This window comes from Cupressus sempervirens, chromosome 8 (genome assembly GCF_028749045.1).
Source record: "Cupressus sempervirens isolate cs-2001-9-10 chromosome 8, ASM2874904v1, whole genome shotgun sequence".
Classification (NCBI taxonomy): Eukaryota; Viridiplantae; Streptophyta; class Pinopsida; order Cupressales; family Cupressaceae; genus Cupressus; species Cupressus sempervirens.
Genome location: NC_143125.1, coordinates 645786903 through 645858991, shown reverse-complemented (window position 1 = coordinate 645858991; position 72089 = coordinate 645786903). Strand labels below are relative to the sequence as shown.

Genomic DNA, 72089 nt, shown 5'->3' with positions numbered 1-72089 from the left:
TTATGCATTTCAAGTCAACTACTTTGACCAAGCTTGACACATGTCAACCTATGATTAGTTGGTCACTTGCCATGTCACCTCTCACTTGGTGCCATGTGGCACCCTCTATCTAGTCCACTAGTCTTCCATGTGGTAGCATTTTATTGGACCTACTATTGCTCAGTCACCACCACATCATCTCCCAGTGGACACCTGCCATGTTACTGCCACATGGCACCTTGTGATTTTTCATAAGCCTTCCCCTACCACATCATCACTGACCTAGGCCCATTGCCATGTGTTGGCTAGGCACTTCTCCACATTGCTTAACAGTTGAGAAAATTCACATTGTGGAGAGGCATCGACCATCATATCTTGCCATGTGGGAAAATTTGGAGCTTTGAATTTGATTTACCATGTAATTACCTCTCCTCCAGGTGTCAATGTTTAGTATACTCAGTAGGCTTCCACTCATTGCCTCCTAGTTAGTCTATACAGGTCCAATCATCATTCCATGTCATCATGTATGTTGTTCAAAATTTCATATTATCTCGCTCTAGTCGACTAAGTGGGCCTGTGCACACTTGCCTTGTGGCTTATAAGAGTTTGTGTCTTAAAGACACTGGCTAAGTGTGCACTTGGGTATTAAAACATTAAAACTTACCTCAACCCACCCAATGTGGGACTAAAAACCTCTTTTATGTTTTCCTTGCTTTCCTTTGGCAACTCTCGGGCTTCCGTGACAGCTCCTTCCTTATCACAATCTCCTTCACCATGGACTGCTATGGTCTCTTCTCTGAGAATATGTGTGAAAAAATAATGTGTTATAAGGGTGCATCTCCTCCTTCCTTCACTGCAATCCCTAGAAAGAAGACTATGCCTTTGGTGGTTTTACACTCTAACTAGAGAGAACCCCTCCAAGCATGGGAAACTTTATCTCCCTATCATGTGCCACCAATGATAATAATTTTTCTCTTATTAATCGAACCTCTTATGATATGATTGGGAAACTTCACACAATCAAATTTTCCTTTACCCTATGCTTTGGAAACAAACCATCCTCGTCCATTAATGGCATCATTTTTCATTCCATCAACTGAAAAATCTTCCCATCAATGTGAAAATGCATTAGGAATGCATGTCAATGTCATGACTAAAGAATCTATTTTAGTTATTTCCTAGGTATACATCCCTATCTTTGTCCTCAACCTGTGGCTTCTTGCATATAGACTTAGTATTTTTCCAAAGACTTCTTGATTTATCTATAGTGAAGACAAGCTATTGATAGAGAAACTCTTGGTTCTAGTCATCAATGCTTCAAAACTTCTAATTCGGGCTCTCCATTTTTAGTACCAATAAGCTTCTTAAAAATTTTCATTTACACCATTATTTGTGGTGGCACCTAGGAAGAAAATCAATAGTGGGGCTAAAACTTTGACTTGTAAAATCGAGAAGAGATCCCTTATGATGTGCACATCAAATTTGTTTTTTTAAAGAAAAATATCAATACAAATTGTGTAGAATCAACCATTCCATGTCTAGATTGCATAGATTTCCATTTAGCAATCCAATATATTGTGGTTTATGCCCTTTTCATACTTGTGAAAAAATAAATCAATGTAATAACTTTATACCATCACAATACTCCACATTTGAACAACATGTAGGCACCACACAAATTTGGCTTCGCGAGATAATACTAAACATGTCTCCTTGCCACCTACCCATCACAATAATCATTTATGGATTTCCATCTCTTTTCATGGAGGTTGATGTGGTTCCACATTCATTAGGCCTCCTTAGTGTACAAAAAAGCTAAAATCATTTCATTTCATTTTTTATGGTAATTCAAGGCATTTGGGATAGATTTTCAAAGATAATTCTTAACATTGGTAATTGAGGTTGAATCATAACAATATTATACCTCTCAAAAGGTATGATGACTGTGGCACATAACCTCCTTCCTAAGGGTGATTTCCATCTCATGAATAAAATATTATGGCCTTTTTGATACACTCAAATTCCTCCTTTACTTTTATCTTTTACCTTTTCAACATTGAATGATGTGCACCCATATTAAAAATCATAATGATTACAATCATTATAACCCTTCTATTTTAGAAAAAAAATTAATGCCCAATATACCTTATCAGTCTGATACTATTTAGTCGGGCCCCAAAGTCGATCTGACTAAAAATAATTTTATTTTCAAACAAATAACCTTTTGAACTACTCCAACAAATCGCCTAACCCTAATTAAAATAATTTCAACCACTAAAACAACTTTAAAACTTATATTGTCCCTTTTTGCAACTTATCAATTTCATGGCAAATGGTCCTTTGATTGGCCTAAAAAACTGACTAAAACACCTGACTGAGTTGTGTAATCTAGCATGATAATTCTTTACTCCATGTTCTCTTACATTGTTAGATCTCACCTTATGACGATCACTAAGTCAAAAGATATTGACTGTCAAAGTTGCATTCTCAAAACTGCCTAGAAGAAAATATGTTAGAAAACAATAAAATGCCTTTGGTTTTAGCTTTGAAAATAGGTCAAACTAACACTTGAGGGTGTGGAAACTAGGACATTGGTTCACTATCATGAGGAGAGTATAAATCTATTATTTGGGCTCATGAAGAATAACTAGGAAAAATTTGGCGAGTAGTCAAACTAACCTACTTGGATTTGCAGAACTAGAAACAATGGTAGAACAACAATTGTTACAAATAGAAAGGACCTACTAAAGTGTGTAGAAAAATTTGTCAAGACTTGCAAACTGGCACACTTAAAGAATTTTTAGAGCAGAACATAGTAGCATAATCCGTTTGATCTCACCTATCATGAATTTAGAGTTATGACATCTTGAGTAGGGTAACTGATTAATCTACAAATTTTGACTCTAGTAAAACTTTACAATTTGCATATGGAATCGTATTCAAAAATTGATCAAACGGATTCATCATAAGCTCAAATCTGAAACATATTGAGTCTTTGACATCTAGAATATAATGCAAAAAGAATTATCTCATTTTGGTCAACTGGATCAAATATATAACTAGTTAAATAGGGCCTCCAAGAATTTTGAACAATTAGCATCAACATGACAACATTAAAAAACTGACTTTAAGGGATTTAAATCCTAGTCAAAACATATCAAAATGACTTGAAATCTAAAACATAGGTTCTCTAATATGCATACTAACACTCCCAAAGTGGTGAGTTATGAAACATTATTGGGTGTGAGATATTAAAATGCGTGGACATACTAAATGAAAGGTGTTAAAAATATTAAAAATCTCATAAGCCTCAAAAGGATAGCTAGGTACACATGCATTTAGTGCACTCATAAGGCTCAAAGGCTTCGAATGGTACTCAAATCGGAAAGGCAATTTTCAGTCCCAAAATGGTCTCTAATTTTTGGAGTACTTTGAGCCCAAATAGACCTCATGGTTGGATTCAGAAGGTGTCGAAACCCCCATTTTCATACAAAGTTTGCTGATTTTGGACAACATTCATCTGGGAGGAAAAAAACATTTACCCAACAAGGCCATATGGCCTCCTACACGCATCTCAAAAATTTCAGCATTGATACCACTTTTTAGCACCACGAGTAGATTCTGGCCACCATTTAAGTTTCCAACCATTATTCAAAGCTTCCAATTGCTGTTTAAATTTTTGGTCATCGTTTAAAGTTTTCAGCCACTAATTAACAATATGGTTGCCACTCCTCCCCTACACCACCTGCTTGCCACCATAGCTCTACCGCCCCCCTCCCCCCTGACCACCATTACCACTCTACCAGCAATGGCAGTTATATGTGTGTGTGTGTGTGTGTGTGTGTGTGTGTGTGTGTGTACATACATACATATATACATATATACATATATATGTATATAGATATACATGCATATATACATATATATGTATATAGATATACATGCATACATATATATATGTATGTATATATATATATATGTATATACATATATACATATATATATACATATATGTATATAGGTATATACATATATGTATATATGTATCTACATATATGTACATACATACATACATACATGCATACACACACACACACACACACACACACATATATATACATACATGTGTGTGTGTGTGTGCACGCGCACTTTTAAAGGTATTTTTTGGGTCCCTATCATTTTTTGTGATATGTTGAGCATATAGGAGGTCTTTTCTCGATCCAAAGAAAGTGTTAGAAAGATGGTTTTGAGATGGAGACAATGGAGTAGGTATTTTTGGATTTATTTTCATTTTGATACCTATTTTTGTGTCTAAAATTTGTTGATGACTTCTATCTTTCAAGGGTTGTAACTTCTTTGTTATAGCTCAGTTTTTCGGTTCAAAAAGAGCGTTGGAAAGCTCTTCTCAAGAAATGTATAGATTGTTTGTCATTCACTATTATTTTGTATTGTGTATTTGCAATTCATTTCTGAATCTTTTTTTCTCTTCTCTCATTTACACATTCCTACTAGCAATAGGGGTTCAATTTTTTGCATTGTGGGAGATATTTTGTCATATTGTTTCTATTATTTACTTATGTACACCATAACTTTATTCAAAAACCATTAAATACCTTCTGAGACAATGGTTGAGACCTCTTCTTGTCTATAACTTCTAACCCCTCATAACTATCACACATGAAATACTTTAATGACATGACTTCTCTGGTCAAAAGGGTTGTGGTCATGTTTAGATGCAATGCAACTAGTTTTATAGAGGCCTTTTGAGGTTATGTAGCATAGGAACAAGATGGATGAGGGAATAGGATTGATTTTTTTCCATGTCTCCAACAATCTATAGTTTCATCTTGATGGGTACAATACCCCTCTAGCTATGTGGACCAAGCTTGAAGGCTTGTTTGGTACAGTGAATGAATTTAGGGCACTTTAGATTGAGGCAAATCTTACCTCTCTTGTATTGGATTTTTTTCCTTCCATTGAGAACTTCTTGATGAAGTTCAATCAACAAAGATCTTTATTGCAGGGTTGTGGGAAGACCAAGACTAACATTGCTCATGCATTTATCTTATTCTTTCTAAGCTTCATGAAAAATTTTAAATTTTTGCTTCTACCTTCTATTCCACCAAAGATGCTTTGGGTAATAGCTTTAGCATGCCATTCTTTGATAGTTTTTATGATTGTTTGACTCGAAAGCAAGCTAATCTCTCTTAGTTGGATTCTCACAAAGGCTCACAAACTTATGCATTAATAGCTCGACCATCTTTAGGGACACAGGAGAAGGCGCATAAATCTCATTCTATAGAATCTCAGATTGATTCTAGCACTCACAGTTCATTAGGCCCACCTCCTCCTAAGGGGGATAAACCAAAGCCAAAAAGACCAAAGTGTTCTTATCGTAATAAGCCTAATCATGATGAGTCACAATGCTATGAGAATAAGTTAGATGGCTATACCAAATAGGTTTCAGATTTGACAGCTCTCCTTCAGAAGAGCAACATTGATATTCCTTCTACTTCTCACAAATCTTCTTCATTATCATCAATCTAGTTAGATGGTAAAGATATAGGAAAAGGTCATGCACTATGGGCAACTACTATTCCTCATTCTTCTAGATGGTTACTTCTAGATTCAGGTGCTTCACATCATATGACATATTCTCAAGATTTCTTCTCTTCTTTTGAGGCTTCTCCTACTCCAGACATTTTGATGAGGAACAACACTATTATGACTATATGTAGACCAAAGGCTCTATTGACATTGATGATGGTACATTTCATGATAGTTTTTGTTCCTTCTTTTTCCTCTAACATTCTCTCTATTTATAAGATTACACATGGTGAGACAAGACAGATACTTGAGTTTGCACAAGATTCAGTGCAAATAAAAAATAGTGAGATAGAGAATATTATTGCTACAAGGACTATTGAGAATGCTTCCTACCTATATTCCTTCCACATTGTGGTCAACCCTCTCTACTATCAGAGACTCACTCTCTTTTTCATGAGATTCTATTAAGGTGAAGTCAAGTTACTTGAACTTATGTGTTGTTCCTGAGACTAGTGTTGTGACTTATAGACCTCAAGCTCCTATTCAGATTCCAATTCCTGCACATGATTACTCTTCAACATTGCCTACTATTCCACCTCTAGTCATAAATCCACCTACTACAGTTGTTGAGGATATATCAAAGGATAGACATCTCCTCTCAGATGATAGATTCAACACACTTGTTATCCCACCTCCATTGGAGATTCCATTTTAGGATTCTCATGCCTTCTCCTTTGAGCATCAACTAGGACTTTCAACTACACCTTATATATATGGGTTTTATCATCCTTTTCCACTACCTTTGTTTCATTTATATTGGAGCCAAATTGGTATGTTCATCGACATAGGAGTTCTACCATTCTCGAGGACTATGGAGCATTAAGATTCTATCATGGAGGCTTTCATTATACTTATGGTCTTGAGAGATTCTCTTGAGATGTTTCATTTGTGCATCCTCTTCTATCTCTTTTTGGAGTAGGGTTTTTCCCATTGTGTTTTCTCTATTTCTCTATTTCATAGAGATTTGATTGTGATTGGGTACCTTATCACACTTTGTTGGCAGGCCCAAGTTTGCTTTCAGCATTACATTGTAGTTTCTTTATTTTTTCTACATTATTTATAAGTGCATTATTGCTCATCTTAATGGTGGTGTTAGAGTAAAGCATTAATTTAATTTAGTTTATTAAATTACCTTTACCTCCTTCTCAATATTTCACTTTATGAACTTATGTATTCAAATTTAAAAATTAATTAGTAATTATTAAATGACATTTACCTTTTAGGTTATACTTTTTGAGGTTTCAATTTCCTTCTATAAAGATAAATCTTTTGTAATTATATCGAGCATCTTTTTCATTTTTGAGAATGCAATTTGTATATTTCCGGAGCAAAACCCTTGCCTCTTCTTGTTTTTTTCTTCTCTATGACATGTTTTCACATGCAAGTATTCTTCAAGCTTTGTGGATTTGTATGGCTCAAATCCTTTAATTACTCCTAATGGTTTGGTGCATTTAATTAGGTAAGATCCGTTATCTGAACAAATAATACAACCAAAGCTTGATGGACCGATATTACTTCTAAATTTGTTTTGAAAATATTAACATGCATGTGCATTATCTTTACAATAGTTATATGACCCTCAATGGTAGATTATTAGATGACATGATCATTTTGTCTTCTCTAATGTTAATGGTTAAGGAATGAAGGAATGGTTTTTAATAAAACTATATAAATGAAGAAATGGTTTTTAATAAAATTATAAGGTATTTTGTTATAAGAAGTTTTAAGAACTTTATTCAGCATAGTTATAATTATTTAAAAAAATAGTCACAATCGTCACTATTGTTTATGTAATAATTACTATAAGATAATGACTGATTAGATTTTTTTATTATTCTTTAAAATAGTCTCATCAATAAATACTGAAAGAGAAGTAAGCATTAGATATCATCAGTGTCAAATAAAAACTTGACAAAATAAGCAGAGATGACATTTAATTTTAGTAGAAGAAAAATAAATTTTGTGGATATATATACCAATAACTTCTCAAAATGGAGTAGTTGTGAGTTACAATCGAATTGCTCTTCTCTCTAACCACTGATGAGAGAGAGAATTCTCATATGGATTTCATCAAGGAGGATCTTATACACTAATTTGGTGTGTCACTTTATATTAAAATTACAAATTGTATTCACCTTAGTCATGAGTTTCCCAAAAAAAATGAGATATGGAACTACACAATTACTATATTTTAATTCAAGGTTGAGGAGTTTGGCAATTCAAACACTTTTTAAATATGCAAGTATTTTCCTCTTAGAAAATTTATCTAAACTATATGTGTTTTCTAGTTTAGAAAAGTATTTAATTTGCAATATATTTGATTTACTCCTTGAAAGGTATTTTTTAAACTAAAGAAGCTGGCAGATAATATATTTCATCCAAACATATTTTATTCAACTTAGTTTGTGCTTAACATAATTCCTTCACTTATCAATAGCCATAATTCCTTCACTTATTAGTATTGTCCTCTTAGAAAATCTATCTAAACTAGATATGTTGTCTAGTTTAGAAAAGTATTTTATTTGCAATATATTTGATTTTCTCCTTGAAAGATATTTTTTAAAGTAAAGAAGTTGGTACTTAGTATATTTCTTCCAAACATATTTTATTCAATTTAGTTTTTGCTTAACATAATTCCTTCACTTATCAGTAGCCATAATAGTGTAGGTATATCTTGTGTGCATATATATGGATGGTAGAATCTAAAAGAACACTAGTTTTACATTAATTGACACATGAAATAAACATTATTTGACTCTACATATATCTATATAAATCAAGAATATATTACACTTGGATAAATAACTTATATCTAAATTTTCTTGATGATATTTAAAATATAAAAGGTGAAAGAAGTCAAAATGGAGAAATAATTAACTAAAAATGATCTTTACGCTAACTTGATTAGTAAATGAGAATTAGTTTTCTTGGTCCTATTACTTATTACTATAACACTTCTAAATATGACAAGCTTGAAGATACTAGTCCAAAATAGGTCAAACATTTTGTTGCAAAGAAAGTAGAATTAACTAAATCTATTCTTTAGACACGTAAAAGAAGAGAGGAATTGAGAGAAAAAAATAGAAAACATAGTGACTACAAGATATACAATCCCCCATTTCAAATATAAAAGAAGCATTTATACTTCTGCAAAACAACGCGTCACCCTCAAATTATTCTTAACATCCATGTATTCTTCGATAAAAAATGAGTAACATTCATATCTATATATCTCAATTCTGCTAGAAAATTATTTAAATTTAAATTTGATAGGAATGAAATTCAATAATGTCTCTACCCTCTTGCACACTTTCATTACTTTTTCTGAATTATTTATTATAGGATGACCTTACTAGGGAGATAGATGTCATATTTGATCCAAATAAGCTCAAGCAAGTTGGAACTATTGCATTAACTAATTTCTCTATGAGCAAAAATAGAGAAAATGTGACATTTTTCTTAATCTTTTTTTACAGTGATTAGGTCACTATAAATCACATACATGTTCTAGATAATGCTAATATACCTAATAGTTTTGTTGTTGATAATAGGTCAAGTTCATACAAATTGCATCGAATGAAGACAATAGGTATTTCTTTTATAGTTGTTTTTTGGGAGCTATGCTACTGATATTTTTTGGATAGGTTCAAGTTTTTAAATTTTTACTATTTTAGGTACTATTAGAAAATATTTGACTAAACTAGTCTATGAATAAATAATTTTTTATGTACACAAATAACCTTGAATGGACACTATTTAGAATAAATGTATCTTAGAAAGAGGAATTCAATCTTATGCTTGGAAAGAAAATATTGTGATTTCTCGAAGAGTACAATACTCCTCAATTTCCTAAAATATATAAGATTTAAAAAATCTATTACAATTCTTATGAAGAATGACATGAGGACCAAGAAGTAGAGTTCTATATTCATGTAAGATATATAGATTAATAAAAACAAAAATATAAAGTATCAATCATAAGTCATACTTTTACTTTCAAGTTTTTATGAAACAAAATATTTTTGTGTCATCCATCAAATGATTCTCAAAGATTTTGGATATAACTTTTCTATTCTTTGAAAAAAAAACATTTATATATGCACAAATACTTCAAATGAGAAAAATATAAATATTTAATTCATACATATTATTAGATATCATGTTTCTAAAATCCATTAAAAAGGTTTTATTGTACCCAAATTCAATATTTTTATTGAAATTTGAAAAAAGCATGCTCAAGAAAATGTTTCTTCTCTCAAATTCAAAATTTACACAACAATCTGCTTTTTTGATAAAAATGTTAATGCACAACCATTTCAAATTGTCAAGAGTTAGGGTTTTTCACTCTACTAAGGTTTCATGTGATCTTTCAATTTTCTTGCATATAGCTCTTTGTCTGAGCTTTCCTTCTATTGTTTCCACTTGTCAAACTGCATTTAGTACAAGATTTTTTAAGCTAGTTTATAATGGCCTCAACCAGTGGTGACCTAGTTGTTGATACTAGTGTTTATGTTGCTACTTCAGATAGCCATGGTGTCTCCATTTAAAAAATGTCCTCACAAGTTTGTCCCAAAGGTTTTTCATAAGGTAGTCCTGATATCATCCTTCCTTTACAAGAATTTTATGCTACTTGTGATTGGTTTCAACAACATACCTTAATAGGGTATTTTGTGGGTAGGACTCCTCTTGAAGCTATGCTTTGAGAATGGGTTAACAAGAGTTGAAGTCCTCATGGAGTCCACCTTGATGTTGTGCAAAACCTTACCAAAGGTTTTTTTTTTGCTTCGCCAACTTGTTCTAGGAAGATGAAAATTTAGCAATGGTCCTTGGTCTATGCATTCCTCCCTACTTGTTTTTCAAAGATGGTCGAGAGACTTCATTGTCTCTAATGAAAAAAAATATTAGGGTCATTGTGTGGGTAGAGTTCCCAAGTTTATCCCTCCCATGTTGGCCTTTTATTGGGTCCATTGCCAATACTCTTGGCAAAGTTATCACAAAGAAACATGAGAAATTTTTCAATGCTCGCCCTCAGAAATTCATTTGCATTGAGGTTGATCTTACCAAGGATCTTAAGGATTCTATGGAAATCAACTCAAACCTTCTCTTGGAAGGTGCTTTATTTGAACCTACCTAACACCTGCTATAGGTGCTAGTCAGCAAAACAAAAAATTAGAGATTGCCCTTTGGCTATGCCTAAGGTTAAACCCCCCCTAAAGAGGTTCTTGCCAAGCTAGTAGAAGGGAGAAAAGAAGAATGGACTACTGTTGGTCACAAGGGCAAGGCTCCCTTGGATCCTAAATAGTCATATGTGATGGTCATTTTGGTTCCTCCTATTTCAACAAGAGCAGAAACCCCGACTAGTTTAGGGACTCAAGCAGTTTTTTTGGAACCAAACCCTAGTGTTTCATAGGGGACTAAAGTGGCTGCTAGGGATAATGCCTTAGTTGTGATTCATACCCCTCTTTTTGCTTCTTCCATAGTGACTCAAAATGTTCGATGTTCTTGCAGTGCTCCCAGAAGTGCTGAGAAAATAGAGAAGAAACAAAGGGCCATCAGTCCAAAAGATTCTCCTTCTGGGTTTAACCCAATTTCTAATTTCTTATAGAATAGTTACTCCTCTCTTGAGGATGAGGAAGATATGGAAGAATTTTCATGGATTTTTTTATCATGGAATGTACAAGGTCTCATAGACCTTTCTAGAAAGTAATATGTTAGGGATATCTGTCATAGACTTAAAAATTTAGATTTTCTCTATATGAAAGAAGTTAAGATCTCTAGTTTCATGCTTTCATGTACATGTCATGTCATTTGGCTAGATGGCATTATGTTTTTTTCTCAACACAAGGTTGGTAGAGGTGGTGTAGTTACTCTCTTATCACCTTGTCTTCATTTTGCTATTATTTTGCACAATTCTGACCCCGTGCATAGAATAATTTAGCTTTTTCTTTCCATTAAAAATCATTCTTTTGGAGTCATTAATGTTTATGCTCCCAATGATGCTATGGAAAGATCTCAATTATGGGGCTGGCTAGCTGACAACTTACCTCCAGCTACATGGGTTATGCATGGTGAATTCAATATGGTTGAGTTGGCCTTTGACAAAGATGGCGTTTTGTATTTTCACTAGACAGGTGGGGAAAGGGAAGCCTAGTACTATATGCATAATAAATTGGGCCTTTTTGATCCCAAGACTAACTATCGCCAACATAGTGGGGTTTGGCACACTTGGCCCAACTTTTGAGTTGGCTCTAACCACATTTTAAAGTGTCTCAATCATGCCATGATTATTGCACAATCTTTTTTCTCTTTTTTTGAGGATAGAGATTTACCTATCATTCCCTTGCTAGATGTGATGTTATCTGACCACTATCCCATTTATTTTTTCATTTCATGGAAAACAACTATCCAAAAAGTTGTCAAGTCACAATTCTTCCTCAACACGTCTGTGTTGATGCATGCTTCCACTTTTTCTCATATCCTACGTGTTTGGAATTTGGAACCATGTCCACATTCCTTAACAAGGTGGATTTAGTGGTGGAATGATGCCATTACCAGAACCGCTCACTTTCTATGCATCTATGGATAGTAGTTGGCAATTTTCAAAAGGTTGTGTTATGAATCCACTAGTTCTACTCTCAAAAAAGCTTCTAAGGCTTTCACCCTTAATCCTTTTGATATTTATTTGCAAATTCAACTTGCCAAAATTCACCATGACAAATAGGTTGCAGATAACTATACTGCTTGAGGAGCCCAAATCAAAGCTCACCTCCATTGGTTGGAGGTTGGCGATAAAGCTTAAAAGGAGTTTTTCCAGGCTCTTTAAGCTTGTCATACCAATTTGGGATTAAAACAATCAAACAAGGAACTTTTTTTTTCTCTCCAGTCTCCCTAACATTCTGCAAGCATTTGTTCATCACTATGAGAACATTTTTGCTTCGCAAGGAAACTCAATTGCTCAGGAGGAAGCTCTCAGAAAGTGTATTTATGTTACTCCAAACTACTTAGCAATTGAGTAATGTTCTTTCTATGAGCAACTTCTTACCCTCTGAGACCTTAAAGAGTCAGTTTTCTCTATGGTGGATTATAATTCCCTCGGGTGTGATGGGTTTCGTTGTGAATTTTACAAACACCTCCGAGAGCATATTGGTCCTGATCTGCACAAATTTTATCTTGAAACATATCACTCTAAAATATTAGGAGCTATTATCAACAAAGGAAACATTAAATTCATACCTAAAGTTGGAGATCCTAAGAATATTTGCAATTGGTGGCCCATTACCCCTCTGAATGTGTCATATAAGATTATTGCCAAGGAAATTTCTTTCAAAATTCACCACCTCCTACCTTTAATTGTGTGGCTTGACAAAATGGCATTATCAAGTCCAGATATATTCTTGACAACATTACTATTATCTAGGAGGGAATGGAGTGGGCTTGCAAGTCCAAGCAGCTACCAATTTTTTTGAAAATAGATTTTGCTAAAGCCTATGATAGAATTGAATGGCCTTTCATTTTGGCTATGCTTTGGGGTCTTGGTTTTGGTCTCAATTTTTTGCAGTCCATGGAGATGCTCTTTGAAGATGCTAATGCTAGCATTACCATCAATAACTCTCAATTTGACACCTCTGGGCTTTTTTGTTCCATTAGGTAAGGTTGCCCTCTAGCTCTGGCACTTTATGTTTTTACTGTTGAAGGGTTTGGCTATTTGCTAGCCCACTCCATGTCTTTAGGTTTGGTTCATGGCATTTCTTTGCCAAAATCCTCTTCCCAATTGGTCAATGGTCATTTTGCTGATGATTCCTTTCTCACTCTTTTGGTGGATGAAGAAAACATCAATAATGCCTTAAATTGCCTTGATACTTTTTGTCAAGCCTCTGGCTTTGCTATTTAATGGCATAAAATGCTCTGTTATTGCTAGTCTTTTTTGCCAGTGCCACCTTTGCTTAACCAATTTGAATGGAAATGCATTGTTCATGGTTAGATCTTCCACTTTCTAAGAATTCCTTTTTCTTTTTAAGCGTTGCTAGTGGACTTGTGGAATGTGGTGCTTGCCAGAATTACTAAGAAGCTGGATTATTGGCTTACAAAACCACTTTCTCTTCCAGGAGAATTCTTGATTTTCTCAAAAGTTCTTGCTGTAATGCTTGTCAATTATTCTTCTTGTTGGATCCTTCCAAAGCCTCCTATCATAAATTAGAGTGATTACTACATGATTTTCTTTTGGCCTCTATTTCTGATCATCATGGTTTTCACAGAGTTGTTTTGGATTTTTGTTGTCTCCCAAAAGAGTCTAGAGGCCTTGGACTTCTCTCCACATAGAAGCAATGCCTTGCTTTGTGTGCCAAATAGATTTTTCATGCCATCACTAGAGATGAAGCCTAGAAGATTTTGGTTCAACATTGCATTTCTTTAGGATTTCCCATCAACCGGCCTGCATGGAAGGGTATTTTCTTTCACACCCTTCTCATTATGTGAGAACCCATGCACATATAGGGCTCTTTTGTTATTAGGAGCATATGGAAAGCTTGGGAAGCTATCAAGCCTTGGCTTCGCTAGTCTAGTGATGAGTTTCGAGATGGGCTCTCTTTGAACCAGCAAAATATTTGGTGGTCTCCCCTATTTTCCATCCAGGATATTCCCCTTGGATAGACTTAAGGTGTTAGTGCTCTGCATTTTTCCAAATGAGGCATCAAGACACCTTTAGATCTTTTCTCTAGGGTTTCCATGAGTTTCAAATCTTAGGAAGATATGCAAGTCCAATACCATCTTGCCTGTTTAGATCAGAAGACTTTTGACTTATTGCTTTCTGTAATTCTAGTGCACTTAATTCATAAAGTGGGTATTCAATCTATTAGACCTTGGTGGATTGATTGGAAGTGGTATATTGCCACTCCTTTCACCAATTACAAACCAAGTATGGGTTATAGATGACTTTCTCCCCATCTACCGATGGTGGATATGCTCAATAAGAGATGGTATTTGCAATCTTCTCTTTCCTAATGGAGAAAGTGCTTTGATACTATTTAGAGTGCTATTACAGAACCCAAGATTGCCCATTTTGCTTGATGTCTAGCTTTTCAAGGTCTCCCCCTTAGGCCTTGACTCAAGCATATTGGGGTTCTAGATCCTAGGTGTCTATTCTATGGCCAACCAAAGTCTTTCCTGAATACTTTTTGGTTTTGGAGACATGCTCAAAATTATTGGCATTGGATTAATGATTTTTTTAAGCCATTTTGGCCTGAACATTTTTCTTGGCACATGGTTATTTTGAGTGATTCCCCCAAGATCCCTCAAAAATTTACCTAGATTTGGCATACCTTAAGGATGGGGATTTTGTTCACTCTATGGAAAGATAGAAATGTTGTTCTTTTCACTCAGAGTTTTCTTGATATTAATATTGCTATGTATACTAAGGTGTGTATTTGTAATAATGTAATGATGCAGATTCAAGTACAAGCAAACAAGGTGGCCTTGGAGGTTGCCCCAATACAAAAGCTTCTTATTCACTAGGGCAATGCCCCTTATACTATTTCTAGGCTACCTCCAAATGCCTTGGTTGATACCTTGATGCCTAGAGGTTGTCGCAATAAGTGCAACTCTTCATGCCACCGCTCGTACACTTTGCATTCCCAAGCTTCTCACCACCGCTCTCCTAGTGGTGGTGATGATGGATGGAGGCACTGCTCAGTTTCCTAGCCCCATGGTGGCATTGGCTCATCCCCAGCTCCTCCTCTCGGCGCTCGACAAGTGGTTTCTCAAAAATGGCCTTTTCATCTGGAATTAGCTATTTCACCTCCACAGCTAGATAGGAAGAATGTTGACCAAGCCGCTGATGTTGCTAATGCTACTATTGACAACTGGACTATTCTCAGTCTACCTCCCAATCCCAAAGACAATTGGAGATTTCATGATTGTGATGAGCCACCTCCCTTAGCAAGCACTGCCTTAGCTACTTGAGGTTGCTTTATATGTTTTTTTTAATGAATAGTTGATGACTTTGGCTTTGGTTGTGTGAACTCTAGCGGGGTTATCTTGTATCCCCCAACCCTTTTTAGAGAACTGTAATCTTAATATATTATTTATTAATAGAAAAGGACTATTCATCAAAAATATAAATTGTATATTATAAAAATGTGCAACCATAGTTTAAACCCTTGCACCCATAATATTCAGAAATTAGTTATATATATTTTTTTTAGCAACAAAATGAACATATATAATAGTTTTATTGTGCAACTGTAAAATACTTTAAAAATATTATTCTATTTTTCATACACCTTACATATATAGATGTGTTTGTGTAGCGATCTGCTATGTTGAATTATTTATATAGATAAATGTTATGTAAACATATAGTACAAGGTATACCTTATTTTGGTTTGAAATTATTGTTATTATTATTATTATTATTATTTGATAGGTAAAAGGCCACGAGGCCCAAGATTGTGTTTAGATTAAGAAAACCATTTCAATTGGGCACCAAGGATTAGAGATGGATAAGTATCCCTTGTGTATCCCTTACATAAACATCTCAAATAAATTTAACCAGTTAGTGCTTCTTCTTTTTTTTGAACTTTTATAGCTTTACTCTTTATAATTCCTTGAGAATATAACCCGAAAATTAGACTTGACTATGATCAAGTTGTTAGAATGAAAAATAGAACTTATGTCATCTTAATTTTAAAATCAAATAATATGTAAGGAAAAATTTAGAATAACCCAAACAACAATCACTTGTTGAAATTAAACTTTCATGATATTAGCTAAATTGATCAATCATACTTATTATCTTGTCTTATTAGAATCTCTTCTCCATTTGCTCATTTGTTAGAGGGATTATTTTATTCTCTATAGATATGTTTTATGATTGTTTCTCTGAATTGATCAACGATGGCTAAAGCATATTCAAGTTTTGAATTAAGGATCCAATTTGGGGTCTTTCTTTTTCTTAATGCATTTAGCATAATTTTTGAGTCTCCTTCTATAACTAATTTGTTATTATGTATCTCTTTACTTAGAGTCAAGATTTCTATCAGGGCCTCTAATTCGACTAAGTTATAAGACATTACTCCTAATGGTTTGGCACGATTAATTAGGCAAGATTCATTATCTAAACAAATAATACATCCAAAGCCTATTGGATCTGGATTATCTCTAAATTTGTTTTTAAAATATTAACATGCCTATGCATTATCACAATAGTTATTTGACCCTTGATGGTAGATTATTAGATGACATGATCATTTTATCTTTTCTAAAGTGAATAGTTAAGAAATGGTTAAAAAATAAAGAAATGATTTTTAATAAAATTATAAACGAGAAAATGGTTTTTAATAAAATTATATGATATATTGTGATAAGAAGTTTTAATAACTTTAATCAGCATAGTTATAATTATAAAAAACAGAGTCACAATGGTCACTATTGTTTATGTAATCTATAATTATAATTATAAAAAACACAGTCACAATGGACAATATTGTTTATGTAATCTATAAGATAACGACTAATTAGATTTGTGTATTATTCTTTAAGATAGTTTCGTCAATAAATATTGAAAAAGAGAAGTAAGCATTACATATCAAAACTATCAAATAACAGCTGGATTTAATAGGCAGAGACGGCATTTAATTTTAGAAGAAACATAAATTTTGTGAATATATATACGAATAACTTCTCACAACGGAGCAGTTGTGAGTTACATCGGAATTACCCTTTTCTCTCTCATCGCTGATGAGATGCCGGCAATGTTTAATTGAAGATAAGCGGTGTGAGTTGCAAGTAGCAACGACCTATGTGGGTACACCACTGGTGTCATCATGAAGATGACACTTATTGATAATATATTATTATTCAGGAGGCCTCAAATATTATCCTATGTGTGTGCATATATATGTCTAGGGACAGAAAACAATAGTGTAGTCTGTACCAGAGGCGCAAGCGACAGTGGCGTTATCGTCCTTGGGATAGCTGTACGCCGCAGGGCACTGGTTCTTGAATATCATGGAGTAGTTCGTGGGAGGGCAGGTGGTGGCATAGGATCCAGTGCAGCAGTACTGGTCTGTGTTGAAGGCGGCGCAGGCGCTCTTGCATCCCCCATCCACCTTCAGCTCAGAAGGGCACACAGCATTTATGTCGGCACTGCATGAAGGGGCGGGGCACTGCGTATTGCTGGGGTTGATGGAGAGAGGAAAGTTGAAGCCGTCCACCAGGGACACGTCGTAGTAGTCCTGGTCGCTCTGCGTGTACTCCGCCAGGGTTGCGGGAACAGCTCCGGATACTGTGCAGCTCAGTCGCCCGCCGCAGTCACCCGTTTGGCAGCTCCCTGCCCCGCTCGCATCGAAAGTGCAGCCCGTTCGACCCCAGAACCTTGCCGACGCTGTGCCCGCCGCCAAATTAACCGTCCATGTCTGCCCCTGGTCCAGCTGCTGCCCTCCTCCGGGTAACCCCGCCCCCCAGACTGTGTACCCGCACTGGTTCTTTATATCAAACTTCACCGCTCCCGCTTCTGCGACAAAACACATTACACAAGTTACATTATTGTTACTTCCTTAGAATGACTATACCATTCAGCTACCTATATTATTAGCTATTATGTTGCTAAGACAACTTAATTACCTTGCATGTTATAGACGGACATGGCCAGTCCGGCCGCAAGAAGAAGTGCAACATCAGATACTCGTGCCATTATGTGGTTCTATCTTTATCCTCTATTTTGCTTAGCAAATATCGAATGAAGGTAGATGGATACACAGGAGGGGTTTATCACGGTTTATATAGAGAGTGTTCCGTTTTCTACATAGGTGCGAGGGAAGCAAAGAAGCAATGACCCGACTTCAAAACCCGTGTATCATACGATAGCCCTCTTGTTTTTTTCCTAACCAGTTTAACTCTTATATGCTGACATGACCAGTGCAGCTACAAGAAGCGCAGGATCTTTAAGATAGAGTCTGGTTTGAATGAATGAAGCATGCCTTGACACGCCGTGTATGTTAGGAGGATTCAAACTCTTATCTGGAAGCTTTTAGATGTTACCCTCGTGGAAATATTTTCTCTATTGATCTGATCGCAAATCTTCATTATTATTGTCATTTATTATCACGCTTCATTTATTATTATATCTATACAGTGTATTAGTGTGTATCATTATCAAGATGCGAAGAACCCTCAATGTTTATATCATAGAGTGTGAATCCCTTACAACATTCTGACAATGACAAATTGGTAAGAATTCTGACTCACTACGCTCTGGTGATGAAACACAAACGTTTATGAACAAATATTTCACAATAAATTTTAATTAACATACATGATATTTTTCAGTATCTTTCCGGTAGATGGCTACATTGAGGATTGAAGGAGTAGTTTCGTTACTTGTGCGAAGAGGAGAGCTCCGCATGTTACGGTGGAAGGCATGACCCGACTTCAGAACCGCCCCACTCTTTCGAAATTCAAATTGTCATCAAGACTTTCGTGATCTCCGACTTGACGTTTTCTGCATTGTCAAAACAGATTTGTTTGTATTCAAACAGCGATCTGCGACTTTCGAAAGCCACGACAATGCATGTTGAATTTAGTTAATTATATTCAGACACGGTTTATGGTGAAAGCTAGCAAGGAATAGAGACTCAAACAGAACCTTTTATTCTATAGATATTCTATAGATAATAGTAATAATATTTAAAATAGTCAATAAGATTAACTTAACTATCAAGAAGATTATATACAGTTCAATAATAATTTTTGCTAAAATATTTCAGTTTATTCACTTTTAAATAAAATTGTGATTTAAGTGGAAGGAACGTCATATTAGTAGTTTAGTATATATATATTTTGAGAATAATATTTTTGTTATATGAATTTGTATTTTCATTTCTAATTTAAGTGGAATGAATATCTTCATAATGATATTTTATAAGTGTATCTTTAGTTGAACCTATTACTTAAGTACACTATTTCCCTTCAATATATGTATAAGATATGTAGAGATATGACTTTCTAATCTTTATTTTTCATAGGATTTATGATTTAACTAGAAATACATTATGAATATAAAAGATGATCACACAATAGTATTATCGACAGGTTTATTTAGAATTTGATTTATAATTTTACTAGAAAAAAATTGATAAAAAACATATGTACGTATCTTTATTTTTAAAATATTCTACCCACCCTAAAACTTAAATGTATTTTTAAATTTTTTTCAGAGACATCTATAATAGTAATATATATGGTTGCAACATCTCAAAATTTTACTACCATTTCTAATATTTCATATACATCTTATATGTTTCTACATTACAAAGAATTATAATAGGTGATAATTATATACAACTTATTAAAAAGACTTCTTGTATATAAATATATATAAAAGACACCCTTTAAAATATATATACTATTTTCATGTCTAACTTAAGGTAAGTTGTCAAATTAAAGGTAGATGCTTTATATGTAATGAACTTGGTCATATGAAGAGAGACTGCATAGTTCAGTCAATCAAAACCATTACTAATTTTTATTGTTATAATTGTCATGGTTTTGGTCATAAAGCAATTGATTGTAAGAAACCTAGCTTTGATAGTAATAATGGCAAGAGTAGAATGTTTAGAGATACTAACCTTGCAAATAATAAAAGGAGTTCCAGTGAAAGGACGTATAGAAGATCCAATGAAGGAGAATGACCTAATGGAGGAAGGAATCATATTGTGTGTTAAAAGTGTAATAACTTGGACACATCACTAGAAATTGTAGAGCACTAGTTAATCACTTTGGACCTAATTAGAGAAGAAATGAACTAGTATGTCAACTATGCAATAATTTTGATCATATAAAAAATATTTTGTACAATTGACATGAGGAACATCAACATGAATCCAAATTTTAGAATAAACAATAATAGAAACACCAAAAGGAATGATGGTAGCAACAATAGTCAAAAAGATGAGTTGAGAGAATATGTGGTGGAATTCAAAGAGGTATTTGTCAAAGTAAAAGACCCATAAAGTTCATAAACAATATTGGAAGAAAAATATTTTGATGGACCTGATGAAAGATTGAAGTCAACTATTGTATGTGATTCATCCTATTTAAATTAAGCACTTATTTAAGATGAAGTATCAAAAAGATAAAATTGAGGTTAGAGAATGATCTTAGAGTTATGAAGTTAATATGAGGCAAAAGATGATATATGGAAGCTATGGTTAAGAGCGCATGTCATTTGGAGATCACACGTGTGAAGGAAAATAAAATAAAATTTACTACTAATTAGCAATAGCATTTTGTGAATTGCATACTTGTGCAATTAATGCAAAGATCATTTTGGTGCGATATAAGCCATGCGAGACAGGTTAAATGTATCATTTGATCATGTTAAGTGTTAAGAGCGAATTGAAGGTGAATTAAAGTGTTTTCAAGTGTAAATTGAAAGAAGCCCTAGTTATGGAAAATCCAAGTGTTTTCAGAAATTTAAATTGTGTTTGAAATATTTGAGTTAGTTGAAATGGAGAATCCTACTATTTTTGATATAAGTGTAAGGCCAAGGTATAAATTCAAGAAAAACCCTTATATATCTTAAGAGCATTTTCACAAATTTCATACAATGTATTGGATGTAGAAGACATTAGAGCATACATACATTGGAAGTTTGAGAGCAATAGAGATAGTCACATTGATAAAGATGTAGACCTAGTATGTAATGGTTATTTAACATTAAAGCAAGAGTTTGCACATTTGAAGGATTTGAACATTGTCATGCATATGTTTTATATTGATTGTGATAAACATGAATGGAGTAGAACCATTTTCAGCAGAATTCATGAAGGAATATTTTGGGTGGGAGATGTTCCTTTGATGATTGACAATAACTAGATCCATAAGCTCATTGGTTTAAGCAGTGACGGAAGTAATGCATTAAATGAGAAGAATGTATAGAAGTTGGTTAAAATTAACTTGAAGAGAAAATCAAATGGAAAAATAATGAGGATTGATCTGATAATAGAAACTAATGTTAGAATTATTAGTAAAATAATTTTCTACAAAATGAACCACAGTTCCAAAGTAAACTCAACACCTACTAGATTTATCCATGCAACATGTTGATGACAAAGAAGAGGGAAAATATAAATATGTGCAAGATTGTGAAGCAACAACTATTGGACAATATTGATAAGTTCAAGAAGACAAAGAATGTAGTGTTTATATTTGAATCCCTATTAACACACCTATTCTTTCAAGTGATTAGACAATTCCATGGTATGCTAGACTATGAATGGGATAGTGATCAGTACATTGTGAGATTACTAACTCATTATTACAATAAGTAATTAGAGGAAAGAATAATTGTAGAGATATCAAGAATGATGCAAATTTTCTAGTTTGAAATGAGGTAGAGATTCGGAATTCCACCTACTCTAGTGGAGAAGTGTAAAAATGACATATGTTACATGGTTGAAACAATTGTCACATGTATGGAAGAAATAGAAACTAGAGTGAAGTTTATGGAGCCTCTGGGCTATGGGGTGAGTGAAGAAGGAATTGAAGGTTATGTAAAGATCATTATGGAATTAGAAAGAGAAAAGGAATATTCTAGATGGGGGACATATGAATAAAAAGTCAAGGAATTTTATAGTGAACTTCATAGAAAGGATATCGAGAAGAAAATTGATATAATCCTTAAAGAGTCAGGCATGACAAGAGAAGAATATAGAGACAAAATGGGTATAGTTATGGAAATGAGAGTAAGTGGACAAAATGAAGCTTTGGTAGGTACACCTTTGGTAGTTGTAGAAGTAGAAAAAGGAGTAATTGTAGTAGGAACATCAACACAAATACCAAGTGCACCTTATGTTGCAGTAGCACAGGTACAACCTACTATTGTACAACATGTTCAAAAGGAGAAGGATGAAGATGAGATAAATATAATTGGTGAACAAACAATAACTCCTCCTAGCCCAAGGAAATTTGAAAGACTCACTAAGGTGAAGCAAGAGGTACAAGAGTCACCTTCCAAAATGAGAGCAAAGAAATTATGGACAATGTTCCACACAAAAGAAGAAAAACATTGCAGATGATTGAGTTAGATGAATCTGGGAAGAATTAGATGATCAATTTATTGAGAAGGTTGTGACTAAAACAAAGACAACCTCTAGTAAGAAGTCATGTAAACCAAAAGTTGAAAATTTAAATGTTCAGATTATTAATGATAAATATTCATATAGTTGAATAAGTGTTATCTTTTATATAGTAACACGGATAGAATGCAATTGCTAGATATATGATTTTAGAAAATAAGAAATTTGAAGATATTGAGAAGAGTATACCCTATATAATAGGCTGATAAATAGAAGGAAAAGAGTGATAAATGAAGATAGGGGAATAAGAGTAAATCAGATAAGGAAACTCTACAAAGTTAACAATGATGAGTGTAATACCTACCCCTACTTGACTTTTCTGATTTTTTTTTACTGGATTATTTTAGGCCTATTCTATTATTATGTTTTATGATTAGAAGTGCTAGATTACCATAATTGATTAGTTGTATTTCATATTCAGTTGATATATGTCTGTTGAGGTACTTAATGCTAGTTATTTAAGTTATTGAATGATGTTACTTAGATGAATGATTTTTATGTAGCTTCTATGGATACTTAACCCATACTTACATGTGTGTGGTGTGTGCATATGTTTTCTTTATGTTTGACATTTTTGATGTGGTTGAGGAAGGGAGTCGTAGTCACTTGCTAGTGGGGATCGACACATGAACCACTTCCTATCATTTGCTATTTAGTTTAGAGTATTGTGTTTGTACATGCATAGATTTTATATAGATTGCAAGTACCTAGTATCGACTTCCCTGAATTTCTAGGATGAGCATACCCTATGGCATTATTTCAATGGTATAAGTGAGGGAATAACTCTTGAGTCCAAATCCTAAACCCTAAGCCAATTGTCCTATAAAATAGGACAAGTATATCATTTAGTTTACCCATCCAAATTCATCAAGTGACATGAATTCATGACTTTGACCCTGGAGATTGATTATGTACTTTTCCTTTAGTTGAGTTGTCCTTTTTAATTTAATTTTCTATTATAATTAAATAAAATCAAAAGACAATTCAATGGTTTAATTTAATGGAAACTTTAGAAAGAAATTTGATATTCAGTTATATTTAATTAATTAAGTAAAAGAATTAAATTTAAAGATTTATTAAAGTTTTATTTTTGACGTATTTATATTTATTTATTTTAATGATAATTATTTAGGAGTTTTATTTTAATAATAAACTTTAAATAATGTTATTAATTAAGTTAATAAATATTTTATTTAAAATATTTATTGAATTACTTAAATAAATGAATAAAATTTAAAGATAAAGTTATAGTTCTAGTTTTGGCGTATTTATAATTATTTAATTTAATAATAATTTATTTAGGATTTTTATTTTAATTAATAAACTCTAAATAATATTATTACTTAAATTAATAAATATTATATTAAAAATGTCACATGATAAATTAAAGTCAGAAAGAAAATTAATTTAATAAAGATATTTCAATTTAAATTGCATAAAGTTGTTGCATGAAAATTTTATATAGAAAATTCAATATTTAATTAAATTAAAAATAATTAAATTTAAAATATTAAATTAAAGTTCTAATTTTAGCATATTTATATTTATTTTATTTAATAATTATTATTTAAGAGTTTTATTTTAATAATAAAATCTAAATAATATTATTAGTTGAGTAATAAATATTACTTGATGAAAAAGAAATATTAAAATATGTGAATATTTGATTAATTTGAAACTAATTAAATTTATTCTTTAGATAAAAAGTCTAAATTTAGAAGCCTAAATTAGAGGTCTAAATTTAGAAAATTGGTTGAAGAAAGATTAGAATATGTACTTCAGTTTAAAATATTTATTTTAAAATTCTAACATGAGAATTTGGATAAAAATAGAATTAAAAGATTAAAGTTTAAATATTGTTTTATTATGATTATTTAATAAATAATTATTAAATTAGAGTTGCATTTAAATAATGAGCTTTAATTATTCTTATTAATTTAAATAATAAAATACACTTTAAATGGTGCTTACAATAATCAATAAGTGGAGGAAAAGAAAATATGAAAGAATATTTTAATTAAAAAGTTCTTTAAATGTGCATGAAAGAAATAATTTTAAAAGATTTGATTAAAGTTCTAATTTAGGTTTATTTATATTTATTTAATTTAATAATAATTTATTTAGGAGTTCTATTTTTAATAAACTCTGAATAATATTATTAGTTAAATTAGTAAATATTATATTAAAAACATCGCATGATTTAATAAGGGAGAGAAAGCTTTAATTTAACAAATTTTATTTTAATTAAATTGCATAAAGTGTGTGCATGAAAATTAAAATCTAATAATTAAAGACAAAGGGTTTTTGCATGATTGCATGATCAAAGCCTTGATTTGGGGGAAGAACTCCTTTTAAGGAAATTAGAGCTGATTTCTAGATACATAGATTTAGAGAAGCCAAATTTTAAAAAAATGGTTTTCGAAGGAAAAGGAAGATTCTTGCGCCTTTGGGCATTCATTGTTTTAGAATAAGATCTAGGTAGGATCTTATGGGTTTGTGTAGTAGTTGTTCATTCTTCGAATTCCTGTCTTCTTCATGTCCATTGTGTTTCTATTTTCAGAAGTTCTCTGGGTTGAAACCCTTGTTTGAGAAAATCGATTTCCATTATAGAATTGTCTATGATTTAATCTAAAAACCTTTAGTTAATATTGAACTTTAGGGTTTTCAAAATTTAATGAATAATAAAATTCACTTTTGTATGTGCTTTATATGATGTGTGATTTACTAGTGTTGGGGTTTTTAGGTTTGACTAGCTTTGGCCAGTTAGGATGTTTACTAGAGGCTTAGGAGTTCTATTTTGTGATGTCATGATGACTTTTTTATCTCAATCTTTTATACTCAACCATGGTAATGTATCTCATATGCTCTATGAGATATTTTGTTGCATTGATTGTTATTGCTTTCCAATGTTCTTGTGTAAAACTCAGGTGAATGGTTTGACCTATATGATATAACCTTTGAGTCTTCAACTAGTTTTTTTTGGATGGCTTTCCAATTGCTTGTATAGGACTGAGGTGTTTGTATGATTTATTCTTGGTGATGTCATGTTATGACATGGATTGGTTTATGTATACTTGATTTTGGGATCAGTCCTATTAGGATGATTGTATTGGTGGAATCTGTGATTATGATTAGTGTTTTTCAATACTTGTTAGTTGCTTGCTTAAAAACTGATGTATGGTATGTGGTCTTTTGTGATCTTTTGATTTTACTAAGCTTAGGCTAGGTTATCTATATATCATATTGGGAAGTGGCTTGCAATGGAGGTTGGGGCCCAAAGTGGCTTCTAGGGTAACCCATTGTAGGTTATTTAATAAGTGATAACATTTCATTAAATGGGTTTAAAATGAATTAGCAAGATACTAGTACCATAGAAAGTCACTAAGGGGTTGGAGGATTAAAATACTAGCCGAGTAACCTTAGAGTTGACTTGTTAGTATACCTTGTCAATATGAAAGGATACTAGTGTTGCATAGAGTCAGTAGGGGGCTAGAGGAGTAAAAGACTAGTTGGGTAACCCTAGAGTTGGTTTAGGTGATGAAACTTGCCCACTTGCATAGTAGATTTCATATGTGTCTATGTTGCCTCTAGGATTAGTTGATACTTGTGTCTTGGTACCCTTTGAGATAGTTTTCTTTCAGGTGATTCCTTGAACCTAGATATTGGTTTTTGACTTTTTATTTTGTTATCCTTTTTGGGACTTGAGACTATCTCCTCAGTGCAGTGGGAGTGGGCCATTGAGGTTCCACAAGGTCAGGTGGTAGTGCTTTTTCTTATACTATTAGGATCCAAGCTTTGGATGTCGTTGTTGGTTGTGCTTGTGCATATGTTCCTTTCTATCTGATATTGTATTTCTATGATGGATGGTTATGCTCTATGTGTATTATATTTCATTTCATAGATCTTACAAGATGATTTAATCTATTTCATGATGTATATTATTTCAGCCTTTCATACCTTGTGACCTATACAGTGGATGGTTGTGCATTCTGATTATTGTCAAGTGGTATTTGGGATAATTGTATATTGTTTAAATGGAATTTTTACTTGTAGTTATTCTTTAATATGGATGTGTTATTTATTGGTTTTAGTATTAATTACACTTAAATGTGATTCAATGTCATGGGACCCTTAAGAATTTTAATATATTTTATGGTATGTGTTTATGTGAATGTTAATTGCTTCTGCTATGTTATAACTGTTGATGTTAAGTTATTATCCTTAACTTTAAAAAAAAAAAAGTTTGAAAAACTTAGTAAAACTTTAGGTTAACTTAATTTGGGTCACATGGCGGGGCATTACAATGAGGATATGAAATAAATAATGAAGGGTATTGAGCCCTTATTGAGGAACAAAAGAACAACAATTTTGTTGATGGGTGGAAATTATGAGAAAGTGGATGAAGAGACAAAGAAATCAATAATTAAATTAATGACCTCTACACTGAGTCTTGAAAAATAGGGAAAGTATCTGAGGAGAGAAATCCCTATAACAGAAGAGAGGAGTGTACCCGTTGAATTTGTAGAGAAGGGTACTGAGAGTCTACTAGTATATATGTCGAATAAAGAGGACACTAAGGACAAAGTTATGAGAGATTCAACTCCATAGATTATAATTGGTATTGATATGTTGCAAGTAGAAAAAATACATATAATAATTGATGACAAGGAAAATCCTTTTAAAAGCTATGATACAAACATTATTAGCAATATTACTAGCTACTCCAGTTTAGAAGAGGAATTAGATGAATAAGAGGAGAAAAGAATGAAAGAGGAAGAAGAGAAAAGAAAGAATATGAAAAAAAAGAAGAAAGAAGTAGAGAAGAAGGTAGAAGAAAGGAAGAGAAAAGAAGATGAGGAAAGGAAGAAAGAAGAAGAGGAAAATAAAAGGAAAGAAGAAGAAGAAGAAGAAGAGAAGAGAAAGGAAGAAGAAAATAGGAGGATAGTTGAGAAAGAAAAAGATGAAAGAATACAACACAACCAGAAAATTATGATGCATCAATCATCATTCAAACCTTACCTCAAGCATGTTAGAACTAAATTTGATAAAGTTGAGTTCTAGCATGAACCTAATGTTTTGTTGCCTATAGTTGAGAAAGGAAAGTCTTTTATGAAAACAATGCTATCTATTGTGTCATATGATGATGATGATAAAAAGGACTGATATCATCATTGAGATTTTTTTTCGAAAAGAACAAAATGATCATAAGTCTAGAAAAGACCTTGGAAGATGTTCTAGAGAAACTATAGAGGACAATCACAACCAATGTGATAGAGTAGGACCTATTGTTGAAGACAAAAGAGTTAGTGAAATTGTTGTATAAGGAATTCACTAGTCTATCGAACGTTGCATCAATTCAAGCCGAAATCAGTCATGACACATAGTTGTTTCTTACTGTATGCAACAATGCAAGAAATGATTTGCAGACCCTTGATACTAGCATCAAGGAATTCAGATGTCTAGTAGAATGAAAGAAATTTTATGGACAATGCATTATGTCATACAATTATCTGAAAGATATGAATGATGAAATTAATTCAAAGGTAAATGAACTTTAGACATTGAAATCAAGATTGTAGTAGCTAGGAACAATTATTAAATATCTTGAGGCTACATTATCAAAAGTTCATGATGACATCAGATTCATTGAACTTAGGAAAGAAAGAGAGATAAAATGGTTCTCACTACTCAGAGAACACCTAACATTAAAAGTCAATAATGTGCAAAAAGAAGCTGGAGGAATGTCTTGGTGCTAAGGCATCCTTTGGGAAATTTTCATATGTAGATTTAAATACAGTTGAAGTAGCCTCCTATGGATTATGTGCATCACTTAACACAATAGAGGCAATAAGAGATTGATGTAGACCATCATACAAAACCAAAAAATCAGTAGGATCCATGCTGATCCTTTCAAAATTAATTTAATAATTCCATTATTATACATCTCAAGAGGCAAAAAAAAAAAGCACTTTCCAATACAAGTCTACCAATACTTCACCATTTGCACAGTCTAATTTCTATTCTGTAAAATATCATTCATGACTTTATTTTCTAATATTTTTGTGCCAAACCCTTTGGAGGAATTATTTAAAATTAGTCCTAAAATATATTCAAATTTGAGCCCAATCCAACAACCCAGTTACAAATTATGATCTCTTTATCAAGACCCAATTTTGTTGTCAAAAACTAGAAGTAAAACCAAAAACCTTGCATGGGGCATCTGTTATCTTTCTCAAAACAAATAAAAATAAAACCAAATCAATTTCTTATCCATCCTTTGTGATTCTAGTTTCATGATTTATAATCCATTTATTTTTCCTATTCAAAAAATAATTTTACAAGCACAAATCATTGGTTGCAACTCCAATGGAGATCTTTAAATACCATTTTGCACTCAAATCTATATAACTTTCAAAAATATGCACAAAAGCAACTTAAAAAAAGGAAATGAAATTTAGTTCACATATATTTCCAATGAATATTATTAGAGGTCCTAATTCTCCAAAATGTGTTTGTTCCAAATGTTTCATTTAGACTGTGGTCAAGTAGTCTTAAATTTGCAAATAACAACTTTTTCCAAATCTGCCATAACTTATTCATTTCTCAACATAATTACTCCAAACTAGAACCACATAAAAATAATTAACACCAATAAAAACTACAACTTATGAAGGTACCAATTGTTTCAAAATGATCTTCCTCTTCTCATTCATTCAAATCTGATTTCGAATGACATATACAATGCTTTTATAGTGGTTGTAGTGGTTTACAATTTCCTAACCACCTTTTGAACCAATAATCATTCCCCTTTCAACATTATGCACTTTATGCATTTTTGCATTACAAATTTTTATGTCATTCTGACAACTTCACAATTTTAACTCCAAACTTAAAAATTATTTGAATAGAAACTTGAATTACCCTAAAATGGACTTACCAGACATTTTACATCAATTTTACCCTTTATTAGATATTGTTTCATATTTTTATCTTCTTGACAAAACTAGGACCTTAACATGACAATATCAACAATGTCATAGAAATGGCTTCACATAGCCTTACATATCAACTAGAATATCTCACAAATGAATCAAATATATTTTCATATCTAATCTAATGACTCTTAACCTCATGTAGCTTGGGTTCTCCTACACCATACACAGTGCCTTCAAGAGTTTCCAAGTCCCTTGTAAAGATGGAACCAATAACCTACAAGAAAAATAATTTGAAAATCGTCTTCAACTTTACTTCTTCAAGTTTCACATTCTCTTGTCTCTCGTTCAAGAACACATGATAGTCCTTACCATTTTCTTCTCTGGTACCCCTATAAGTGGAGCATCGATGGTTTTCATACAAGGGTTCCATAAATCCACCATTCCTCTTGTTGCTACACAACTACCAACCTAATTCCATCTTACCCATCCAAGACCCTAGAAGATGCACTACCACCCTCTCTTAGTGGTTTCTCTCTTTACACCTTCTACCCAGCTTCATCCTAATGGAGACAATATTAAGAACCCTTCTTAGTTCTTCCACACACACACACTTTCTTACTACATATTTGATGGATAAGAATCATACAACCAAAACTCATCAACAAAACCAATACCAAATCTCTAAGGTCCTGGTGTGGATTGCCTCTCTTAGCACTGAACCCACACACTCAAGATCTTGAAGCTTTGATACAAATTTGATGTAGAGCATCATAAAAAACCAAAATATCAGTAGGATCCATGCTGATCCATTCAAAATTCATTTAATAATTCCATTATTATACATCTCAAGAGGCAAATCAAAGCGCTTTCCAACACAAGTCTACCTATACTTCACCATTTGTATAGTCTGATTTCTATTCCATATAATATCATTCATAACTTTCTTTTATAATATTTTCTTGCCAAAACCTTTAGAGGAATTATTTAAAATTAGTCCTGCTAAAATATATCCAAATCTGAGTCCAATCCAACAATCCAGTTACAAGGTATGATCTCTTTCTCGAGACCCAATTTTGCTATCAAAAACCTAAAGTAAAACCCAAAATCTTGCCTGGGGCATTTGATATCTTTCTCAAAAAAAATACAAATGAAACTAAATAAATTTATAATTCATCCTTTATGATTCAATTTTCATGATCTATAAGCCATTTTTTTTTCTATTCATAAATCATTTTACAAGCACAAATCACTACCTGCAACTCCAATGGAGATATTTAAAAACTAGTTTCCACTCAAATGTATATAACTTTCACAAATATGCACAAAAAAAAATTTAAAAAAAAAAGAATGAAATTTAGTTCACATATGTTTCCAATTTATATTATTAGAGGTCACCATTCTCCAAAATGTGTCTGTAAGTCAAATTTTTCATTTAGACTATGGTCAAGTAGTCTTAAATATGCAAATAGCAACTTTTGTCAAATCTGCCATAACTTATTCATTTCTCAACATAATCACTCCAAACTAGAACCAAACAAAATATTATTCATCATAATTTAAATAAATTACACTTTTAAAAATATTTTCAATTTATATTGGTCCGTACAATACCTAGAAAGCACATAAAAATAGTTAACACCAATCAACACTGCAACTTATGAAGATACCAATTGTTTCAAAATGATATTTCTCTTCTCATTAATTCAAATATGATTTGGAATGACAAAGACAATTATTTTATATTATTTTTGGTTTTTAAAAATTTCCCAACCACCTTTTAAACTAATAATCCTTCCCCTTACAACATTAAATGCACTTTTTTTGACAACATTATGCACTTCATGCATTTTTGCATTACAACTTTTTATATCATTGTGACAACTTCATAATTTTAACTCAAACCTAAATATTATTTGAACGGACACTTGAATCACCCTAAAATATACTTATTAGACATTTTACATTTATTTTAGCCTTTATTAGACATTCTTTTATATTTTGATCTTCTTGACAAAACTAGGACCTTAACATGACAATATTAACAATGTCATACAAATGGCTTCACATAGCCTTACATATCAACTCCAATATCTCACAAATAAATAAAATATATATTCATATTTGATCTAATTACTCTTAAAATCATGTAGATTGGGTGCTCCTACACCAGAGATACATGGTTGAAGGAATTTGAGTTGCTAAAGACAAAGTTTGTGAATTGTCTATCTAGGATCTCAAATTCAGCTTGAGAAAAGGTATTAAATTTTGACACCTTTGTCATTGATGTTAGGGGGGAGGGGTTAGTATATGGAAAATTGAATAAATTATATTATAAGAGGAAATAACAGTAACATATGAAGTGTATGATGTATATAGAAAGAGGGAGTAGTAATTATACAAAATATTATAATAGGAGATATAAGGAAAGATGGTTATAAATATTAAATGATCCACACATTTTCAAGTTTTGTAAATTTTGTAAAGACCAAGTTTTGTAAAAGTTTTTGAACAACATTTTGGGACTTAGCCAAATTTTCCATATGTTATCATCAATTCCAAAGGGAGAGATAGGAAATATCTCCCCTATTAGAGTTAGATTGGGATACATAAAAACTATAAAAGATTGTTGTGATCACAATAAATCTAGTTAAATATGGTATATCCTTAAGAACTAATTAACATTTGTAAAAAATGTTCTCCACCAAGAAAGCTTGGATCAAACTATGACATCCATATGAAATGCCCTCCACCAAGTGCACTTGGATCATATCATAACATTCATAATGAACATCCTCCACCAAGCTATGCTTGGATCATATTTGATATTGAAAATGAATGTCCTCCACCAAGTTGATACTTGGATCATTTTATGACATTCACAATGAATGCCCTCCACCAAGTTCTACTTGGATTGATTAATTCCCATAAGAGATTAAAAATTATTATATTACACATCAACTCATAATGTCATTCGTATTAATGTTATTTCATGTGTGTGTGTGTGTGTGTGTGTGTGTGTGTGTGTGTGTGTGTGTGTGTGTGTGTATGTGTGTGTGTGTGTGTAAAATAACCACTATATTTATGATAACAACAATAATAGTTATAAATGTACCTTTTCCCTATGGTGATGCAGTCTATAGCTTAACCACATTGGCGATTTTCCTTCAAACTATCTATGCACTCCTTAATCGTATGGGACCAATTTTCCTTATCGTTGTCACATCTAAGTCAAGTGACTATATTGACATCAATTTCCATGGGTGTTATGTAGAATAATTGGTAGGGATTAATCACTTATCTTGCTCCCATTCACATAGCCTTGGGTGCCTTTTAACTTTTGTGATATTCCTGTCTTTTATTGTCCCAAGTCTCATCTATATCCATGAAATCTATCCACGTGGATGTACCTACTTATTATTTTCCTGGTCTATCCATGCCATCAATAGCCATCCACTCTTATTAATATTATTTCCTTTTATTTATAAGTTTCTTCTATGGTTGAGGCTTGTGACCCTTTGACTCCCAACTTATATTATTGTATTATAAGAATGTTATCATTTATAGATAAGTATATACCATATGTTACATATGACAATCATTTATTATTAATATTACTATATTATGATAAATATATCCATAACATCATAAATATGATTATTTAAAATATAATACATTCATTTATCCAATATTATCATTTACTACTCTTTCCTATTTTATATATTAATGCAATATAATATTTATATTATGTTAATACAAATGGCTGACATTATGATGATGGAACACAATGATTCACTAATGATGACATGAATACATATGTTTATATTTAAAAATAAAATTGATATTTCCATTAGTTATATATCATTATGGGGTTATGATAGTTTGCCCCTCTCAAATTTTCTTGTCCTCAAGCAATCCATTTTCAATGTTAGATTCATTAATTTTTTCTTAAAGTGAATCTCTAATTTGAAAAGAATTATCCTCATTTTCTTTAGTAGTAATTGCCAATGTTGCATGTTCTTGATCATCACATCTCATTTTTTTTGTTGAGGGTTCCTTCTTTATATGTTATTTCATTCATTTTCCCCCTTTTAAATTGATGATTATGCTCCCAAGGTTCTTTACATTTGAAACATAATCCTTTCTTTAATAGATTGTCTTTCTTTGGGCATCTATGAACAAAGTTTCAATGTTTGTAGCATAAGTGACATTTTTTTCTTGGTCTTCCATTCGTGTCTCTTTATGTTTGATAGATGTTTTAAGATTCTTTGACCTCTCATCTATCTTATTAGATTCAATCTTCTTTTCTTTTTGAATGGCTTCTTCTAATCTTTGGGATTCAAGGGGTTTCACATCAGCTTTAATGGTATCTTTAATTCCACTATAAATAAATGAATGAGTTAGTTCTAAGATAGGTTTGGAACCATTACAAATAGCTCTTCTTGAACCCTAAGGAATTTTGGCCACAGTGCCACCATTTGTGAGTTGATACTCTTAAATGAAGTATTGAGAACTTAATAGTACCCTTTTCAGTCACGAGACTATATGACAAATATGTATCTAACTTTTACACCCATGCTTGAGTAGCTCCTCTCCCAACCCATCAAAGCATGGTAATTTTACTTTATCTACTTTCTACTGAAGGTCTTCATCTACATGATTTTGGTTTTGTAGTATACTTCAAAGGAAATAAGTTGTTGAATATTTGGATTCAAGTTCACATGCATTTATGCAATTTATTCTACATTGTTTGTAGTAATTTCTAGATTCTTCTACCATATGTTCTCTTAGAATAAATGAGGGAGAGGTATCTCACAGAGCTGAACTTTATGATGATAGTTCATTTCCATCATGATTAGAATGACATTCCCTCTATGGGTTAGGTTTTTCACTTTGATTTCTATTGTCTCTTAATTTTTGTATAGCTTCAAGTAGTAATTTATTGGAGTATTCAATTATTTCATTAGCTTTTTCCATAAAAATTCTTAATTCTTGGGCTAGCTCTCTTGCCATTGTTCTTGTAGATATGTTGATGTGTGAACTAGAAAATACCACAGGATGGAAAGATTATGGTCTAGTACCACTAGAATGTCCCCACTATTAGAGTTATATTGGGATACATAAAAACTATAAAAGATTGTTATGATCATAAAAAATCTAGTTAAATATCACATATCCTCAAGAACTAATTAACATTTGCAACAAATGTTCCCCACCAATAAAGCTTGGATCAAACTATGACATCCATACAAAATGCCCTTCACTCAGTTATACTTGTATCTTTCTCCACCAAGTGCACTTGGATCATATCGTGACATTCATAATGAACATCCTCAACCAAGTTATGCTTGGATCATATTTGACATTCAAAATGAATTTTCTCCACCAAGTTGACACTTGGATCATTTTGTGACATTCACAATGACTGCCCTCCACTAAGTTCTACTTGGATTGATTATTTCTCATAAGAGATTAAATATTATTATATTACACATCAAATCATAATGTCATTCCTATTAATACTACACACACACACACACACACACACACACAAACATCCTAATATATGTAAAATAACCACTATATTTTTTATAAAAAAAATAATACTTATAAACTTACCTTTCCCTTAATATACATTTGCCTTATGGTGATGCAGTCTATACCTTAAGCATGTTGGCAATTTTCCTTCAAACTATCTATGCACTCGTTAATCATATGGGACCAATTTCCTTGTCATTGTCATGTCTACATCAAGTGACTATATTCACCTCAATTTCCATGGATGGTATGTACAATGGTCAGAAAGGATTAATCACTTATTATCTTGCTCACATTTACATAGCATCAAGTGCCTTTTTAATTTTGTGATATTCCTATCTTTTATCATTCCAAGTCTCATCTGTATCCATGATGTCTATTGACATGGATGTACCTTCATATTCTCTTCCTTGTCTCTCCCTTCTATTTCTAGTCATCCCCTCTTATCAATATTATTTTCTTCTATTTATAAGTTCCTTCTCTGGTCGAGGGTAGTGACCCTTTGACTTCCGACTTATATTATTGTATTATAAGAATGTTATCATTTATAGATAAGCATACCATATGTTACATATAACAATCATTTATTATTAAATATTTCTAGATTATGATAAGAATATACATACTATCATAAATAAGATTATTTAAAATATAATACATTCATTAATCCAATATTATCATTTACTAATCTTTCCTATTTTATATATTAATTCAATATAATACTTATATCATGTTAATACAAATGGTCAAAATTATAGTAATGGAACACAATGATTCACTAATGATGAAATGAATACAAATGTTTATATTTAAAAACAAAGTTGATATTTCCATTAGTTATATGTCATTATGGGGTTATGATAGAGATTGATGGCAACATGGCTAAGTAGGTTAAGTTGGAATAGTATTAGAGTTGTCATTTATGGAAACATATACTTTGTGTAAAGAAGATATTATGTACAGATGAAGATTCCACAGTTAGACTTGGAAAATTGTCTAAGTATATGTTAGCTATTCAAAAGAATAGAGATAGTTTCAATGTGTATAGATGGCAGAGATATTAATGAAACATGTGCAGTTGGGTTTGCATAGTACATAGTGTTAGGATGACATATGTAAGTGTGCTAGTTAGAAAAAACTATATGAAATGAGTTATCAATTAAATACTAGTAAAGGTAGTGTAGAGGAAAAATAAAATATAAGAGAAAAGTGGTAATTATAGGTTTAAAAAATAGTTTTTTAACAAAATAATTACTTGACTAATTAGGGATGACATCCTAGATGTTAACTCTATGAGAGAAAGAATTAAGTTTGCATTTTTAAAGCTTGTGAATACTTGAAGGCTGTTTGGAAAATTTTGTAAGTTGTAAAGGTATAAAGGAAAGATGATGATGATATGTGAAGTAGTCTATAAGTTGAAACTGATCTGTGGACTTATGTGAATGCCATATGTATGATATGAGAACTGTATGTGATGTGAATTCTGATATACTACTAGAGGTATGTGAAGAGTAGCAAAGGACAAATATTGAAGATATCAACATGTAAAGAGGTTTTTGAATCTATCTCTTGTGTATCAAGGAACTATATTGTATATTGCATGTTTGGTTAGTGGGCTTATCTTGCATACATTTTGTAATTGTATACATCAAATTCTAATAGGGTTGAGGATTTTAATAGGGCCTAGCCCCCTAATAAGAACCAAGACACTATATGTATGTAATAGATTCCTAACAGGGTCAACATCCTTAACCAAATACTTTTGTTTAGTGGATCATTTTGTGGGTACCATTTCCACTAGGGTTTCTCCTTGGCTAGGGTTTTCTTCGTTAAAAAGAATGGTATTATGAGTTCTCTTATTGCATGGTTATGTTTATTATTCAATTTTTTTAATTTACTTTCATATGCAACCTATAAAGCAATTAACAATATCCATTTTTGGGCTAAAGTTTGTAAAATACTAATTCAACACCCTACCCCCCCTCTCAATATTCCTTATTTCTAACACTTAAGGAAATCAAATTTAATTATTTGGGTAGAGTATGACTTATAATAGGATGGTAATAAAAGCTTCACACTTGTTAGGGGTAATTTTCATCTTGTTTCCTCTTGACAAAGTTTATCATCTCGAGAATAGATTTGTGAGCTAGGCTGTACAATTGGTCAAAATAGTAGGGAAATTGAGAAGAAGGGAACCTAATAATTGTGATAAATGAAGGAGAAGGATGTTTGGAATTTTTTTTTAGGAAAGGGGATTATTTACCTACATGGATAAAATGAAAATGGTGAAGTCAGAGGTTATGGACATGTTCATGAAAGGTTTACATAATAGAGAGCTTAACTTGGGTGGGAGAAATTGAAGCATAATATCATGTTAATGGAAAAAATTATGATTCTCAAAGCCAAAGAAAAGCTTTTTTCTATGACCTTAAGTATTCAAAGATGGCTATTAGGAAGTTTCCCAAAGAAATTGATGGTAAACTAGTTAAAGAAAATGGTCAGATTTATAAAGTGTCTTGCATTAAATTTATGTGGTGGCTTGGTCTGACTAATGTTATGGACTAATTTTCTCTTCATAATGGATAAACTAGGGCACACAAATATAATTTTATGTTGCTAATCATTTTTGATATATAAAAAAGAGTATATTTTTCCTTGTGCCTGCTTTGTTATTTGTCTCATAGTATGAAAGCTTTAAGGTGTAAACGTGGAAATCCTACCTTACATGAGGCCTTAATGACACTGTTTAATAACTATGTAAAGAAATGTATCTCTGGCCTTGTTTTGAGTAATATTTCTAATCATGGTGGTAAGAAGAAATGTTTGGGGGAGAAATTGAGCAAAGGCAAAAAAAATTGGGTGAATTAGATATGGGTTCCCTTGGTTCATCTAAAAAGAAAAAAGTTTGAGTAAACTATACAGAGATTTTCTTGGAATTGGAAGAAGAATGTTACTACTTAGAAGGAAAAGAAGAATCTATTGTTTAGGGGAAAGCAGTGATGGGAATGGACAATTTAGAGGAAACTAAAATGTTATTAGTGTGTTGAAAGATAGCTTATGGGTGGAAATGAGCCGATTTCTCATCCTTCTTTTCTCTTAGTTCATAAAGAGTTTAGTACTGCTACATATAATAAAGAAAAAAGATACCTAGGATATGTAGGAGAAGGGGGACAATGAAGGTCTCAAAGAGGCCATTAGGTTTTTTGACTACAATGAATTTGATGGGATGTTGAGGCAGTGGATGTCACACCAATGGGAGAGGAACCCAGCCAATCGATGGAGCTAACCACATTATAACATCATATAATTATGTTTGAATAGAATACAGTGGGTAAGGAGGTTGAGCGCTAGGTCTAGAGCTGGAAACCTAATGAAAAGATGAATAAGGATTTCTTGTGGGAAAAATTAAAAACAAAGGCTAGGATTCCTATCGTAAAAGTGGTTGATGAGGAGTTCAATGTCAAACTTATAAATGAATATATTAATGATCTAAAAATTGGGCCTCCTAATGTTGTGTTACAAATAGCTATGTCAATCTCTCTATACACTCTTAGACTGGAAAAATGGACTTTCCATTCCATTGAAACGTCGAATCCAAAATGCAAATCCCTAGAAGGTAGCTTTGAGGAGTTACAGAGTAAAGAGGAGGAGAGGGAGCTAGAGGAGGAGGTAGAGAATAGGGGAAATTTGGAGTTGGTCAAAGAGCTGAAGTGAAAATCTAAAAAAGTGGATAATGTGATCAAAGATGGATTTTATAGATATTAAGGTATTGTTGAATCCACCATTGCTGACATGAGCCTAGTGATGGAAAATTTGGATTAGGAAAAGGAGGTGAAGCTCAGGCTCATCTTAGAGGAAGCTGAGAAGGAAGTGGAGGATGTTGTTCTAGGAAAATGTATGCAATCAAACATAAGAAAAAGATGAAGAAAGGGACACAAATAGACAAAATAGACATCAAAGAGGTCATTGATAAGATGAAATCCATTTAATCAGATTTGAAAGATAAGGTGGAAGTATTTATTTTAGTCTCTTTAATATGTTTGTTGTTTCTTTTTTCTCTATTGGTGTTAGTCAATTTGTGTCTTAGATTGCACTAGTTTTTAGAGGTATTTGTTTGGCATAAAGTGCTAGTTTTGGTTGTCCATGTGTTTGAAATAGTGGATACTATTTCATTTTGGGAGTTTCATGTTCAAATTTTTTTGTAAGACATTTGGGGGTTTTTGGTCCCTTATAAAAACCTATTTTTTCCTTAATAAAAAACTTATGCATGCTTACAAATCAATGTTATTACACCAATAATTCAATGGTAAAAATAATACAAAATATATTATATTTAAATATGGTAGGTATTTTATGTCTAATTCTAATAATTATTTATTCACATTAGACATGTTCCATATGACAACTATTTTTAAAAAAAAGTGTTGTGATTAATGATTACCTTGAGATCTAAAACAACTCTAAAAAAAATTTATTTTATAAGATGCATTGTGCATTGTAGGAAAATTTCTCAGTCTATAATGAAGGAACATCTCAAGTAAATTCTTTATTGAACAAGCTATACTCTTTCTTAGATAATGTCCTTTGTATAGTGCTCCATGATGATGTCCAATTTTATAAAAATTGGGCAATTTGAAAACTTTTCTTTAGTTCACCATAAGCCATGTTGTCTAATCACTATACTTATACCATTATAGTTTTAGGTTGAGGGTCAGGCTTCCTCAAGCTTAATTTTTATTCCACCCTATATTTGATTGATTATGGAACATATGATTGAAACCATCATAAATTTCTTTCTATCTATTTTGGATTACTTTGGTGGACTGATAATTTCCAACTTATTATTGAGATTGATCTTGCATTTGAATAAAAACTATAAATACTACTATAGTACATAGATAAATGGAAAATAATCTTGATATAGATTTTTATAAGGAGGACCTCATACACTAATTTGTATCTCACTTACTATTGAAATTAAAAAATATATTTACCTTAGTCACTAGTTTTCCAAACAAATGAGCTATGTACCTAGACAATTATAGTTTTTTATTGCAAGGTTTAGGTGTTTGGTGATTTAAACACATTTGAAATATTAAAGTATTTTCCTATGAGAAAATCTCCTTAAAATAGATGGGTATGTGCAAGATCATGGTCAACCAAACTATGCTCTTAAGTGGCAATAAAAAATCAACAAATTAGGGTTATGTTAACTTGACGTGCAATTTTCAACTTGTTATAAACTTTATATCAAAAAGTTGAGAGAAAATAATCTCTAGGAAATTGAATTTACTTTCTGAACTACTAGGCCTTACCTTAAAAATAATAATTAATTGGTCAAAATTTTGAATTTTAATGCAATAGTAATAAAAATTTAGGACAAAAATAAGTACACATATGTGTGAGCACCTTAATCAAAATCAAGTGATAATATTTTTTTATAATATTATAGATATAAGAAGTAAACTCATGTCTGAATGTGACACATATTTTTGGGCTTTTTTTTGACAAATAATTAGTTATGAATTTTTTACTATATTATTTTTAGAATAAAAATTCTTGTGTCTAACCACCTTAACTAATTCAAAACCCTACAATTTTTATTTTTATTTTTTCCCTTATAGAAGAAGAAGCATAGAATGTGATGCATCATTTGGATATCAAAAATCTTGTACCATTTGAAAGTTATAGATGTTTTCCAATCAGTGTGTCAATCAACACTTTATATGTAACTATATTAGAAAATAAATAATAATTACTTGTTGAACTCGTAATTTGAAAAACCTTAAATTTATTGAAAGCTAAGAATATTCTTAAGAAAGCCTTTTCATTTCATCAAATTTGGGTGAAAAAAAAATCATCATCTACATGTTTGAAATAAAAAAACACATAACAAATAGGCAAAAAATACATTTTCGAGACATTTTAAAAGTTGACCATGTAGGGTTGGTATCCAAAGATATACTAGGCCTTAAAATAGTATTAAATTATTTTTTTGGTATCATTGTGGGTGGGAAAAAAGTTGGAATAGATTTTGAAACGCTTTGAACCATTTCAGAACTACATTTTTTCAGATCACCACTTTTGGATACATTGTGATCCTGCACATACCTAGATGTGTTGTCTAGTTTATCAAATTATTTTACTAGAAATGTCTTTTATTCATGTTACCTCTATCATATATAGATCCACAAGTAGTTTAGTACCTACCTCCTAATTAACTTTCTCCATAGTCCTATTTAGGTAGTCAATTGACACCACAATAATTTCTTGGTATATATTGATTGCACCTTTTTTGTGTTCTCCATTGCATTCATTCTAGCTCTGAGATCATCTACCCTTGATCCAAGGGTGTTCACCTCCTCAATAATCTTAATAACACTCTCTCCTTTCCTAACATTCTTTTCCATCTCACATTCAAGACTCTATACTTCAGGTTCAGGGATTTATCAAGTTAAATATGCTTTCTTCCAGGTGAAAGAAATACATATAAATAACCTTGGTTTTTTGGAGGATTCCAAAGGGAGTGGCAACCATAAAAATCATAATTCATTATTTTGATTACATTTTTTATTAAAAAAATATTCTTGTGACATCCATCAAGCGAGCTAAAAATCTCTTCCATCTCAAAATACAATTTTTATTCACAAAAAGTTATTGTATACACACAATAATCTTTCAACTTTGAAAAATATAAACACGTATAACATACATAATTTTTTACATTATTCCTATAGACAAGAAGAAAGTATTAATGCCATAATTCAATCAGTTTTATCATCTTGGATAAATACATAAAAGAAATTCTATATCTTATATACACAAAATCCATTCAATAACTTTTTACTTTTGTGCAAAAAGTAATTCATACACAACTATTTTATTTTACACTAATAAAAACGAATGGACATTTTGTTCCCATTTTCAATGCCCATAATACTCACACAATGTTGATCTAATTTACAAAAATAAAATAAACATAAATAATATTTTTATTATGTATCTACAAAATAGTTCGAAATAAATGTTAGTTTTGTGTACAAAATTATTATATAAGTATTATTTCACTTTTTTATTAAAAAATACATAGAAATAATATTTCGTACACATAGATATGTTAGATTAGTAATCTATGTTTTTGAACTATTAGTCACTGATAAACTATCATGTCAACACAGAGTGAAAGATAAAGATTGACTAAAAATATATTAGAACATTTGCATGCATATAATTTTTGAAAATAATTATTTTATGCTTTTTAAATTAATTTCAAAATTATATATTTTTAAAGTAAATAACATAGTGAAAATATAAATGAAATAATATACATCATAGCATATTAATTTTCTTCTAAGGTTTATTAAAATAATAATATTGTTGTAACAATTGTCATAGCAGTCCCAAAGCTCACTCAAATCAAATTCTTCGTATATAATTTCAAATGTAAACCCTTCAAGGAATATAAACTTGAGGAAGCATAAAAATAGAAATCCATTAAAACTATAGTAAATTAGAAAGAGATAGAGGATATTATTGACATGGTTTTCAATTCTCCTCTCCACTCTAGAGATGATAATGTTGATAATGTCTAGCCTCCCATTATTCGTGATATTCAAATTTCCCCGTTTACCCTTTACACTCAAATTGATGGTTTGATTAAAAGAGGAAATGCTAGAGAAGGTTTTGTTATGTTACCTATTTTTTTTAATAATGATTATAAAATTGATACCAACTCTATATGTAGGTGATGGAAAAGATAATAAATAGAGCCATGAAAAAAGTTGTAGTAAAATGGCACAAAGTCCTAACTAATGAGGTGGAGCATTTCTAGGACACTCAAGACAAAAATTGTTCTTTTATTTGTGTGTCCAATTCTTGGGACAAGATTGTTGAACTTCTTATGATAGCTAGGTATTTTCATATTGTTGAAATTTTTATGATAGATAGGTCTTTTGTGATGGTTGTTTTTGGCTTTATTTATAGGTTTTGGTTATAGTTTTTCTTTAAACTTATGGAAGATCATATGGTTTTTATAGCACATCTATTATTTTTTTAAACTTGATAAAATCTATGATGATGTTTTCTACTAGTTTGAGTACTTAAAATTAGATTGCTAAAAATAACCTTGATAATGTTGTTGTAGAAGAAGTGGTAGTGGTAGTGATAGTAGCAACAGTAGTAGTAGACAGTCAAAAGATGTATTTTTATATTTTTATATTGATTTTGAGAGTGGGGCTAATGTGGGTTTCTCTTGCCTATCATCGCCTCAAGTAGGGTTTTATTTTTTATTTTGTAGTATGTTGCTAGTTATTTTGGGATTAGGAACGTATCCCTATTGACCCCAATTCAATCTCTTTTATCAACTTGGACAGACACATGGAAAGAAGTCTACGTCTTATACATTTGATAGTCATTTAATTTTTTTACTTTTTTTTTTTGTGCAAACAAAATTTATGCCCAACTATTTCATTTTACACTGACAACATCCATGTAAATAGTTCCTCCATTTTTCATCACCTATAATATTTATAGAATGGTGATATGATTTCTAGCATGAAAATGCTCATAAATAATATTTTTATAATTCCTTAATATTTAAAAATACATCAAAGCAATACTCCTTGGATATAAATGTGTTTGATTAGTGATGGACCTTTTAGAGTCATTTATGATTGAGAAACTAACATGCAAAAATAAAGTATAACATATATATTGACTCAAAACATATTGGAAGGTATACACACTATCTACTTCAAGAATTTTTTATGTCTATAAATTGAACCTAAAACTATATTTTAAGATATGTATATCTTGTTGTCAAATTAAATACAATATGTTGTATAAGAAATTTCTAAGAAGAGTTTTATCATGAAAAATAATTATTAAGATTGAATTTTATGTATGATATAATATAGAATGATATACAATACACATTTTTCCTAAGAAAGAACTTTAATTTATTTGAGGAAGATAGTTTGCACAATGTCTTTATTCATTTAATTTTTAATAAATAGTCATATAATTGTATTAACAACAATAGGAAAAAGTAAAATAGTATCATACATGTGAAATAGTTGATTGAAATTTAAAATATAGAGAATAGATAGATATTTGAAGGATTCATTAATATTTTCTCGTAAGACTATATTCCACGTGACTTATCCTTCCCTCACTCCTGGTGAGATGAATGAACGTTTTATTGGTAATAACTGTTGAGAGTTGTAGCTGGCAAGAACCACTAGTATCAATATGAAGATGACACTACTACCTAATAATACCTTATTCCATACACAAACATAATCCTACGTGTGTATATATCTAGGGGCAGAATACAATACTATAGTCGGTACCAGAGGCGCAAGTGAAAGCAACTGTGTCATCCTTAGCATATCTATAAGCCTTAGGGCACTAGTTCTTGAATATCTTGGAGTAATTCGTGGCAGGGCAGTTATCAACATACACATTTCTGCAACAATACTGATCAGTTTGGAAGACATTGTAGGCACTGTTGCATCCCCCATCAACCTTTAACTCGAAAGGACACACGACATTTATGTCGGCTTTGCAGGCAGGGGCGGTGCATTTTGTATTGGTTGGGTTGATGGCAAGAGGAATGTTGAAGCCATCGATGAAGGAGACGTTGTAGTAGACCTGGTCGCTCTGTGTGTACTCTGCCAACATTGTAGGAACTACTCCAGAGACTGTGCAGCTCAGTTGCCCGTCGCAGTCACCGGTCTGGTAGCTTCCTTTCCCGCTCGCATCGAAACTACAGACCGTTCCTCCCCAGAACCTTATCGACACTGTGCCTGCCACCAAATTAACCATCCATGTCTGCCCTTGGCAAGCTGCTTCCCTCCTTTGGGCAACCTCGCTGTCTAGACAGTGTACCCGCACTGGTTCTTTATATCAAACTTAACTACTCCCGCCTCTGAGACAAAACACACACACATTTAATAATTGTTAGCCCTGCAGATGTCTATACCATTTGAGTTATAAAAGAAGCCTTGTGTCACGAATACTATGAATTACCTTGCATGTGTAAAGAGATGGCCAATGTGGCCACAAGAAGAAGCGCAAGCTCTGTTACTCAGGCCATTATATCGTTGTATCCCTATCACATGCAGAAAAGATTGAACGAAGAGAGATGGATGAATTTTCTGATATGAGGATGGGTTTATATAGGCTGCTCTTCCTATTGCATAGGTAGGAAGGACACAAAAAAACAAAGATACAATGACCCAACTTTGATGTTGGAATATTTATTGCAGATTGATGTTTGCCTCTGGAGCCAAATGCCCACCTACGATCCCTAATGATCTGCACAATAGACAGAAAACATAAATGCGGTAGGTGAAATTTTGAAATTTAAAAAGAGGGGGAAAATATGACAAAAAGGAATGATCAGATTCATTCGACTAGATAGAGAGAGAGAGCAGATAGAGAAAGTTCAGCAGACCAGAGAAGTTGTAGAGCAGAACAAAGTGCAAAAGAAGTGATCAGCAAATCTGGTTGTTGCAGAGATAGAGGAAACTTATTTTGTGACTGCAGTTGCACGTGCTTTCTTTGTGTCATTCTATAAGTTTGTATTTTGTTGATTGATTTGACTTGTTGAAGTAGTGATTGCTCCAAGCATTGTAGTATGCAACCATTAGAGCTCTAAGTTTGAAGTTTACTAGTTTGAAATTTTAGGGTTATTTTAGGTTTTTTTGATTGAAGTCGAATGCTCCTAGATTTTGTAGTAGTTTAAATCTCAGTTGAATAGAAAATCAAGTAGGCATACTTGAATATATTGTTCTTCTTCTTCTATTCCTTGCATTTGAAAAGTTTATTTGAAAGCTTCAAGTTCTAGCTCTCTGAATTTAATGGTGAAAGTTGTTCACGTTATAAATTTCCACTTGGTCAAGTCTTGTTAAAGTCTTTAGTTTTTGTAGTGGTCACCAAGTTCACTCGGTGCCTTCTTCTACTGAGTTCACTCAGTGCTTCCTTCTACTGAGCTCCACCCTACAGTGGTTATTAAGCTCACTCGATATCCTTTGACTATCGAGTTGTTGTTCTTCTGTTATCGAGCTCTCTCGATAAGGTCTTTTGTCATTCGGTTCCTTTGGTTACCAAGCAAGCAAAATTGTCACTCGGTGATAGTGTTTACCGAGCAATACTTTTAGGGTGGTAAAATTGATTTTTCTTTTAGGGTTGTGCCAAATAGTTTTAGGGTTTGTGTTTTGTGGTTATATTTTTCACATAGTATCAGAGCTTTGAGGCCCCACATCCATAGTGAGTTAGGGCACTTGTTTTTTTGGGATATTTGACATGGCAGTAGATACAGGAAAGATATGGTAGCAACCACCATCTTTTAATAGGCAAAATTATGATACATGGGCAAAGAAGATGAAAACTATTATGGTTGCTAATGATTTGTGGGAGTTTGTGATTAATGGATTCAATGATATAACAGACCCAACTCAATATGTTGCACTTAAAAATGTACAAAAGACTCATTTGAAAGAGTCAAGCAGGAAAAATGCAAAGGCATTAAGTCTTATTGAAGCAACAATGACAGAGACAGTATTCCCAAAAGTTGCGGCAGAAAATTATGCAAAAGAAGCATGGGATATCCTTGAGACAAACTTCAAGGGGACTGATAAAGTCCGCACAGTAAAGCTACAAAATATAAGGAGGGAGTTTGAGAACCTTCAGATGAAGGAGAATGAATCAGTTATAGATTTCAATTCAAGGACCTCCAATGTGATTAAACAATTAAAGTCAAATGGAGAATACTATCAAGAGCAGAGGATAGTGGAAAAGATATTGAGGAGTTTACCTCATAAATATGACAATTTGGTCATGACCATAGAAGAGGCAAAAGACCTCACTATTTTGACAATGGATGAGTTGATGGGTACTCTTCAAATTCATAAGCATAGGATTAATAGATCCACATCTTTTTCTTCTCAAGAGCAAGCATTCAAGGCTCAGTAAAATCCAAGAGGAAGGGGAAGAGGAAGAAATGGCTTAGGCAAAAACTCCAAAGGCAAAGGCTAAGGTAATGAAGGACAAAGAAATGCTGCAGCAGAAAGTTCAGGAAGAGCAGATGGAGCAAGTAGCTCACAAAATACTTCAAGAGGAGGTAAGAAAAACTACAACTCAAATAAGAGTAATGTAGAATGCTACTACTATCATAAATATTGGCTTTATGCAAACGAATGCTGGAAGAAGCAAAATGATCAGTCAAGACAAGCAAACATGGCTGATGTTAACATGGAAGTGGAAAGAATGCCACTGCCTTCATCATGTGTAATGTTGGTGAAGAAGGAAGCCTCAAGGTTTAGTACCTCGACAGTGGATGTAGCAACCACATGAGTGGTAATTAAATCTTATTTTCATTTATTGACAAGAGTTTCAAATCAGAAATTAAGATGGGTAATAATGGAACCCTACTAGTAGTGGGCAAAGGATCTATTATGGTCTGCACCAAGAAAGGTGAGAAAAAAAAAATACAAAATGTGTATTTTACACTGGTATGAAGCACAAATTGATGAGCATTGGTCAGCTCATTCAAAATGGATACAAAGTGTTGATGGACAATGATATGTGTGTCATTCAAGAAAAGGATGAGAGAAAGAACTTACTTGTAGCAATTTAAATGATAAAGAACAGAATGTTTCCTTTGAGAATAGAGACATGTTTTTCATCTCAAGTTGATGCTACACCTCCCACACAATTAGTTCTAAGGAGTGTGATTGAATACCCCTTACGGCTATGGCACCTTAGGTATGGTCATCTTGGCTATGCTAGTTTAAATTTATTGTCAAATAAAAGAATGATAGAAAGTTTGCCATGTATAGGAAATTCATGTGACAAGTGTGAGGCTTGTATTTTGGGTAAGCAACATAGGCTTCCCTTTAATTCTAAAAATTCTAAGCAGGCTAGATATCCATTAGAGTTAGTGCATATTGACCTAGTTAGTCATATGCAAATTACTTCCATTGGGAAGAGTACTGATTTCATGACATTCATTAATGATTTTAGTCGTACGACATGGGTGTATTTCTTAAAGAATAAATCTGAAGCATTTGAAAAATTTGTAGAATTTAAAACCCAGGCTGAAAGAGAATGTGGACATTATATCAAGGTCCTAAGATCAGATAGAGGTGGGGAGTATACATCCAATTCTTTTGTAATTTTTTGTAGGAAACATGGCATAAAGAAAAAGCTCACAGCCAGTTATACACCATAGCAAAATGGAGTGGCTGAAAGAAAGAATAGGACCATTCTTGAAATGGCAAGGAGTATGATGAAAGAGAAAGGTCTCCCAACTAAATTTTAAGGAGAGGCTATGGCAACGCTAGTTTACCTAATTAATAGGTGTCCTACAAAGATAGTCTATGATAGAATTCCAATGGAAGCATGGTCATGAGGTAGATGGACAGTTGAACACCTAAAGGTGTTTGTTTGCATTGCATATGCACATGTGCCTAAAGAGCAAAGGCAGAAATTAGATGACAAAGGTGTAAAGTGCATCTTCACAGGGTACAACTCAGAATCAAAGGCATAGAGATTGTATGACCCATTGAACAACAAGATGACTCTTTCAAGAGATGTAGAATTTCTTGAAAATTAGTCTTGTTATGGTTCAATTGATGAGTCTCTAAGCACATCAAATAAAGTGCCATTTATGAGTGAAGAAGATGCTAATGAAAATCAAGGAGTAGATAGAAGAAAAAGCAAGAAGCCTCAATCATTGTCAAGTTCCTCTAGGCATGGTCGAGTGTCAGTGCCAAGTAGCAGTGAAGATTCTGATCCCACACTCTCCTCCTTGTTACCAAGAAAGACCAAGAGTCTTGGGGAGATATACCAAGATGAAAGGTATGAAGATTATGATGAGAGTGTTAATTTTGCATTATTTTCTCATAGTGATCCAATATATTTTGAAGAAGTTGTTAAGGAGAAAAAATGCTGTAAGGCCATGGATGAGAAAATAGATGCTATAGAAAGAAATGAGACATGGAAGCTAACTAATTTTCCTCCCAAGAAGCAAGTGATTGGAGTGAAATGGGTCTACAAGACCAAATGCAATGCTGAAGGGAAAATTGATAGGCATAAGGCAAGGTTGGTAGTCAAGGGCTACAAATAGCAGTATGGAAGAGATTATGATCAGACGTATGCCCCGGTTGCAAGAATGGAAACTGTGTGTGCTGTCATAGCAATTGTAGCTCAGCACAAATGGAAGGTATATCAAATGGATGTTAAGTCTACCTTTCTAAATGGTGTGTTGAAGGAAGAAGTGTATGTGGAGTAGCCACCTAATATGAAGTTGTAGGTGAAGAGAATAAAGTATATAGATTTAAAAGAGCTCTTTATGGGCTCAAGCAAGCTCCATGGGCATGGTACAACAGGATTGACTCATATTTAATGAGCAATGGCTTTAGCAAAAGCAATGGTGAGCCTACTCTCTACATCAAGATAGAAAATGGAAATGTGTTGATTGTTGTTTTGTATGTAGATGATTTGATTTTTGCTGGTAATGACAAGGCTCTAATTGATGAGTTCAAAGAGGCCATGAAAAGTGAATTTGAAATGACAGACCTAGGTCTCTTGAAGTACTTTCTAGGCATAGAAGTAAAACAAATGCATGATGGCATCTTTATCTCTCAAGAAAAATATGCAAGGCAAATCTTGGAGAGATTCAAAATGCAAAATAGTAAGGCAGCCCCCACACCAATGGCAAAAGGTCTGAAGTTGAGCAAGGAAGACTCTAGCAAGAGAGTGGATCCAACATTATACAAGAGCATGGTTGAAAGTTTAATGTACTTGACTGCAACTTGGCCAGACCTAATGCATGCAGTAAGTTTGATTTTCAGATTTATGAAAACACCAAAGGATTCCCATTGGCAAGCATGAAAGAGAATCTAAAGGTATGTGAAAGGTACCAAGGGATTTGGAATTTTGTATACTACAAATGATGATTTCAAGTTGGTGGGATACACATATAGTGATTGGGCTAGAAGTATAGATGATAGGAAGAGCACTTTCGGATATATGTTTCATATGGGATCAGGTGCAATTTCATGGGCATCCAAGAACTAACCTATTGTTACTCAATCTATAGCAGAAGCTGAATACATAGCAGCAAATGCAGCAACATTTCAGGTTATTTGGTTAAGAAGGATCTTGACAGATTTGAATGAAAGGCAAGAGGATGGAACCATAATTTTTTATGACAATATTTCCTCAATTGCATTGTCCAAGAATCCCGTCTTCCATGGGAGAAGCAATCACATAGAGAATGGGGTTATCAAAATAGAACTTTTGTAAGTCTGAGCAGCATCTAGCAGACATTTTCACTAAGCCATTAGGCATTGGAAGTTTTGTACACCTAAGAGATTGTCTTGGTGTAGTTAATTTGGATCAGTAATGATCTTTGTTTGTTTGGCTCGGGACAAAGGGAGAGTGTTGGAATATTTATTGCAAATTAATGTTTGGCCCTGGAGTCAAACACCCACCTACCATCCCTGACAATCTGCATAACAGACAAAAATCATAAATGTGGTAGGTAAAATTTTGAAATATAAAAAGAGCGGAAAAAATATAACAAAAAGGAATGATCAGATTCATTCGACTAGATAGAGAGAGAGAGAAGACAAAGAAAGTTCAGTAGAGCAGAGAAGTTGCAGAGCATAACAAAGTGGAAAGGAAGTGATCAGTAGATCTGGTTGTTGTAGAGACAGAGGAAGTTTATTTCGCGACTGCAGTTGCATGTGGTTTCTTTGTGTCATTCTATAAGTTCATATTTTGTTGTTTGATTTGACTTGTTGAAGTAGTCATTGCTCCAAGCATTGTAGTATGCAGCCATTAAAGCTATAAGTTTGAAGTTTAAAGTTTGAAGTTTTTCAGTTTGAAATTTTAGGGTTATTTTAATTTTTTTTGGTTGAAGCCGAATGCTCCTAGATTTTGACGTGAATCTATTGTTCTTCTTCTTCTATTTCTTGCATTTGAAAAGTTTATTTGTTCTCTGGTTTTAATGGTGAAAGTTGTTCACGTTATAAATTTCCACTTGGTCAAGTCTTGTTAAAGTCTTTATTTTTCGTAGTGGTCACCGAGTTCACTCGGTGCCTTCTTCTACCGAGTTCACTCGGTGCTTCCTTCTACCAAGCTCCACCCTGCAGTGGTTACCGAGCTCATTTGGTATCCTTTGGCTACCGAGTTGTTCTTCTTCTGTTACTGAGTTCTCTCGGTAAGGTCTTCTGTCATTCAATTCCTTTGATTACCAAGCAAGCAAAATTGTCACTCGGTAATAGTGTTTACCAAGCAATACTTTTAAAGTGGTAAAATTGATTTTTTTTTTTAAGGTTGCGCCAGCTAGTTTTAGGGTTTGTGTTTTGTGGTTATATTTTTCACATTTAATAGCCGTGTATCATACGGCAGTCCTCGTGTCATTCTATTCATTTGTTTATCATTTACAGGCACGTATGACCACTCGGTTACAAGAAGCGCAATATGTTTGCCATCACTGGGTTAGCATTCAAACATTTCTATGGAAGCTTTCAGATTTTACTGTGGAATTATATTTTCTATTGATCAGAAGTCTTCGTCATTATTAATTATGATTAGAGAGTACATTATTATCATCTTATCACGTCATCCATTATGAATACGCGAAGAACCATTAATGTTCGGGTAATACAGTATGAATATCGACTTTCTTCACTCTAACAATGAATCATGGATAAGAATTCTGACTTTGGTGCATTCTGATAACGAAATAGAATTATTATAGTTCCAATGTAGATAAAACCTTTAGAGCAATCAAATCCAAAAAGTTAAAAACAGTGTTGAAATAACAGTTATTGTATTATTAATTAATATAGACGCGGAGAAGTTAGAGTGCTCTAGAATCTTATCGGCAGATGAATACAATTGAGTATTCAAGTGTGGGTTTAATTACTTCCGCACGTTACGACGGAAGGAAAGACCCGACTTCAAAGCGGCCTATCTAATGAGAGCCCAAGTCTTTTGAAATTCGAAGGGTCATTTACAATCAGACTTCTGTTATGGCCAGTTCAACATTTTCTGCATTCTCAAAATCTATTTATTTGTATTCAACCCACCAATCTGTACACGTCCAACATCCTAAAGTTGCGTAAACCTCAGCAGCAGTGACAACGCATGTTGAATTAAGTTCATTTTAGGGAGATTTTCTTATATCAAACTCATGGAGGAACGAGGACTCAAACAAAGCGTTTTATTTAATAGATATCTAGAAACGTTAGTGTGCGATGAGTACATCAGAGGGAGGGATATAGCTTATATAGTTTGCACAATAAATTTGAGAGTGAAGACCTTATGGCTCACAACAAGAGCTCTGGAGCAAGACTCCCTATCTATTGTCTATCTATTGTCTTATTTATTGTGATAAGAAGAAGACGATAAAATTTTAGATTGATTGATTTTAGAATAGTACTTTGAATTGTTACAAGAAATATTTATATCATAATTCTAATTAGATGTTACATTATATAAATTGATATGTATTAAACTTTAGTATATAAATTAGATTAAAAATTAAAAAGAGAAAAATAAAGTTTTTATCTATTTTTGAAGACATTCTCTTCACTTTTTATGATAATTCTAATTTAGATTTTTTTTATAATAATACATGTGCCTTTATTTAAAATCACAATAGTTAACTATAATTTTTCCAATTTTTTTCCAACAGATTGTATTTAAATAATTTATGTAATAACTTTTATTATAAGTTTTTATGTTTTAAGAAGTTTAAGTCATTTAAAAATAAATAAATTAGTAATTACTTTCAATATATGTTTTAAACATGTTTTGATTAAAAAAGGTAGGAAGAGGGTCTTGAACCTAGATACAACTAAAAGTAAAGACCATCTCTCTTTGGGCCATAAAAGCCTAGTAGTAGAGAAGTAAACTTTGACCCCAGTGGCCAAAGTACCACCAAGAACTTACAAAATTAAAAAATAATCAAAACATGTCATGTTCTTTGAATAGTTTAAGCCATCTAAACCTAAAGCTAACATAACTCTACATTGAAATCCACTAAACTTAAAAACCAAAATAAAGGTCTTGTTACCCCAATAGCAATAGGTATTAAGATAGATAATAGTGAAGTGAGACGAACTCGACAACATTGAGAGCATTAAAAAATGAACTTTAATAAAAAACCATAATAAAAATATATAACAAATAGAGAACTAAAAAGTGTGAAATAGAAAAAAGGGTAGCTAGGCCTGGTTGATGTGCTTCTAGTCTTTAGTGAGGTACTTGATCTCCTCCATCAAGTTCTCAATCCGTGTGGCACTCTTTATCTCATTGCACCTCTCCTCTTTGGTTTGGCTTGCCTTTTTGAGTTCACCTTTCCCATTTGTCACTCCAACTATGACCTTTCCCATCATTTCCTTGTACACCTTACAAATCGTGAAAAATGACACACCTAATTCAAGCCTAGTTATGACCATATTGAATTTATTGTTCAGCACACCAATCTTCTCATCGATACCAATGAGAATTTTTACACAATCCTTTTTGAAGTCTTCTAGCTATCTCTAGATGAGGGTAGGAGTAAAATCTTGTTCCCCTACCTTGATTTTATCGGAGATCTTAAAGTCTTCATTACCAAAAATTCCAAGATCCATCACCACTTTCATTTCTTTGGGAGATTGTGTTTCCTCATTAGAACCTTCAGCTTTCACTTCAAACTCCACATATTCAAAGGAGCACCCACTAGCTTTCTCCAAAGTTTCCTCCACTTCTATCTCTTCCACTTTGTCCTCCATTTGAGAATTGTAGGAGTCCTCCTTTCTTTCTTCCTTATAGCTAGGTGTGTGTAGGATCACGGTGGGCCAAATTATGGCATTAAGTGGTAATAAAAAATTAGGACATCAATTTTAGTCAACTTGATGTGAAATCTTGAACTAGTTATGAATCTTATATCAAAAATTTGTAGTAATACAATCTATAGTAAATTGAATGTAGTTTTTAGAATACTAGCCCTTATTTATATATAAAGCATTTAATTGGTCAAATTTTATAATTTCAATGTAATAGTACAAAAAAATTCAAGAAAATATTTTAAAAAAAAAAGATTCTAATATAAGAAGTAGACTCATACTTAGATGTGATGAATATTTTTTTGTATTTTTATTTCAAGGAAAAAAACTAATTTTGAATTTTCTAGTACAACATTCTTTTCAATAAAAAATCTCTAGTGTTTGACGACCTTACCCAATTCAAAACTATACAAAATTAAAATTTGTTTCTTTATCCTCATAGTTGAAAAATCATAGTATGTGACATGTATTTCAGATTTTGAGAAGCTTATGCAATTTTATAGTTATAAGTTATTTTTTTCAATTAGTATCTATATAACTACTTGATAAGTAATTTCATTGGAAAATAAGTAATAATTACCTATTGAACTCATAATTTGATAGCAATTATATTGATGAAAAACTGATAATTTCCTTAAGAAACCATTTTTATTTCATCAAATTTAGATGAAAAGTATTTTTTTACATGTCGCTACTTTTTGCCCCATCATGATCCTGCACATACCCAACTCTTCCATTTTTTTCTGAGTCTCGCATATCTCCTTTCCCTAGAAATAGTATTACCCTTTTGATTCTTGAAGTCCATGGCTCTATCCTCCATCTCAAAATTAGAAAAAATCCTTGATGCAAAGTATGCAGAAAAAGAACCAAACTACCCCTCCAAACTCCAATCAGCACCTTAACTTGCTTTCAACCTCCAAAAAAAATTTAGGCCTTCTTCCAAGGTAAATGACTGATCTAATGGACTCCACTTCACAAGTCCAACCCTCAAACCTAGGGTGCACAAGCAACTTAAAACAATTACACCTATTAGGGAATCCCTAACACCAGTAGGCCTAAAATGACAAATACTTATTAAATGGTTTTAACATTCACCTTTCCTGATGGAAATGGTTTTTATAGACTCAAACCAACAGGAAAAACTCAACTTTGAAGTTTTTCAACACTCAACATTTACATTGCAAAAACTATTACGAGCACTCCTATTAAGACAATTCCTAGTTTCAATGGTAAAACTCCAAAAATATATAAAGGACCACCAAATGTTTTCACACCATTAAAAACCCTTCAACTACTCCTAAGATTCCAAAAGATCAATCACAAACTCTGCTCCAGCATCAAGTTATGCCCACTTTGTGTCACAGTCCTAAATGGCCAATTTAGGCTGGGTTACAAGGAAAATATAAACAAATGGGTTCAAAAACTTGGTTTAACCCCTTGTATCTCTTCTAAACATCCAAATTGTCCTTCTAAACCCTTCACCTAGGTCAGATTTATCCATATGGGAGCTTGATCCTTTTTTCCCTTCAAATTTAGACTAGACATAAGACTATGTTCAGTGTAGGGCTTGCTACTAAAAATAGGTGCCCAACTCCTACAACCCTAAAACTCTACCATCCTAAAGATCCCTCTCCCAAATTACATTCCACAAAGTGGCATTGAAATCCCATTGTGGGTTTGCAAGTTACAAGGCCATCTCGCCGAAACCCTCAGATTTAGGGTAAATCCAGGTAACCTTCACTAAATCTGTTATAACTTTTGCTCCAAATAAGATAAACACTTGAAAAAAATTGCAATAGAATTCCAATTAAACCCTCTATCCAATAATATAAAAATTTTACCACCATAAATCTGTATAGTTTATACAAAATTGAAAAAATAGTAAAAAATGCAAAAAAAAAAAAAGAGAGTTTTTTTCCACCAATGTTGTCCATTGTCCATATAATGACCTTTCCCATGTGTGGAGACCTTAACTAAGTGCCTCACAATGGTTGAAACTTTCATTTGGATGGTTGGGAGACTATACAACCTCCTTTTCAATTTGACAACAAAATTTGCAAAAATTGCTCTTTAGCAACTTTTTGCATTTTGCAATTTTTTGCAAATTTCTTGCACTTTTTCCAAATTTTTATGAACCTTGAATCGAAAGGTATTCTAATGACTCAAATCCACCTAAAAAATCCTTTAAAAAAGCAAAATACTCAAGATGACACAAATCATGACTCCTTGGTTACAAATGGTCACTTGGCTTATAATCACACCAATGTGCCATTGTACCTTACAATTGAGTCTTTTATTACAAATAGGAACCAAAACTCTTTCCTAACAACTCTAACCTACTAAACACCTTGGATTCATGCCTAAGAGCCTTAGGTGCCCTGCATCATACTCCTCAGGCCAAAAGAAATTCAAGTCTTTTAAGTTGGTAATGTGGAAACGTCATATCCCATCTTCTTTATTGCTGATTCAGGCAGCCAACTTGCATCTTCAACTAGTTTACATTTCTATTTGATAAGGTACTCCATGTACACCTTCATCCTAGTCTTGTGGCCTTCTCTTTTTCCTAAAACACATTCAATGGTGGATGCTCCTATTTTGGGAAGACAGTCCATGATCTCTTTCTCTACCTTGGTTGATACAATGCCACTATTTTTAGGCTGAGAACCTCTATAATGATATAAATCAGAGACATTGAATGTATTGGAGAGCCCTATGTCTAGTGGAAACACCACTTTTTAAGAATTATGACCACATTTTTGCAAGATCCTAAAAGGACCTATTTTCCTCATCATCAACTTAGCAAACTTGCCTTAGGAAGCCTCTCTTTTTTAAGGTTCACAATTATCAGATCTGCTATTTCAAATTGAAGATCTCTCCTTTTGGTATTTGTAGCTTCCTTATACTTCATTATCACCTTTTCTAACCTATCCTTGACCTTTTGATGAATTTCCTTCATAACCTTAGCAAAATCACTTGCTTGAGCACTAGTTCTATCCATAGATTTGACATCTCTGACCTCCATTACGCCTCTAGGATGAGTACCATAAACAATTGGAAATGGGCTTAGCCTAGTTGTCCTATTCACTAAATCATTATAAGAAAACTCTACTTGTGCTATGATTGAATCCCATGATGAACCATGTTCCTTAGCAAGGTGTTTAAATAGGTTTCCCAATGACCTATTAACCACCTCTATTTGACCATCTAATTATGAATGGTATGCTGATGAAAATGAGAGGTTTGTACCAAGTTTTCTCCACAAAGTCCTCGAAAAGTGCCCAAGAAACTTAGAATCTCTGTTAGAGACTATGGATAATGGTAATCCATCTAGTCTTACTACCTCCTTCAAAAATATACCTACAATATAAGAGGCATCATGACTGGTTTTACATGGCAAAAAGTGTGCCATCTTAGAAAACCTATCTACTACAATAGAAATACTATCATAGCCCTACTTGGTTCTTAGCAATCCAAGTATAAAGTCTAAACTTACTGTATCCCAAGGCTTTTTTGGTATTGGTAATGGAGTGTATAGTCCTGCATTGGAAGTCTTCCCCTTTTCCTTTTGACACATCATACAAGCATCCACAAATTTCCTCACATCTGTAGGCATCCTAGGCCAGCAATAAAATCTTCTTACCAAGTCAAGTGTCTTGTCCAATCCAAAATGACTAGCTAGACCCCCACAATTCTTCTCGTATATAATATTCTCCCTCAAGGATCCTCAAGGGATGCATAGCTGACTCCCTTTGAAAAGAAATCCTTCTTTCAACATGAAATCTGCATAAATACTATGGTACTGCCCTATCATATCCCTACAAACTTGATAAGCCTCCTTGAAGTCTACATCTCCTTTATACATGTTTTTTATGGAGTGGAACCCTACATTCTCCAACCTCATTTCTTGAATGGTTAAGTTCCTTCTACTAAGGAAATCAACAACCTTATTTGCCTCCCCTTTCTTATGCTTAATAGTGAAGGTATATGATTGAAGGTACTCCATCCATTTCACATGCCTATGGTTCAAATTTTCCTATCTATTCAAAAAAATCAATGCATGGTTATCAGTATAGACATTAAACTCCTTGGGCAATAAATAATGTCTCCATTTTCTTAGAGACTGAACCATAGCATACAATTCCAAATCATATGTAGAATATCTTTTTTTTGCTTCATTTAACTTTTCACTAAAGAAGGCTATTGGTTTACCTTCTTGACTTAGTACTCCTCCTACGCCCCTAATACTTGCATCACATTCAATAGTAAATACCTTGTTGAAATCATATAGAGCAAGGATGGGTGCTTTTGTAGCCCTCTTCTTCAAGTACTCAAAGGACTGATCAACAACATTATTCCATGCAAATTGACACTTCTTTCCACCCTTGATTGTATGAATCATAGGGGCACACACATCACTTAAGCCTTTAATAAATTTTCTATAAAAGCTTGCCAAACCATGAAAGCTCTTTACTTCACTTGCATTCCTTGGTGTAGGCTAGTTGAGGATTGCTTCCACCATTTTTTGATCCATCTTGAGGTTGCCCTTAGATATGAAAAAACTTAGGAACACCAACTCTTCCTTCATGAAGACATAATTATCAAAGTTTATCTTCAATTCCTTCTCCATAAGCTTCTTCAAAACCAATTAAAAGTGTGCTAGATGTTCCTCCTTAGATTTACTAAAAATCAACATGTCATCTAGATAAACAACAACAAAATGATCGATAAAAGGTGCCAAAACTTTATTTATGAGTCTCATGAATGTACTAGGTGCATTAGAAAGGCCAAAGGGCATCACCATCCATTCATAAAGTCCCTCATTAGTCTTGGAGGTAGTTTTCTATTCATCTCCTTCCCTTATTCTGATTTGATGGTACCCACTCTTCAAGTCAATCTTCAAATAGTACTTTGCTCCTCCTAGGTGATCCATCAAATCCTCCATCCTAGGCATTGGGAACCTTTATCTGATGGTTATCTTGTTTATGGCTCTTGAATATTTACACAAACTCCATGTACCCTCCTTTTTAGGTGCCAACAAAGTAGGGACTGCACAAGGGATGATACTCTTTCTTATGAACCCTTTTGTAAGAAAATCCTCAACTTGTCTTGCTAATTCGTTATTTTTCTCTTGTGTCAACCTATAGGTAGGTTTCTTAGGCAATTTAGAACCTAGAATAAATTCAATACAATGACTTACCTCTCTAAATGTTTGCATGGCATTAGTAGTAGGGTCTGAAATAACTTCTTTATATGTATCCAAAAGCTACCTTACTTCCGTGGGCTCTACATCCCTTATTCCTGATCTGCCTTCCTCATTTTTATCCTCTTGTCTTGGCTTTACCACAATGGAAAAACATGGTATGTTCTTCACCTTGAGGGTCTTCAAAAACTCCTTCTCCCCAACCATCATCACACTAGATACATGTTGAGTTTCCTTTCCATCTTCTCACAATGTTGTCATAGTGTACTCCTTTCCATTTTTGGTGATGATGTCGACATTATTCCTCCCATCAGGCTTAGAATTGATATCATACTGCCATGGCCTACCTAACAAAAAATGACAAGCATCCATCTCTGCAACATCACAAATAATTTTGTCCTTATACTCTCCTATTTGAAATTCAACATTTACTTGTTCATTAACTACAACTTGCTACTCCTTGCTTAACCATGAGACATTGTAAGAGTTAGGATGTTGAGACCTCTTCAATCCAAGTTTATTTACCATCTCTATTGATGCAACATTATGAGTTGAACTAGTATCAACAAGTACCTTACAAACTTTACCTTTTACCTTGCATAAAGTCTTGAACGAAGTCTTACTTTGGGGTGGTTCCTACTTTGCAACTATCTTCAACAAGGTTCTATTGAACATTAAGGATTCCATTTTTTTTTGGATCAGCATTACCTCTTGCTCCTTGATCACTTTCTACGTCCTCTTCTTGGCCCAAGTGAATCCTTCTATCTCCTTCTTGATTATTGCCTCCCATGTTCTTAGGACATCTAGATGATCTATGCCCTATTTGGTTGCAAGTGAAATACCTTCCAGTGAATACCCCTAGAGTTCTCCCTCCAAATCTTCCTCTCCCATTAGGTCTCCTACCTCTAAATCCTCCTCTAGGATTTGTGTCTCCTTCTATTTTCTCTTGATGGCTTGTCTCGCCTTGAGACTTATTAGATGAGCCTCTACTTGCAAATATTCCTCCACCTTTAGCACTTCCCTCTCTTCCTCTACCTCGAGAGTCACTCCTCCTCTTGTTTTTATCTTCAATAATGAGGGCCATCTAATAGCATTGATGTATAGATTTGGGGTTGAATAGTATCAACTCATCCTTGATGGAGTACTTGAGCCCATTCAAGTACCTTGCTAGTTTTTGCTTCTCATTCTTAGGAATCTTGGCCCTTAGAGTGAGTTTATGAAACTCCTTTGTATAGTCCTCCATGTCCAAATCCTTTTGTCTTAGGCTTCACAACCTTTGATGTATTAGGACCTCATATTCCTCAAGCACAAATTGCCTTTTGATTTTCGATTTCATCCTCCTCCATGTTGCCAAGGGTTCCTTCCCTTCATCCTTCCTTTCATTTTGAAAGAAGTTCCACCAACTAAGGGAAAATCCTTTCATTTTTTACTTTTCCACCTTCACTCTTTTCCTTTTAGGTGTATTTTCACACTCAAAGAAGTTATCAAGTGCCTCCAGCCAATCCATACACTCCTCTGGATCTAGCTTTCCATGGAACACAAGAAGTTCTAATCTTTGATCCTTTCTTCCCACTCTTTCCATGGATTGTCTATCTTGCCAAGGATCTTCTTCTTCATTCCTTTCTTCTTCCCCTTCAAAGCCTCCTAGGATGCTTCTTTCCACTTTGACCTTCAACCTATCCAATTCTCTCTTCATGGTTCTATTCTCTTCTCCCACTGCCCTACTTTCTGCCATTTTCTCTTTCACCAACTTGGCCAATTCCACATTTCTAATCTTGAGAGGTATATTCATCTCACCTTCCTCATTCTTTGACATGTTTCCTCCCCAATCAAGCTCTTAGTGGCTCTAATGCCACTCTAATGTAGAGTATGTGGAAAAAGAACCAAACTGCCCCTCTAAACTATAATAAACACCTTAACTTGGTTTCAACCTCCAAATAGTAACTAGGCCTTCTTCCAAGGTAAATGACTGATCCAATGGGCTTTTAATACAATTAAACTCTACCTCCAAGTGGAATCCACTTCACAAGTCCAACCCTCAAACCTAGGGTGAGCAATCAACTTAGAACAATCACACCTATTAGGGAATCCCTAACACCAATAGGCCTAAAATGACAAATACCTCTAAAATGGTTTTAAAATTAACCTTTCCTGATGGAAATGGTTTTTATAGACTCAAACCAATAAGAAAAACCCAACTTTGATATTTTTCAACACTCAACAATTACATTGCAAAAACTGTTACCAACACTCCTATTAAGACAATTCCTAGTTTCAATGGTCAAACTCCCAAACTATACAAAGGAACACCCAATGTTTTCAAACCATTAAACACCCTTCAAATACTACTAAGATATTTAAAAATATCAATCACCAACTCTGCTACAACATCAAGTTATGGTCACTTTGTGTCACAGTCCTAAATGGCTAGTTTAGGCTAGCTTACAAGGAAAACATAAAAAAATGGGTTCACAAAATTGGTTCAACCCCTTGGATATATTCTACACATCCAAATTTTCCTTCTACACCCTTCACCTAGGTCAAATTGATCCATTTGGGAGCCTAATCCTTCTTTTTCCTTCAAATCTTGAATAGACATAAGAATATGCTCAGTCTAGGACTTGCTGGTAAAAATAGGTACCCAACTCCTACAACCTTGAAACTCCGCCATCTTAAAAAACCATCTCCTAAATTGCATTCAACAAAGTGGCATTGAAATCCCATGGTGGGTTTGCAAGTTAGGAGGCCATCTTTCTAAAACCCTCAAATTTAGTGTAAATCCAAGTAACCTTCACTAAATCTACTATAACTTTTGCTCCAAATAAGATAAACACTTAAAACAAATTGAAAAAGAATCCAGACTCAACCATCTATCCAAACATATAATACTTGTACCACCACCAATCTGTACAAGCTGTATAGAATTGAAAAAAAAATAAAAAGGTAGAAAATCTAAGTTTCTTTCACCCATGTTGTCCATCGTCCATATAATGACCTTTCCCATGTGTGTAGACCTTAAATAAGTGCCTCCCAATGGTAAAAACTTCCATTTTGATGGTTGGAAGATTGTACAAACTCATTTTTAGTTTGACAAAAAAATTTGCAAAAATTGCTCTTTAGCAACTTTTTGCATTTTACAATTTTTTGCAAATTTCTTGTACTTTTTACAACTTTTACAAACCTTTAATCCAAAGGTATCCTAATGACTCAATCCCCACTTAAAGGATCCTTAAAACATCAAGATACTCAAGATCACACAAATCATGATTCCTTGGTTACAAATGGTCACTTGGCTTATAATCACACCAATGTGCCATTGTACCTTACAATTGAGTCTTTTATTACAAATAGGAACCAAACCTCTTTCCTAACAACTCTAACCTACTAAACACCTTGGGTTAATGCCTAAGAGCCTTAGGTTCCCTACACCAATCCTTCCCTACAATATTGTCAATGTCAATAATGTCATCTTCCATTCTCCTTTTTTTGGGGTACTAACAGGGCTAGACATAGCAAAGGCATTCTTGCTTTTTTTAGGTGCTTCAAGAAAAAGGGATTGTTCTATGAAAAGTGTAGGCTTCTCGTGCTTGAGGGTTGAGAGATTTCCATGATTTGGGGTGGTTGCAGAAGGTTTTCTCGTAAGCTTATTTCTTCAATAACCACTAAGGACTTAGGCCCTTTAGGAGAAGAAATTTTAACAATGGGTGGGAGTCATCTATTAAACCCTGGATGGTGAGTATAGATATGATGGTAGAGGAAAAAAACTAAGCCCTTGGTGGATGGAATGGTTTTCACCAAGGACAATGCTATTGAATAGAGAGGAGTATAGGAAGAAAGAGATGTCCATTTTCCCCCATGATGCAACATGTTAAGCAAGGGGAAATAGTAACCATGATAATTCATGTATCCACCTTCAAGAATGAAATACTTAATTAGCCAGTAACATATGAATCCAAAGGGACTAGGAAGAGATAACCTATCATTTGAAAACAACTAGTTAATTATGTATTGTCTTGAATGTTAAACAAAATTTCATATCTTACTAGCCAGTTTATACCAAGCTGACTCAGGCGATAAGGATAGTTTCCTATGTCTGTCAAGCATTCCAACATTTCCCAAGTTTAGAAGATAGTGTTTAAAAAATTCACTTGGGTATTAGAGAGAAGTTCATAGAAGTTTAGTGTTAACCAAGCTCACTCTAGTAATAAAGGATGTCCCAGTCATAGTTCTAGAGTTTTTGAATTCATAAAATTCAGCATAGTTGAGAGATGAAGCAATATCAATCATCATAATATAATGACTCTTCTTCTCTGCAATTTCTTTAACAGTCATAGTTCTAGCAGGTGTTACATAAAATATTGTGGAACTACTTGTGAGATGTGGAAAAAGCTAGAAGCCATCTATGGAGGAGATGATAATATAAGAAGAGCTAAAGCTGAATGGCTTAGAGGACAATTTGATCAAATAAGGATAAAAGAAGATGAGAACATTGCAAAGTATAGAGATAGAATAAAAACTGGTGTTTGTGCAATGAAATATTTAGGAGGAATGATTGAAAATAAGATAGTGGTAAGTAAGTTTCTCAAAAGAATTCTTCCTATATATGCAATTAGAGTATTAGCAATTTAAGAAATGAGATGGAATCCAAAGAATGATATAATATTGGATCCAATAGTTACTAGATTGATAGCATTTGAGATATGAAATGTCCCTTTTCTGATTTTGTATGATATTTCCAACCTTTAATCAGATCTTTAAGATCAAACAACTGATATCACAAAGATCCACCAAATTTCTTAAGAAACCCCAAATCGGGTATGTCGAAAATAGTGCCAAAAAGCTTCACAGCTTCACCTGTTATTAATAAATCTGAAAGTAGATATTTTTACAGAAATTTGAGCAGTATAACAGCCTATAAAATGAATTTTCCAGATTTATATAGCCTTTACAAAACAGCTCACAAATGTAGGACAAAAACTATGCTCATCGGGCTCCTGAAATTAACACAGAAATGCCCGGAAACACCACAAAAACACTAATAAACTATCTCAGAATTTTAATCACGTCCCAATAAATATATTCAGCTCTATTTTAATAGCTTAAAGTCTGAAATACAGCAGCAACCAAAACTGATATGAAATGCTCAACTGAAAACACCAAACTCATGCAAAAAAACCACACCCAAAAACCCACAAATCTACACTGTTCAGCACAAAGGCAAACTCTGTATGAGCATGCACATGGAATGGCTTCAAACTCCCATCCTTAGCCTTCCTAGAAACCTGCAAACTCCCATTCTTGGGTCTCCCTGGAAACCTGCAAACTCCCATTCTTGGGTCTCCTTCTCCACAGGTTTGGCAGCCTCTAAAGAATAACAAAGAATGAGCAAAAATCAAGTTCTGGAATGAGCCCAAAATGCCTCCAAACCCCTTAAAAGAGGGCATAACTGTAACTCACATCCAAGAGAGGTTAATGAAACTTATTTTAATAATAATTTTCATTTATTAATCCAACGGTTTCCAAAGATTAACCCCCCTTTTTCTGAAACTTCACTTTCTTGGGCCTGCCTGCCTTAGCAAAGATTTTCTTTTTTAATTATTTGAAAAGGGGACATGACAAGTCCTCCCCTCCCAATCATTGCTTGTCCTCAACCAATGGCTGAACAATAAACCAATCAATCCACCTGGATCCCAAATGTAGTCATGAACTATACTACTACCAATTAACACAGGCTCCTACAATATCCTCTGCAATATGACCAAGAGGAATCCATAATCAAATTGACAATTATAGCTCAACCAAACTCCGAAATCACCACTACCACAATCAAAAACCCATGAGGCACAAACTCTTAGAACATCAGAACCCAAGTAAAGTGGACAAATCAAACTACCAACACAGTAAATACCATCAACGCATCCCACTGGCCTATATGGAATGTACAATCCAACTCTGCAACAATGGTGAACCCTCTCGAATGAAACTATACCAAGTATGGAGAATCCACACACTGTACAACTCCTGCAGTCAACACAACTCTGCAAATCATCGGCCACTATCTCATAACCATAACTCCCATACACTGCTGATGGTGAAAAGACATTACAAGATAAAGAGTAAGAAATGGAATCCAAACCAAATTTGTCTGCCATCAACTCCTCAGCACAAGGATCAAATGCTAACTGATGTACATACCCTACAATATAATGTTGATAAAAAAAAAAAACCTCAGTCAACAGCTCACCATGAAGAAGTGATACCACCCACTGTGACTGATCACCAACTAAGTCAAGAGATGTCATAGACAAAGGAGTAGAATCAATAACAACACCTGCTAAAGCATCACTCCAAAACTCCTGCTCTAAGTCATGTATTATCAACCTGTCAATTGCAGGACCTATCACCATGTCATGCCCATCACAACTCTCATCCTGAGGCATCAAACTATCCCATAACTAATGATAAGCACTAGGAACCAAAGTACATCTCTGTACCATCATCTCATCAACATGGTCATCAAAGGTAGATAGATGAGCATACCTCACAGTGTAATGCCGATAGAATGCACCAATCTCAGTCAGTGGCTCAGACTACAATCCAGATGTGACTAACTGCAATCGATCATTAACCAAGTTGGAACTGACTACTACCTCTGAAGACATTGCGAAGGGAGTAGTATTACTAGTAGGAACCATGCCAACTATCAACTCACCAACGTCACACATGGTCTTTGATACAACATCTCTAGTCTTCGTGCCATTAGTACTAGAGGTCACCACCATGTTAGACACACCACAAAAATCTGCTACAGCACCCAACTCAATTGAACTTGACTCTAGTGGGAATGAACCTGATATGCCAATGTTAGTATCAAGGATGGATGCATCCCCATCTCCACTATCTCTAACAATCTCGGCCATGGACATCCTCAGATCACCAAACACCACAGCTTGTGACTGTATAGAATTAGGTAAAGACTGTAGTTGCTCTAACTCCATGGTCACCTTAGCCAAATGAAACTGTGACTCCTTGAGAGCCAACTGTGTACTCTCAAGAATCTCAGAAGTCACCTCAAGCTGCTTAGTAAGCTTACTCACCTCATCTTCCTTGGCCAACAATGCATCATATGATGTACTACCCCACTCCATAAGATAATCTCTGTCGGCTACCAACTGCATATAATTTTGTCTCAAAATCCGAATAGCCTCCCATAAAGAGTGGATCTCTGTCAAGGAAAGATAACTTCCTCCTTGCTCATCACTAGTAGGAGAACCCCATCCATAAACTGCTAACAACTGATGAGCAAGCATCGAAATGTTGGCAAGTGATAGCAATGTCTTGGTCACTAACTCTCAACTGATTAGACACATGATGGCACTGGCTTGATTGTCTCCTACAAACCTCCTCTGATGCACTGTCTGAAGGAGTGTCCTTAAAGTTACTAGTCTCTAGAGTATTACCATCCATATCCTGTGAATCAAATCTAAAGCTCATATCAACATACGGAGTATCAAAAACATTAGCATTGCTGTCCAACTCCTCTGTACCCAAGGAAACTAAGTCTTCAAAACTGCCCACTGCATCCTCCTGGATGTCATCAATGCCAATATGATCCTGGGACTCATCTATACACACTGCCAAATATGAAATATCATCAACACATTCCAGCAAGTATGGTCGACTGGATATATGAACAAAGCCCAACATTGGTGTATAAAAACTAATACCAACATCAAACAAGATACTGGCACAAGAAAAGACAACACCGTGTAATTTGCTAATCAAATCCATGATAGCACCCAAACAAACACTGCTACCAAAAAGTGTTAAAGATCTCCAGTCAACTGAATCCCAAATGCCAATATAAAAATCTCGAGTCCATATCCGTAAACTAGAATCAACTGGTAACTCAAGCAAACTCCTCACTTGAGTAATATGACCAATACCAACTAACTCCACATACCTGTCATGATGAGATAATGAAGTCACAATACTATCTTGGTTCACCTTCAGCTGGCTGGACAAATCATGTGAAGTACTACCAGCCTCAACCTCATGTGATGAAGCATCTAACTGTGCCTGGTACTCTTTCTCAGCAAAGTCATGAATGCTCAATGTCTGCTCATCTCTACCAGGTATCTCACCATCCTGCACAACAACATCCTCATAATCATCATCTGAACCCACTACACTGTAGTCACTGCTTGTTGTAACTATACCATCTTGAATACCTGTGGCATCACCCTTTGACAACCTGTAAACAATTGTCTCAATTTGAGTATCAAGTGGACCGTTACTATCAATCTGTGTAATATCCTTTCCCACCACCTCCTGTGGCAGAGTAGAATCTGAGACCTCTACCTGGCTATCAGCTAGTTTCTCAAACTCCTCATGCAAGTTCTTCGGAATTGTGTCATCTGTCCTGTGAGAAAATCTGCCAAATAGAAATCCAGTCAACTTATCCACCTTAGCTGGGTCAGATAACATGTCATTTATACGGTGGTGCTCAACCAACTGTTTAGACATGTCATGGCTTATTTTCATAAGTTTATCGCGAATGTCTAAATAACCATCCTTTCTACTATTTTGACTCTGGCTATCAATTGTCCAAGATCGTTCCCTCTGAGACTCTGTACTATACCTATCCATTCTGGATAAAGTAGAGTGTAACCCCAATAGGATATAACTTCTTCAAACACCAAGAACTAACATGCAAATGATTAGAAGTAGCATGCAACCATAGATTTGGACATGCAACTGATTAGAAGCAACATGCAACCACCAAATTATGACATGCAAGATCTGGGTAGTTGTCAAAACTGATATGCAAGATCTGGGTAGTTGTCAAAACTGACATGCAAACTTCTACAACCACCAAATTCACCAAGAACTAACATGAAAATGATTAGAAGTAGCATGAAACCATAGATTTGGACATGAAACTAATTAGAATCAACATGCAACCACCAAATTATGACATGCAAGATCTGGGTAGTTGTCAAAACTGACATGCAAGATATGGGTACTTGTCAAAACTGAAATGCAAACTTCTACAACCACCAAATTCACTAAGAACTAACATGAAAATGATTAGAAGTAGCATGAAACCATAAATTTTGACATGCAGCTGATTAGAAGCAACATGCAATCATAAATTATGACATGCAAGATTTGGGTAGTTCTCAAAACTGAAATGCAAGATCTGGGTAGTTGTCAAAACTGACCTGCAAACTTCTACAAACCCTCAGGCTGGCAAGATCATGGCTTTGATACCACTGAAATGTCCCTTTTCTAATTTTTTATGATATTTCCAACCTTTAATCAGATCTTTAAGATCAAACAACTGATATCACAAAGATCCACCAAATTTCTTAAGAAACCCCAAATCGGGTATGTCGAAAATAATGCCAAAAAGCTTCACAGCTTCACCTGTTATTAATAAATCTGAAAGTAGAAATTTTTACAGAAATTTGAGCAGTATGAAAGCCTATAAAATGTCATTTCTAGATCTATATAGCCTTTACAAAACAGCTCACAAATGTAGGACAAAAACTATGCTCATCGGGCTCCTGAAATTAACACAAAAATGCCTAGAAACACCACAAAAATACTAATAAAATATCTCAGAAGTTTAATCACGTCCCAATACATATATTCAGCTCTATTTTAACAGCTTAAATTCTGAAATATAGCAGCAACCAAAACTGATATGAAATGCTCAACTGAAAACACCAAACTCATGCAAAATAACCACACCCAAAAACCCACAAATCTACACTGTTCAGCACAAAGGCAAACTCTGTATGAGCATGCACATGGAATGGCTTCAAACTCCCATCCTTAGCCTTCCTAGAAACCTACAAACTCCCGTTCTTGGGTCTCCTTCTCCACAGGTTTGGCAGCCTCTGAAGAATAACAAAGAATGAGCAAAAATCAAGTTCTGGAATGAGCCCAAAATGCCTCCAAACCCCTTAAAAGAGGGCATAACTATAAATCAAGTCCAAGAGAGGTTAATGAAACTTATTTTAATAATAATTTTTCATTTATTAATCCAACGGTTTCCAAAGATTAACCCCCCTTTTTCCGAAACTTCACTTTCTTGGGACTGCCTGCCTTAGCAAAGATTTTCTTTTTTAATTATTTGAAAAGGGGACATGACAAGATAGATAACTATGATAATTATGTTCCTAGTTCTAGCAATCTTGAGACTACATTTGAAGCCAAGTTATCACTCAAGAAGAAAGATAAAAGATTAGAAGGTAAGCAATCTAAACATGAAGAAGAAGATAAATTTGAAAGTGATCTTGAAACTATTGAAGCATTACCTACAAGAAGATATAACAAAGGAAATAGAAATTACTAAATTCCTTTAATTTACTTTTCTTGTGAATTAGTTGCTCACATTGTTGCAAGCTGTCCAAACAAAGAAGAATAAGATGAAAAGAATTGTATCAAGTTCAAAGGAAAGAAGGATTTCAAGAACTTTAAAGACTACAAGGATAAAGGTATGAAATCTTGTTTGATGGCTAAAGATTTAGATAGTAGTGATGATGATGATATGGTCTATATTGCTATAAAAGATGAATTTGATGAAGAAGATAAAATGACACTTATCTCTCGTGTTAGCAAAAATGATACATGGATTATTGATGGTGGTTATTCACATCATATGACTAGTGATAAAACAAAGATTGAACATATGGAACACTATGATGGTGGAAGTGTGAGATCTAGAAATAATTGAACCATGTTGTATAAAGGGAAAATGTTGTATCTCACTAAATAATGAACTTAGATGTCATAATAATTATTTGGTTGAAGGACTAAAGAATAATCTAGTGAGTGTGGCACAATTGAATAACATTTGATTTTAGGTAGAATTCATAAATGGGAAGGCCATGCTACTTGATTGAAAATAGAATTTAGTTGGTTCTAGTAACTAAATAAAAGGTAACTTATTCCACCTAGATCTTAGTGAAAGTTCATGTTTCATTGCTCAAGTAGAAGAAAGTTGCCTATGGCATAAAAGGTTATATCATGTGAGCTTTGATAATTTGATCAAGATAAGCAAAAACAAAAGAGTGAGATGTATTCCTGGTTTGAGGAAACCTAATATGGGCCTATGCAAAAATTGTCAAATTGGTAAGATGGGCAAGACAAGTTTCAAAAGCAAGAACCATCATTTTGAAGAAGTCTTAGAGCTAGTTCATATAGACTTATGTGGACCTATTAGAATTGAGAGATATAGTGGAGATAAGAACTTTATTCTTTTTGCTACTAATTATTCTAGAATAATGGTTGTAATGCATCTAAAAGATATCTGAAAGGGCACCATACAACTAATTAGATCATTGAAAACAAGTTAGATGGAACAATGACAAGAAACAAATTGAAAATTACATGTTTACTTACTGAATTTGAGCCTAGATCAGTTAAAGATGCTTTGGAAAATGAAAGTTGGATTGAAGTAATGAATGAAGAGATATAACATATAGAAAGGAATAAGACCTGGACTATTGTTCCTAGACCCAAGGATAAGAATATAATTGGCACAAAGTGGGTTTTCAAAAATAAGCTGAATGAAGATGGAGGATTTTCCATAAACAAAGCAAGGTTAGTATGCAAAGGTTATTCTCAAGAAGAAGGTATCGATTATGGTGAAAGTTTTTCTCTTGTTGCAAGACTACAAGGTATTGGGACTTTACCTACTTATGCTACACATAAAGGATTTAAAGTTTATCAAATGGATGTGAAATCTACATACTTGAATAAAATTCTTGAAGAGGAAGTTTACATAGAACAAACATAAGGTTTTGTAGATCCGAGAAAAAGGGATATGGTTTATAAACTACACAAAGAATTGTATGGACTCAAGCAAGCTCTCAAAACTTGGTATGAAAGACTTCGTAACTACTTAATGAAGATTTTTTTTCAAAGAATAAATGATAACAAAAGCCTATATATCAAACAAGGACTAGATGAGAAGATTTTGGTGGCAGAAATCTTTTACGGATGACACATTGTTCACTGGAAATGATATGCAAAGTTTTTTTAGAAGATATGAGTAAAAAATTTGAGATGTCCATGTTTTACAAAGTAAAATTCTTTCTTAGATTATATATTCAACAGAAGAAAGATGGTATCAACATTATTCAATCTAAGTATATCAAGGAGATACTAAAGAAATTTGGAATGGAGGATTCAAGACTAGTTGGAACCCCTCTATCTACTAGACATAAGCTTTCCAAGAATGAGAGTTCTAAAGAGTTAGATCAAACCACATACAAATCAATAATTGGAAAAATATAATATATAGTGCATATTAGGTCTGATATTATATTAGTAATTGGTATGGTGGCAATATTCTTAGAAAATCTTAAAGAACATAACATGATGGCAATAAAAAAAATAATGAGATATCTAAAGGTTGCTAAATAATATGGTTTATGGTACAAGAAAAGAGGCACTTTATATTTTAAAGCCTTCACTAATGCTAATTGGACAAGAAGTGTTGATGATAGGAAGAGCACCAGTGGTGGAGCGTTCTTTCTTGGTAGAAGACCAATGTCTTGGCCAAGTAAAAAGAAAAATTGTATTTCTCAGTCTACAAGAGAAGTAGAGTATGTTGTAGTAGTAGTTCATTGTTTGAATTTTGTTTGATTCAAACAATTGTTGGTAGGTATGAATGAAGAAAGAAAGGATCCAATGGTTATCTTCTGTGATAACACTAGTGCAATTAATGTTAGGAATAAACCACATACAAAAATAACAATTACATGCAAATATAAACAATATCTAAAAATAATAGATCACACAGAGAAGAACACAAGACAAGATTTAATGTGGTTCA

At 33.4% G+C, this 72089-nt stretch overlaps 1 protein-coding gene and 1 pseudogene across 1 annotated transcript; both read right to left on the bottom strand.

Annotated features, from left to right (window-relative positions):
* Positions 1-17212: 17212 nt before the first annotated feature.
* Positions 17213-18335, bottom strand: LOC149544083 (pathogenesis-related thaumatin-like protein 3.8). Its single transcript, XM_089798675.1, has 2 exons — positions 18205-18335; positions 17213-18094 (listed from the first exon to the last, which is right to left on the bottom strand). The coding sequence occupies exons 1-2, from the start codon at positions 18272-18274 to the stop codon at positions 17484-17486; spliced, it is 681 nt and encodes a 226-aa protein (XP_089654801.1). The 5' UTR covers positions 18275-18335; the 3' UTR covers positions 17213-17483.
* A 26171-nt stretch (positions 18336-44506) lies between these two features.
* On the bottom strand, positions 44507-45284 carry LOC149544082 (pathogenesis-related 5 protein Jun a 3.0101-like; annotated as a pseudogene).
* Between the last annotated feature and the right edge of the window lie 26805 nt (positions 45285-72089).

Excerpts from the sequence above, each read along its gene's own strand:
- LOC149544083 (XM_089798675.1), bottom strand. The coding sequence starts at position 18,274 with ATGGCACGAGTATCTGATGTTGCACTTCTTCTTGCGGCCGGACTGGCC. Across the intron at positions 18,095-18,204 it reads GTCCGTCTATAACATGCAAG|AAGCGGGAGCGGTGAAGTTT; the intron begins GTAATTAAGTTG and ends GTTTTGTCGCAG.